Consider the following 71545-nt stretch of genomic DNA (forward strand, 5'->3'; position numbering starts at 1 on the left):
TTAAAATAATAAGAGGTCAGTTACCCATGAAATGGAAAAGCAGCCTTTTCAGACAGCTTTCTCTAACACGACCATTCCTTATACTCCTGTACTGTTTATATTCCTTATTTGTGTATAAAGTCAGGAGAGTATTCTGAGGCTTTTACAAGCTGCTGTATAAATGCACAATATTGCTGATTTTTTTTATGCTCTATGGCATAACTTCATAGATGGATTTCAAAACATTTCACAAAGGACAACCATGGTCCTCATTTTATGGATGGGGGATCTTAAGCTAAAGAGATAAAATTGTTTGGTCAACATTGCATCGTAAATACGTGGAACTGCTGGGAAGAGAGAGAGATCTGGACTGCAAGGTGATATTCACCAGAAAAAGCGAGTGGTCTCCATCTCTGGATCTCAGCATGAAGTGACAGTGCAACTGGCTATGCACGTGTTTCTGAGTTGCTAACATGGAGTCTATTGGAATCAAGCCTACCCCGATAACCTTTCAAAAATGTAGTTTCATTTATTCACAGGTTTCTTACTATATTTATAAGCATACGATTTGTCTTTTTCTGTTAACCTGTAGAAGAAGAGAATGTACTATTTTTCAGAAACCCCAGTCTACACAAAATATGAAAGTCAATTGGCAGATAAAACAGGAAAAAAATAGAAATAACTAAGTTACCTTTGACATCTACTGACTCAGGTTAGATTAGTGGAGAGAGAAGGGTCAAATACTGGCAAATTCCTTTCTCAGCTGGAGGGAAGCAAGCAGAAATCTTAGAAGCAGAAGTACATTCTTCAGTGGGGAATTGTGACTGGTAATAGAATAGAAAGAGTTGGGAGAAGAAAGAAAGGTACATAAATCTTCATCAAAATAACCAAAATGTAACTGCCATAAATATAGGACAATAAGTTTTGTCTTCATTTAATACTTACACAAGAGCTTTGGAAGTAAACCAATTAGTTGAAAAATTAAATTAAAAGCAATTAATTGGAAGAATCTGGTGAATGATGGCTAAGTCTATCCCTAAGAAAATATTTTCCTAGTTTAGCTTCTCATTTTTGTATTGTTTTCATACAACTGTGAAATATTTCTTCCCCTTCACTACAAATTGCCTTGTTCAAAGGATTTTTTTAAAAAAATATCACAGATAATATTCTGGTAAAGAGCAGAACATGAAACCAGAACCAAAAATTGTCTGGGAAAAAAAAACAAACAAACCCAAAAAACAGATAATCTTATTTGATTTTTAAAGTCAAAAATACAGATTTGATGCTCGTGAAACCCCAGCAGTGACTAAGGCTGGATCCTCAATCTGTACTACATTTACTAAATTTACTGTACTAAATTTACATTTACATTACATTTACTGCACAAACGTTCCTCTCCAGCATCATCAATTCGATACAAACCTCCTCTCCTATTCCTGTTCAGACGTACATGCAGCAGAAAGTCTTTTAGCCAAAATAAGCCTTGTCCTACCCCTATAAGCTGCTTGGTGCAGGTTATCTCTGTGTTCAGAAGCGGATTCAAGGAAATGGGCTCCCTGCAAGCTCAGGGGTATTTGCAGCACTGGGATGCACTGCAGACACTTTTTTTGGCAGGGACCTGTTTATTATCAAATCCTGGACTTGGGCTATCACTTGTGATTTAAGTCACGATTCAAACCATATGGTGGGACACCAAGTTCAATAGGCATCAATAGCAGGTTAATGTAATTCATCACCACTCTTTTTGCATTATGTAATCGTACTAATGCACACCTTCTGTGAGGCTGGGGAGAAAAAAAAAAGCAAAAAACTCCTTCAGACTTACAAACTATAGACTTATATCCTACGACAGATTTAAAGCAGGGGATATGCCCTTCTACAAAATGTACTTACCCCTTCACACTTCTGCATGCTTTCAGGAGGAACAGCATGGATTCGCTCTTAAAATAAAACCGGAGTCGCAGCAGCAGCAGGCAGAGCAGGGCTCCCGCCAGCAGGACCCAGGCTGGGCGCACGCTGAGGGTAACAGCTGGTGCGGGGAAATCGGGAGGCAGCCTTTGTCCTTGCACCTGGCTGGTGGTCTCGCCTCCATGGACGATAAACGGGGCGAGCGCCGAGGCGGCTGGGGGATTTTTCTGGAGAGGCAGGAATTAAATGATATTTGTGGTTGAAATATGTGATGTGTGGGCATTATATACATGAGAGATGTGAGGAACGTGATCTCTTCTCCTCCGTCAAGGAAAGGTGGTCAGCTCTCTTGTCTGAGGGACAGGCAGACACTTGTGTGGGGGGAGCCTTTGATGAGGCTGAGAAGTGGGGAACAGCCAGGCTAGGGAAGGCAAAGGAGCCTCCCGGCACATGGACGGCACTTTAATCCTCGTTATTCTTTGTGGATGCCACTGTGACTTTGATGGTTGCTTTTGTCAGCTAAAAGCAACTGCAACATAGCAGGCCCATCTGCTTGTAACAGAGAGGTTGGTGGGAGAACAGCAAACACTGAATTTAAGGCTACTTGAAGTGGTGGATATATTCAATCATTGTGCGTATCTGCAATGTCCTCGGATTTGCAGCATATAATAGCCATCAGTTATGTGTGTGAGTTTTGCACACACTGTGCAGAGTTTTATCTTGAGGCTGAGGAGGGGCAAATAATTCTGCGATCAGCTGCATCCAGGAGGCTGGAGCAACCCTGTGCCTGTAGCAGAGCTGGGGCTGCCCTGTTTCTCCCAGCTGCGTGGTGGCTGCAGCGGCCCCAGCAGCAATACTGGGAAATAAGGCCTGGGGCAGCAGGGGCTGATTTGAGCACGAGCTGAACTTTACGCTCATGCTTTGCTGGAGTTGGGTCCTCCACTTGGGACCGTGAGCTCTCAAACTCACTCGAGCACTTACACAACACCACTTTTCTTGTTTTCATGTTAAGTTCTGCAGTGCTTTGCCTTCCACACGTGTCTAAATCAATCTTCCTGGTCAAATGAGTAATTGCAATTAGTAGTAGCACAGCCTGTCTCTTGGGATCTCATTAAAACATCCCCAAAGCCAGAAGTTTACACACAATCATAACAGGATTCCAATCCTTCGCCTGTCACCCCCCTCACAGCAGGAGACAGATTCCAGGGAGCGCATTCGCCTTGTTTTAAAGTTCAATCCAGTTTTAAAAAGTAAACATGACAAACACAATATGAGGAGTTCTCCATCACTTCTCCTTCAACAACCACTGACCTTGCTACAAACTCTGAGAAAAATTTGCTTGTGTATTGCTTGGGTGTTTGCAAAATCCAGCAATTCTTTCTTGATTTTGTATAACACTATTTGATCATTTTGAAACTGAACTTGACATTTTAAAGTGGTTTGGGGGGATTGCAGAAGGTTGAGCTGGACTTCTCACTATTTTAATCTTTATCTATTTTTTTATCCTAGATTTCCACAAAAGTACCTAAATAAAATGTTTATGATACAGTATATTCATGCTAAATAATGCAGGTGAGAAGATTCCAGTACGATTCACAACCTCTTCCGTTAGCACTTTCTCACTCTTGGTGACAGCCATGGAGTGGAATATGCCTTTCTTCCTATGCCATTTAAGTAAAATGGTATCTACTCCCATTTATTGTCAATTCAGCCTGTTTCCACAATACGACCCTAATTTCAAATCTCTAGTCTTATCCATTGGAGCAGCCCTGTTTGCTCCTGCACCATCATTGTGATTGAGTGCAGACATTTATTTCTGTCACTGATGCTCCCAGCTCATCATTTAACCTTGCACGAGATTTCACCAAGAATGAGATGCTGGCCAATACCCTTAAAACCAAAATACATTGCTTATGGGATTCCTCTTCTCTGAAGAGAACAGTACATTTTCTCAGGTTCTCTTGCTCCTTTGTTCACTTCTTTTGAAATGTACAGATTTGATACTGTCTGGATTACTGCAACTTGGATTAAACTGTTTTCCCCCACTCCCACAGCTGTTTACTCCTTTAGGTCTAAAATTTGTGTTCATAGATTTTACCATTGATCTGTTTTTTTTTTTTGGCCACTATCAGAGGCAGAGTATTGGGCTAGGTGGATCTTCAGTATGACCCCGTACTGCTATTTTTAGCAAAATCTTAATTAAAATTCAGTGCAACTGAACAATTTGTGAACAACTGCAAATCAGGTTAGCTAAAGTGCCCTTTCTGGAACTGTTGCTAGCACTTAGTTTCTATAGGCAAAGAAATAACATATCAAAAAATAAGAACAAATAAATATATAAGATTATGTGCAATGATTTACTGCGCTAACATCTTCCTTGTTTATTAAATGAAACTATTCCAATAAAGGAAGTCTTGAGGCAGTATGATAGATGGAAAAGATCCAGATGTGAAAGCACATCCGGGTAAGTGTTTCAAACTCTGCGCAAATAAAATAGCTTCATCTGGCTTTTAAAATAATTCATTTCAGAGTGAAATGGTCACAGCTACTGCCTGTGCAATATCTGTGATCTTTCAGGGTTGCTTATTTTTGAGCCATGAAAGATAAAAAGGCTGTAATGGATTTGATTTGATTCCGAAGAATTGGCAACACCGGTTGGTTCAGACGACTCACACTTGTCAGAAAGACTAAATCCCAGGACAAGCCTCATGTGAAGATGGGAGAGAAGGACCCAGAAGTGAGCGGAGCCAGTTTGGGCCCAAGGAATGGAGAGCGAAAGGGCTGTTGGTGGTGAGACGGGCATCCACCCGGACCGTAAGGGCTCCTTATGCCCTGCCAGCACCCACTGGTATAAGTAGGAAAGGGCTTGCAGCAGGGCACTGTGGTGATGCAGTGCCACAAACCTGTTGCTTTTGACAGCACCTTATATTATCAGTTTGTTAGTGTAGCCGCTCTGACTACAGGCAAGCACTATGCTCCCTGGGAAATTACAGTGGAGGTCTGTTTGTGTGAGTCTGTCGGGCTGTTTTTCTATAGGATGCAGAACTGACGGCATTAAATAGCTTGACTATGTATGTATTAGTTCCCAGGCAGGCTAAATTAGGCAGAATAGATAGTGGAATTGAGAAAGTTGAGCTGATTCTCACACTTCAACCTAGTCTGGACCTTGGACCTTCTGCCCAACACTCCTGCTTTAATCTACCAAAAACTTCCTGGAGGTCGTAAACCTGGCTCACAACTGATAACATCAGAAATGTCTGGGGTCTCCTAGGCAGGTAAACTCACTGAAATTCAGACTATTACCCGTGCCATACATCCCTGGTATAATTCTGCTTGTTGCTGACTACAGACTTATCCATGACAACGCCCGGTTTGTTTATTCCTAATCAGATTAGAGACAGCATATCACCTTAGACAGGAAATTTCCCTTTGCTGTGATTATCCAGGAGCTCTCTTTAGCCTTCCTGCCCCCACTCACGCCCTCCTGCTCTTTGTTCAGCGAGGTGTTCTCTAAGCTTCACCACTTTGCTACAAATCTTTCCTCAGAAATTTAAACAAAAGGCCTTTCATTTGGCTTCCCATTTAGGAACGGTGCTTTATACCAATATACAACTTGCCACTACTTCGCTAAGTAGATCTGAACAAAGAAGCCTGAGAGGCAGAAACTTTCTGTGTGAGCCAGCAGGTACTTGGCACAACTGCAGAAGGTTTTCTTTTTTTTTTTTTTCTTTTGAACAATAAGGCAGATCTCTGTGGCTACTGAAACGGCCAGGAATTACTTGATCCCTGCACAGACCAAGGGTGCATTTCAGTGAATTCACCATTCACCGCAGGAAGGTCTCACCTAGGAATTACTTGATCCCTGCACAGACCAAGGGTGCATTTCAGTGAATTCACCATTCACTGCAGGAAGGTCTCACCTAGAAAACTGCACAAAAGGCACAAAGCTTAAAGGCCGACGGGACTCTGCCAAGATTGGACCTTGCAAACCAGGAAGTTTAGATATTGTGAAACTGATGTTTAAGCCGTTCCACTTTTGGGCCCAGACAAAGCATTTAAGCTGCTATTCCTCCAGCTCCCCTGTCGATGCACGGTAAGTAGCTACATTTCTTAGATCAAACTGGAATACTTAATCTAAAATTCCCGAGCTTCTCTGGGAAGAGAACTGGGCCCTTACTTTGTTTTTTACTGTTTTATAAGAACATCGAAAGGACTTTCTCCTTGGAGGATTGATCACTGGTTATTGATGGCAAGAACATTTATTAAACAGTGAGCATGGATCCATTTTTCTGCTTTGGAAACCTAAGAAATAAGGGAGAAATCCCCTTTTATTAAAATAAATGTAAGTTCTCCAATTCAGAAGACTGGAATCAGGATTTGTCTAAACTTGCAGTCTCAGTAATCAGCCACGTTTTCTCCGTTTCTCCACTTTCTAGGCAGAAAGGTAGTTCAGAAGCTTCAAAGCTGTGAGCTAAGACAGGTATGGCATTTAGCTTTGGGAATACAAGATACTGTAAAACAAATTATTTCAGAAGGTTTCTACTAAGACAAAACACTGCAAAACTTTAAATAAAGTCTCTACAATGTTGATGTCTGCAGGCAAATAAACTGGGCCATGTGACTAAAAACTTTTTATGTACTGGTGGTGCTGAAGAGTATTTGAAATTGTAGTGGCCAATCTTCTTGGAAAACTAGGCACAGGCTGCAGGTACAAGATGATCCAAGATCAGTGTCCAATTTCTCACAAGAAAATAATTGGGAAGGATTTCAGACAAACTGTTACATTGATTGGCCATGACCCCTTAAATAACGCCTTAGCTTTTCCTATGGAGCAGACCTCCCTCACTATCATTTCCTGGCCTATCCACTCAGGCTTAACCTCCATCGCCTGGGCAGGCCTCGTAAGCCCTTCTCCTCGCAGGCCGGATCATCCACGGACCACTGGCTGTAAGCTGCTCCAGGAGGGCACATTCCCGAGCGCCTCTCTGTGCTCCTTCCTTAAGGAAATCATGGAAACCTAATCTGCAGGATCTGGGTCAGAAGGGGGAGAAAAAAAAAGCAATTTGTGTACAAGGAAAAGCTTGCCAGGCTCAGAATACCGCCCGGCTCAGGCACTGGCACTCTGTCCCCATGACAGGTTGCATGTTTTCACTCTCGGGGTGGCACCGGCATGCGCACAGCGGCGGTGGCATTCGGGAACCGGGATGCCCGGCTCCTCAAGCAGGGAGGCCAAGGCGAGCGCAGCAGCGCCGGGCAGCGCCCGGCCTCTCCGGAGCGGGAACCCCGGGTGGACGCTGCCGCTCTCCCTCCCGGCGCCGGGAGCTGCAGATGCCCGGGCTCCGCGCGGCAGCAGCTCCGCAGCGAGCCCCGCTGGCGCCCGAGGCTGCCCCGCGAGGCTGCCGCCCGCGCCCCGTCCCTGCACGAGGCCCCGCACCGCGGCAGGGCCTCCATTATCCGTTATTACTGCGCGCGCGGATCTCCCTGCCCGGGGCGCCTCTCTGGCCGCCGCCTCGCGGGCCCTCGGCGCGGCGGGGGCCGCTAAGCCCCTCCCGCCGCCTCGCCCATCGCGGCGCCGCTTCCCGCTCCCGCTCCGGCACGAAGCGGGGCGGCGGCGGCGGCCGAGCGGGACCCGCCTCCCGCCCCCCCGCGCCGGGCCCCGCCGCGCAGGGCGCAGCGCAGCGCGGCCCCGCCATGAGGCGGAGGTAGCGGCGGCGCGTTCCGCAGCCGCCCGCCGCGGCGGCGCCCGCCATGCCGAACCAGAAGGGCGGCAAGGGCAAGAAGAACAAGCGCGCCAACAGCAGCGGCGACGAGCAGGAGAACGGCGCGGCGGGCGGCGGCGGCGGCAGCGCGGCGGCGGGCGGCGGCGGCGCCTCGGCGGGCGGCGGCGCTGGGGCGGCGGCGGCGGCGGGCGGCGGTGCGGGAGGAGCGGCGGCCGCGGGCGGCGCGGCGCCCGGCGACGCCAAGAGCGGTGAGCGGCGGCCGCGGGGCCTCCCGGCGCGGCGAGGCGCGGGCGGCGGCTGCGGGCTGTGGGCGGCGCGGGGGCCCGGGGCCGCGGGGGCGGCGCTGCCCGCGGCGGGGCGGAAAGCGGCAGGGGAAGCGCCTGCTGCGACGGGTGCGCGCGCGTGTGCGCGTGCGCGGGGCCCCGCGGGCGCTGCTCCCCGCGCGGGCCCGGCCAGGGGCTCCCCCGCGGCCCCGCGCCCCCCGCGGGGCGGCCGCGCCGCAGGCGCACAGACGTGCACGCGCGGACACCCACGCAAATACACACACACCTACATACGCTTTATTCCGTAGCTTGGCCAAGGTGCAATACTGTGGGGAGAGGCCAAGGGCACGCGACGGTGCCGCAGGTTTCCTTGGGGCTCTGTGTCTCTCTTGTCCCAAACTCTGGGCACCGTTCGGAGAGGCCCCAGCGGCGGGGGGAGAGCCCTGGGGGCTCTCGTGCCTGTTTTGTGCCCTTTGGGGAGAGCCCTGGCGAGGTGGCGGGTGGGAGCGGGACCTGGTGCTGATCCAGTGACACAGAGCAGTGCTGTGTGTGCGGATCAGAAATCGGGAGTTTGGTTGGCAAACCCGCACCTCATTCAGGCACGCTTAGAAATGGAACCCTACGGTTACATTCGCTGGGGTCATGCCAAGTAGTGATGCTTATGTCCAAGACGTGTATCTATACAGACCTATCTGTATTGACAGGTTTATGCTGCTGCCGGCTGGTTGGGCTTTGATTCGGAGGAATTTTGGTAAGGCGTTGCAAAAAAGTGCTTCGCCATTCATGGTTGCTGATCACTAGCTCTTACTAGCTCAACAAAAAGTATTTCGGGCTATGGCTAAAGGTAGCTTAGGGTTTTATTACAATTCTTGTTAAGTAAAAAAGAAAATAAATATTGGGTCTGCAGTTAAATTTACAGAGAGTTGTGAGCTACTCTTGACTCCCCTCCCTCCCCAGATGGACTTCAGCTTTTTACATTGCTTTGAAAAAGAGTAGGAAAGTTGATACAACTGGTTTTATACTTTATGGCAATAGTTTTGCCTGGCTGCTGTTACTCAGTAGTGGTCCCAAAAATTTTACTTCAGTTTCCAAGATGTCTGATTCCCATATATTATTTAATGGGGTCTTTTCTTTGTAAATATTAGCAATTAATTATGAATCACTTCAGCTCACAGGGTCTTTGCCATAATATTTTTCTATAAGAATATTGGTTACTCTGGAGAGTCATGGAGAAGGCTTAGAATTTCCTCTGTTTTTGGCTTTTCACTTTAAATGAGTGAATACGGAGGGGGAAAAAAAAAAGAAAACATGGGGAAATATTAGTAGGAGTTAAAAGATTTATAGAAGATTTATAGAGCTTTTCTTACCGTGACTGCAGCCTTGTGATGTAACATGACATTTACTTTACAGATGGTCTCTCATATATTATTACAGATGGGGTTTTATTTTTTGAGGTGGAGAGAAATAGGGTTCCCATTTTTTTTTCTGGCAAGCATAAGTGAAAGTGAAGGCCCTTTTTTTTTTTTTTAATGAGGATAACTACGCTTCTGCAAAATCTGCAAATTTGATTGAAGAGGGTGTAAATTCTGCTGATAGTGGTACAGGTGGCTAGCTGGACAGATTTTTGGTCCTTAACTCAGAGATTACTTGCATTATGTATTTTGCGTATCTTTCCTCTATGCAAGGCAGATTCCTAAGAAGCTGAAGTTGACTTTTTGAGAGGAGGTCAAAAAAGCTCTTAAGTGGTTAGAAACCCCCCCCGTCTGTCTCTCACCTACAGAGATCCCGTCCCCCCCTTTTTTTCTTTTTTTTTCTCCCCACATAGTGGAAGTGCAACAATGGCTTCAGCACGTTTAATTTAAGTGTCTGATGAGTATGCCTCATCTTTGACTTGACAGAGTAAATGTGTATAGTCCTATCTTCCCTTTCTGATAATCATTAAGACTGGAGGAGTGCATGTGGTTGCTAACCTTATTTTATATGAGGTACCGACCAGCAGATAAAACTTCAAACTTTGCATTGTGAATTGTATTTTTATTGATATGTCCAAAGCTTTTGGTAGTTTTGTTTCAGCAGATGAAACATGACAGTGCTGAGAATCAGGTTCTCCTCTGTAGGGGAATGATTAGATGCTGATAATAGATCCCTTGTGTCTTCAAAATGTTTGAATCCAGTGAGGCTATAGCGTAGCTTGGGCCCTAGGGGCAACTATCCCATTACTGGTCTCAAGATGTTTGTAAGAGGCCACGCGCTTTCGGTGAATTCATCGCTAAGCAGTTTATCGAGGATGTGGGCTGTTGCAATGAGCTGTGAGGTTAATGGAGTGCCGCTGTACGCAGCCGACTCTCGATTATTTGTGGGAGATTATGTGGGTCGTGGATTAAGTGTGCTGGGTGCGGTGAGGCTCTTCAGGGCACCGCTTCTGGGCCAGGCAGCTGCCTGCTGTGCACCGAGCTGCTCCGACTCGCCCGGGCACTTGCCTGCCTCTCCTGCATCATCACTGTATGCACTGTGTGCTCGTCTAGACTTACCTGCATAGTTCTTACATTAGCCCTCTCCTACTCTCTCTTTAGTCTGGAACAGCAGTAGGTGATCATAATAACATAACCTGTTTCTCCTAAAAGCCTGACAGGACAGAAGTATGCAAAGATTAAAGCAGCAGATTGAATAATTCCAAAATTAAGGTTGTCTGTGCATCGCCTGCCTTGGCATCGTGTTGTGAGTAGAACAGTCTGATTCTGCAGGTGCATCGGGATCCTGCTTCATTCAGAGAATGCAAATCTGTTTCTTTTTTTTTTTAAATGTCCCAGTAGCCCTGCATGTGGTCCACGTATTATTTCTGCTCACTATCTAAATGCCATAATGAATACAGAATTTTTAATTTCCTCTGGGCTTCTCTGTGCTATTCTGACTAGTTGTGCCTTATTATAGAGAACTGCTGTTGTAGCACCTTTTCATGGAGAAAAGATACTGTCCTATTTTACATTTGGACCAATTTAGCTTTAATACTTGAACCAGTTTCCCTCCAAGCGTCAGCCAGTTTTTGGCAGAGCGTTTGAGAAATCTAGACTGATTTTTCCTGATCCAAGAGAGTTTCTCATTAGGGTTTTTGGTGGTGTTCTGATTTGTGTACATTCAGAGCTCAAACTGCAACTGGAGTCAGCTGTAGTACTCTGCAGACTTCAAAGGCTGGCTCCAGATTAGGGAAGTGCAGAGGATGGAGAGCATAACTAAGTCACTAGATGGGATGACTTTTCTCCGTCTTGCAGTGTAACTCTTTGGCAGGTATTGAGATAATACCCACAGGGCAGCACTCAGCTTCTGTAGCTTGCATTCCTTTTCGCCCTTCCCTTTTCTCCCTTGCTGCTTTTCCTGGCCCTTCCTACCTCATGATCAAGAGAGTCCCCATCCATTGGTACCATTGGGCCATGCTGAGATGCATCCAGCTTCCATGAAGCAAAGCAGGAACTCTGCACATGACAGCCTCATCTTTACTGACCAGTGTGTCATCCATGGAAAGGAGTTTAGCAGTATCATTGTGCAAAGAGGAGAAGAGCTTTAAAGTCACTGGTAGCTCATTTCTTAGATTTCCTAGTGTTGGTGTGGTTGAATTATATTTCTAGTACCTTTTTTGTTTTCTAGATAGTTTTCTAGGTTCATTGTATTCAACGGGCAGGAAAATCTGAACTAGCTGTAATATTATCAGCTACATGGGATTGTGGACTTACCTCAGCCCTGTGGAGTTGTCAGAGTTGAGATTTATATGTGATCCCAGGAAAAAAGGAAGGGCATGCGGGAGAGCTGCTCAAGGTGGTTGTTTGAGGCCTTGCTGGAATGTGGTTTCCCAGAGGTGGAGTTTCTGCCTCGCCAAGCGAGGCACCACCGAAACGGCACTCAGCTCAGGAGCAGTGCCTGTGGTCGCCTCACAGCGGGGCCCATGCTCTCACCTCAGGAGTGGGGCCCATGGTCACCCCACGGGGCCCACGCTCATCTCAGGAGCAGTGCTCGTGGTCGCCTCACGGCGGTGCCCACACTCGCCTCACGGCGGTGCCCACGCTCACCCCACGGGGCCCACGTTCGCCTCAGGAGCGGGGCCCACGCTCGCCTCACAGCGGGGCCCACGCTCGCCTCACAGCGGGGCACGCTCACCTCACTGGGCTCTGCCGCCAGAGTCGCTGCAGCGCCTCCCGCCCTCGGTGTGGGCTTCTTCATCCGCCCTTGCTGGAAGGAGCTCCCTGAAACTCATCTTAGGAGAGGGATTCTGTGAGGGCTGGACCCCAGCATGACACAACTGAAAATATAATGTGCCTTCCTCGCAAATAAGACACTTGTGACTGTTTTGAAGCAGATTTACTTCAAGCTGCATGTGAGAGTATTAGAAGATACAAGAAGCTTGAAAAAGTCTATCTTAATATGTTAAGGTTCAGATAGGATGTCTTTCCAGGTAAATTAAATGAAAGCTCTCGTGCACCATTGCCTGTTTTTAAATGGCCAGCTATACTTTTCACCTGGCTTTCACAAGTTTGTAAATTTTTGGTGTACTTTCAAATAATGTGTGTATGAAGAACAAATCGTCAACACAAGAGTGAGGGATGTATTAAAAGCTGTGACTGGCCAACAGTTAAGATCTCCCCCCTGCCCCCCCCCCCCCCCAAAAAAAAAAAGCACTGGAGAATTTGTCAGTAGAAAATTTAATTTAAAAGATTTACATACAGAGCATGAATGTGGATTACTATTTATCATCAAATATTACTGCATATAATATTGAAATTGAGTTTTATGCCCTAGTGGAGGTGTGTGTGGTCTTATGCCCTAGCCTGAGGAGTCCCACTGATTTCAATAAGACCTCCTGAGAATTTAAGTTTCTATGGTGTTGCAGGGAGTATCAAAATCTAATTCCTATTAAGTTTCTAAAGGAAAACCATTTTGTTTCATAATTCCATTGACTGCTTCTAACTGCAAAAATAATTGAGTGCAACTTCCACTGTCTTTATCGATGCAAATCAGTTTTTAAAAGACTTTCATATTACATTTAAAAAATTTTTAAAACTATTCAATTAAATGCTTTTGTGGCCAATGCAATTTGTGTTCTGCAAATCTTTGCAAATGGAATAATGAAATCATAGCCATGATACTACTGAATAAAATAAATATTATCCTTTCATGCAAGCAAGTGTGCACCCATTCAATTTTTTTAACAGCTATTTGCTATCAAAATGTTTATCAGTGTCCTGACTGCATTCTTTGCTCATGTGATTAGTCATGTGCTTTAACTGTAGCATTTGTAAGAGTAAGGGTTAGGCCCTATATGTGCTAGGTTTTGAGTGAGGAAGTGCTGTTTGAAAATGCTTTTCTTTGCTTCTACGCATCCCATATTTTCCTTCCAGTGATCTAACATGTAATGACAAAACTATGCGAAACTACTAGTTGCTAGTTCGTGGATGCATTCATGAGATTTCTTACATCTCACCTACTGCCTTAACTGTGGACGCATCCTTTGATACTAAGATGCCGTGATGATGGGCAGACACTCTTGCTTGTCTGATTTTTTTGCCTCACATACAAGTGAAAGCAAAAGATGATGGTAAAATTTGCATCGAGTTCAGGAAAGGAATCCAGATAATCTTCAAAGTATTTGAATTGCAATGGCATTAATAAGACTTGGACTTTCTTTAAATAGTTTTCATAGCAATTCAAATAATTTCAAGCAGGCCTCTTGAAGTAGTAGTAAAGACACCGATGTAGATAATTTCATTTTGAAAGCTTGCAGGATTTGGAGCAGAGCACTGGCGTCGACTTCAGTGTCCATTTTGTGGAAATACCTCTTACTTTCAGTCTCTTTTTCTCTCGCAATGGTGATGTCCTTCAGTCCCCCTCCAGGGCTTGGAGAGGGAAGTTCCTTTTGCTGCTGTCTTACAGGCTGCTGGGAGAGGGGCTATCTTGGGTGAGAGGCTGGCTCCTGAGCATGCCTGGCATTCCCTGTCCTTGCTCCTGCGCTGCAGATACCTGTTTTGGGAGCAGCACGCGGTCAAGATCCCTCCCTGCTGCCCAGATCCAGAGCCGGGCCGGGAGCTGGCCCAGCAGCCCGAGCGAGGCATCTCTGGGCCTGACAGCTCCAAGCTCCGGAGCTGCTCTTTTGCAGAGATGCTAAACACTGCAGCTCAGGGGGCTGCAGCCCCCCATTCCCACCGAGCTTTTACCAGCTCCTTTAGCCTTTAGCATGGGAAATAAAAATACTGTTACACTGAAGCTTGCAAAGTGTTACCTGATGAAATAAACTTCCCTAGACTTCCCTTTTTTTTTTTTTTTTTTTTAATTTCCTTCTTAACCTCAATAAGCTCTCTGTGCTTTCAGACAAGTCCTGGTACAAAGATCTGGACAGATTCTGGGCAAATACATTCTGCTGTTTTTGCATCTGTACTTGGTAGTAGAGCATCTTCTACATCCCCTACCTTGCCATATTCATCCCTTTATTCCCAGCATTAGCTGAAAAGTTGCTCAGCCAAGTGCTTAAGAGTCTGCTTTAGTTACTAGAATACAGTAGTAGAAGACATGGGGGTTAGTTTATTGTAAAATTTCAAGGTATTAAAAGCTATGAGAGGCTACAGTGAAAGAATTCAGTGGTGGAAATGCTTTATTCTGAGGATGATTCACATGAGGACCCAGCAAATGGCCAAGATTCAAAACACATTAAAGCCCACCAGACTGTCACTGGTCTTTACATTCACCACGATGGAGGTCACCAGGAAAACCCACTCTACACCGATGAGTTTTGAGGACTCTCACTGTCCGTGGAAAGGTGGTTTGTGACAGAGAGAACTACTTCTTCACCTGACCTAATAAATCTAACTTCCAAATTCACATGGGTGAAAAGTCAACATTAGTTGTCCTGGTGCTAATGAAGGTGGAGCCTCTGTCCTCTTCTCTTTGGTTGGGTGAATTGGTGGTGTTTTCAGTTGAACTGAGGGTATGCAACACAAGCAGGGACAAGATTGCTCATATGAAAGCTGTGTCTCTACATGCTAAACATAAGTGAGAGTTTGAGTTGTTCTCTTGTGTTTTGGTGGCAGATATTAAATGAAAGGACATTGGCCAGGACTGTTAACCAAACACATTTTAGTGACTTCAAGCCTGAGCTCTCGGGGTGAGTTTCAGTCATGTGGGCAGAGCTGGCCCCGCATGGAGCACAGGTGCCTGTGGTAGCTTCCTACCGTAAGGAAGCGGCACCCCTTGCCTCGTGCATCTTGCCCTTGCCTTTCTGACTTGTTTTGGTGAGGTGATGGTTGTGCTGGGAGTGGGTGGTTGAGTGAGAGTGGTAGGCAACGCTGGCTTTGTATCTTGTGCTAGTTGCTGATTTCATAAGCAGACTGTAGCTCTGACTGTACTGTCATCTTGAAGGTGTTGACAGGTACAGCTTAAGCCTTCATGATTTCCGCTGCATCTTCCCGCTGCTGCGTTATTGTTACACCTTTCTCAGTCTTTTGAAAAGAAAATTCCTTGGAGGCCAAGCATGTTAAACAGGGCTTATAGCTCTGATTGCCTGAAATCTTTTCTTGGGGTGAGTGATCGCTGTAACTACTTGTCTAACAGAACTTGTCATATCTGTTCATCAAGTAAACACACATCAGGAGCCAAGCTGCTTACAGTGTTTGCTCTCTTAAAATCCCTTCTGGCTCTAAGTATTGACCACTGCTGCTCAGTTCCTGGGGGAAGGATTCAGCGTACGAATTTACACGGAGCAAGCCACGCACCAAATCCCCACTGTAGTGAGGGGTTTTGCAGAGTCAGGGCCTCCTGGCATGACCCAGCTGCGGTGACACTGGGTGTCACCTCAGCCTGAGCTGTGCCCCTCTCTCACTCAGTGCAGATGGACTGCTGGGGTTGGCTTTTCTTTGCAAGAGCGTGGTAGGGAGTCTTGTGCCCTCGAAGAAGCCTGAGTGTCCAGTGTTGTATCAAATGCTGCTCCCCTGTGCCCTCCCTCTTAGAAAATGACTGGAAACTCATCTTGATCACTCTGCAAGGCTTGCTCAAGCAGTCTGGGGAGACATCAGTCATTATCAATGAGCGATCCCACTATAAGCAGGGAGCCAAACTGTTTCGAAAGACCTTGCTCGTTGGCTGTTTTTGTTGTTTTTGTTGCACTGAACATTCAAGCCTATCTTCTGGATCCATGTGCAGAACTGATTTTTTTCCCATTGTGCCCTTCCTGTTACGCTCAGGCTCTTGCAAATGCGACTGATCATTTCTGTATTCATGTATTGTTTGTACTATCTTACTACTTGCTATATGACCATAGATACTCTTCAGCAATACCATTTTGTCACTTCTGGATAATCTTTTGCATGCTAGATTGTATTCCAAGATTTACCTAACACATTATTACAGATTTTCTGGTCAATCTGTTGCTGTTTGTGTGCACGTGTGTGTGTGTGTCTGTTTTTCCTGACAGTTGTACTGCAGCATGGTAATATTATATGACTTCAGTTAAAATTCTGACGATTCATTCAGGTGGCTGGTGGGGAGTTGCCTTCATGGAGTGAGTCATCTCTGGTGTGGAGTGAACAATTTCTGTCTGGGTAGGGTTGTGAAGAGAGTATCATTCATGGGAAAGTCATGTAGGCAGACAGGGAAATACTTAAATTGCAAAGTCAGTCCCATGGTTACTGTTTTTGGCCTAGGTAAAGTGTCCATGGCATAGATACTACAGATACAAGAGTGAAGGCAGAGGAAAAGCAAGACATGAGTGAGTGTCTTACTCACACCAGCTCCCTCCAGCTGATCTGGTGGGAAGACTTCCGACATATTTTTAGACCATTTCTTTGACCAGATGCGTAACATCTTCCTGTCATCTTTAGTTGTTTTAAGGTGATAGTAGGGCTGCCTCTTCCAGCAGCTGTCACGCTTCTTCTCTCTGCCCCCATCCTTGTGTTTCTAATACCTCCCTTGAGCTTTACTGGTGATCATAAGTCTGTGGTGAGCTGAAAACAATGCTGACAAACACAGGGAAACAATGGATAATGTGGGAATGTGGGGGGAAGAGTGAATGTTTCTTTAAGCATTGAGCACTTAACGGTTTTGAATAAATGAAAGCAGTTCTGAAACTGGAGCCTTAGAGCCTGAAACTTAGAGCCAGCCAGTTGCTGGTTGCATCTTTGGTCTTTCAGTGCGTCTGTAAACGAAAGTAAACAACATTCACCCCCATTTGATCCGTCACATAGAAGTTCTTCAAACAGCTGTTGCTCCTCTGCTTTCACTTGTGCCATAAGATGGGAAGGTGGGAAGGGCAGGCTTCCTTTATCCTCTTTGTTTCATTTTTTACCTGTAGATATAAGTTAATGTGTTTTGTGTTGAGGGAGATTGATCTCAGTTGTCTACTTCCATTGATGTTTAAGCTTGGAGAGAAAAACAGAAAGAAGCCATCACCCCAGGTGACTTCTTTGCAGACTTTGGCCATGTTCGTGTTTCGGAAGGAACATGCTTTATTTAAGCAATGAACCAGCTTTTCTCAAATATGTGCTTGTTCTGAGTACTGCATGCTGTTTCTGTTTTAGTGGACATTTATGTACTACCATTTACACCTATTTTTAAAAATATTGAACAGAATTGCTATGGTACATAAGACTAAACTACCTGTAATAGTTTAACAGGTGTCTTATTGTCTAATCTATAGTTACATAGATATATATAGATTATATATATTAATTATATATAGATAAATGTATATAGATAATTGTCTTATCTATAAAATGATGATCAAATAACTGAGAGCACTTTCAAGGTTGTGAATTGATGGGAAGAGGTCTTCACATCTGCTAGCGTGGCTTTAGTACTAAGTGATCTGAATGTGGTGCTTTTGTTCCTCAGACAAGTCAGTTGCTGTGAATGGGAAAAAAAAATGACTTGGAAATGCCTTCTCTTGCGTTTCTCATTTATTCTTTAGGTAGGGACGTGTGGTATTGTTGTGGTTATGTTTGGCAGGAGACATGAATGGAGAGAAGTTTGCAAGGGATGCTCAGTACTAAAGAGTATTTTACACAGGTAGACCTGGTGAAACTTGAAATATTAGATAGAGCAGAATGTTGGTTGGATGATTTCTATGTGCTTTTCAGGTAGTGGAGGTTTGTGCTTGCCTAAATACTGTGTTACTACGGAAGTGGTGGGGCTCTAGTGAAACAACTTTCATTAGCTGCGATTGGCTCTTTAGATTTTGTGGTGGAAATATCTCAGCATTTTCATCAAAGTGCTCTCAAAATCGGCAGACCTCAGGATAGTAAATTCCCGTCAGTGAAGGAGCAGGAAGAATGTGCAGGTCCCTGACTGGCGGGACCTCTAACCCTTTTGTGCTCGCACAGACTGGGTGGATTTTAGGTATTTGCTTTACTGCTCCACTGAGAGCAGGGAAATTTCAAGCAAATTCTAGCGGGATAGGTTAGTAAAGAAGAGCTCCTTCTGGTAGGAATGTGGCTGTTTTTAGAATAACCTCGGAGCCACTGTGTAGCAAATCAGCGAGGCCTCTGTGCGTAGGGATGCTCTTGTTTGCCGCGTTATTTTCTTCCAGCTGTCCCGTTTGTGCTTTTGCTGTGACGGTTACGTAATCATTGTCATTGTGACCAGCTGGTTTGTACTGGGCAGATACAAGACCAGATGAGGAAATATCTTGGTAAACTTTTGGTGCCATCTGATTAACTAAAATGTAAAAAAAAAAAAAAAAAAAGAAAAAAAAAAAGGACATCACTGCCCAAAACTTAAAGCTTTTTGTTGCTTGTTGCTGTGTTATTTGGGACATTCTTAAGGTTAATATTGGCATAAATAAGTTGTGGAGGGAAAAGCAAGGGAAGATCACATTTCACAGTCCTTCTGTTGGTGAAACAGTGTAAAGGGGAAAAAAATCTGTTCAAAGACACCTTTAAAAATAGTCTTTAGGCACTTAGAACATGATTTTAAAATATTAAGGAAGCATTCTGTGGAAAACAAAAGGTGACTATTTTTTTCTGTATTTTAGGCACTTATTAATCTCATTTTTTGATTCAAAAATATTTTATTTCTCAGGAGGTTACTTTTTTGTTTGTTTTGTTAGTTTTGTTTTGTTTTCTTTTTTTTCACCCAAGAAACATGACTATATCCAAAAACTAGTAAAGGAAATGTTTTTCTTTTTTTAGACAGTTAACTCTAGCACTATGGATGAGCAAGTGTAAAATACTTATTCCTAAGCAGTAGATCTGCAGACCTGTCTGCATATTAACTTCTGGGCTGTCAGTTATAATTATACATACCAATGTTACAACACTTACACTCCGGGACATGGGATGAGCATAATTGGGCTTCTGCTGTGTTCTTTCTTTCTGCCTCATGGCAGTTGTGGAAAGGAGTATGTATCAAAATAGATAAATACAGGCAATGCATAAATGAGAACTCTTCCTAGTCATACTTCTTGTATCTTGCTCCATATCTGACTTGCGAAGGTTTGTTTTTCCTGGTTGCAGTTTAATTGGCTCCTCTGAGATAAGTTGCATAAGATGGAATAATTGCAAGCTATACTTGCAGACCCTAAATACACTAAGAGTGACTGCAGAGAAATTCAGCACCAAGTCACTTGGCGAGACCTAGTGCAGCTTGAATCAAAGCCGTGTTCAGGGCCCGGAGAACGGCTGGGGGATCTGTGGGGATTGGGAAGCTGACAGATGTGGGGTCAGAACAGGTAAGTTGTTGTGCTCCTTGGCTCTTAGTCAGTGATGGTATCCTCAATAATACATTGTGGCAACGTGGAAGAAAATCTAGTCGTTGGCAGCCCATAAAATTGATATTTTTCAAAGACATCTCAAAAACTGCATTTCTTAGTGGGCTTTTCAGATATCTAAGCTAGTAAGAATATAGAGGTAACATACGTGGAAGGAAATTTCTGAGAGTCCTGAGGGAATATTTCTCTCATCTAGCACTATCATCTCCAATTTAGTGGCTTGTCTTTCTTTTCCTTCTTACGTCTGATGTTTATAAACAAGCTCATATTTTGATTTATGGCATAAGCTCTTTTTGCTTTGAGAGAATGTTCTTGGGAATGTATGTTTACCGCCGTTTATAGCTCAGCTCCAGAAGGAAAGGAATTGCAGGAAACTCCTGGCAACTGTGCCATTTCTGGCATCTAGAGCAGAGGCACACAAATGATGTGAAGAATGTGGCGAATCCTGGTGAATGACTCGGGTAGAGTTTCCTGTGGTCTTTGTGCCCCTGTATGCTGAATAAAAGAACAAGTCTTCAGAGGTGCTGTTATCTTAACTTTTCTGAAGGTACTCTGTTGGGTTTTTTTTTGTTTATAGCTTTTTAGCAGAAAGTTGAAGGAAATGGGAAAAAAAACACTAGCATATCAAGCATGTAGTGTTACTACAAACATTTTTTTTTGTATATTGCTACTGTATCACAGATGATTATGGGTACCATATCTGTCATTGAAAACCTGTAAAATTAATGCAACATCTTAAAATTTATAATCCCAGTGCATATTAAACGCTATTATTCATGTTAACAGTGATTGTAATTGTGCTAATAACAATGTAACCAAGCTTTTTTTTTCTTCTCTTCTCTTCTCTTCTCTTCTCTTCTCTTCTCTTCTCTTCTCTTCTCTTCTCTTCTCTTCTCTTCTCTTCTCTTCTCTTCTCTTCTCTTCTCTTCTCTTCTCTTCTCTTCTCTTCTCTTCTCTTCTCTTCTCTTCTCTTCTCTTCTCTTTTCTTCCTATTTATCAGATAGAAATTTGAAGTCATGAGGCTCGGTGTATCTCTGTTGCAAATCCCGGAGCTCTCTGCTTGAGAGACTCTGGAATTTCAGAGCGCCGTTTGCTGCCTTTCACACACTGCGTAAGGCAGCACTTGACCAGGAAAAACCCCAAAGAAATGTGCTGTTATTTGAATGCAGAAACACAGAGAAAGGAAAAAAAAGGCGGCCTGCCAGCCCTTATTGGAACTTTTTTCTTCTGGGAAATGGAGGAAGTAGGAAGTAAAAAATACAGAGAAAGAAATCAGAAGCCATATTTAATGTTTGAGTAAGCGTCTTAAACTTTGTAATTAAGGAAAAATTTCTTAACAGTGAGGGTCATGGAGCACTGGAACAGGCTGCCTAGAGAGGTTGTGGAGTCTCCTTCTCTGGAGATCTCCAAGGCCCGCTTGGATGCAGTCCTGTGCCACGTGCTCTAGGTGACCCTGCGTGTGCAGCGGGGTTGGACTAGATGACCTCTAGAGGTCCCTTCCAACCTTAAGGATTCTATGATTCTATGACTCTTGTTCAAAATCAGCAGAAACTCCAAATGAAATTTTTCCATCCTTTCTGTTCCCTTGTGTCTGCAATTGTGCAGGCAGAAACTGGAGTGCTGTGTTGTCTGTGGTACTCAGATGAGGGAGGGGAACATGTCATTAATCACGAATGTAGGATGTTTTTGTGTAGAAGATGATGATGTTACGAGGAGGGAATTGAAATGGACAGTCCTTTGCTGAAGGATATAGCAAAGGCTGCTGCTTTACTGATAGAATACTATGTGGCTTTTTTTTTTTTAACCTATGTGCGTTGCAGAACTTCTTGTTTTGTGAAATTTAGCTCAAGTTTGTCAGTAAAGGTGCTATATTCCTTGTTTGCATGGGCAGTGTAATGAAGGTTGTCCTTTCTGTGTAAAAAACATAAGCAATTTGTCTTGCTTTTCAAGGTCCTCTGCTTCCTGTTCCTCTCCCTGCCTCTCGTCTCTTGCTTCGTTCCAAAGAAAAGATCGGTTCCTGCCTCTCCTTATGCCTGCACAGCAGCCTATATTGCCTGCTTGTTTTTCAAACAAGCATCTCTCTGTGTTCTCCCTGTGTTGTCCCTCAGGCTTCAAAGCAGCCCTTCAGAAATAGCCACGTACTTCCCATGTACTTGGTACTTACACTTGCCTTTGCAATGTAGCTACAAACCCTTGAGAGTGGCTAATGCTCCTGAGGTGTTGTGACTATCGAGCTGACTGCACAGTCATTTTGTTTCCTTCTCTCAACATTTCTCTATTTCCTTTCATGTACTTATTTTTTTAATAGCAAAGGCTGTTTTTTATTCTTCCCCAGAGCTGGTACTTGTGGGCATGTTCATGATACAGACCATGAGTAAGAGCTTGGGTTTGTATTTAACACAGCCTTTAAACAAGCATCGCAACCAGCAAGCCACAGATAGTTTGAAGTTATTAATGTATCTGTTTTATGTTCCACAGAAGCCCCTTGTGCTACTCCACTGATCTGCAGCTTCGGCAGGCCCGTCGACCTCGAGAAGGATGACTACCAGAAAGTCATATGCAACAACGAGCACTGTCCTTACAGCACCTGGATGCATCTGCAGTGCTTTTATGAGTGGGAAAGCAGCATTCTTGTCCAGTTCAACTGCATTGGCAGAGCGAGGAGTTGGAATGAAAAGCAGTGTCGCCAAAACATGTGGACAAAGAAGGGATACGATCTTGCTTTTCGCTTTTGTTCCTGTCGATGTGGGCAGGGTCATCTAAAGAAGGACACTGACTGGTACCAAGTGAAGCGAATGCAGGATGACAAGAAGAAGAAATCCGTGTTGGAGAAGAGCACGGGAAGGTCTATGGCGGAGTCAGCAGAGGAGGCCAAAAAGGGCAGGCCAGCCAACAAGCCCCAGAAAGGCTTAAGTCACGACCTCCAGCGAAGGCACTCGATGGACAGGCAGAACTCCCAGGAGAAGGGAGTCATCAGCGGGGGCTACGCTGTCCGCTCCCCCTGCGTCTCTCCCGGCCAGTCCCCGCCAACCGGCTACTCTATTCTCGCCCCCACGCACTTCAGCGGCCCTCGCTCCTCGCGATACTTGGGGGAGTTTTTGAAGAATGCCATCCACCTGGAGCCTCACAAGAAGAACATGGCTGGTGGGGGCGTGTTCAGGAATGCACATTTTGATTATGGGGCAGCTGGTCTGCAGGCACATCGGTCAGGACACTTTGATGCCCCTGTGCAGTTTTTGAGAAGGCTTGATCTCTCTGAGCTTCTGACGCATATACCGAGGCATAAGTTGAATACTTTCCATGTGCGGATGGAAGATGATGCCCAAGTGGGCCAAGGGGAGGACCTTCGGAAGTTTATTCTTGCTGCTCTTAGTGCCAGCCACAGGAACGTTGTAAACTGTGCGCTCTGCCACAGGGCACTGCCAGTGTTTGAACAGTTTCCGCTGGTGGATGGAACGCTGTTTCTTAGCCCATCAAGACACGATGAAATTGAATACGATGTTCCCTGTCACCTTCAAGGTACAGGTTGTCTGTCAGTCATGTTAGGTCTCACTAGCCAATGGAAGTGCTATTTGTGCTCCCTCCCACCCCATTTCAGATTTGCATCCTGATTCTGCATTTACCAAGCGATTCTGTGAAGCCTGATGTCATGTCCAAATTATCATCCAAATCAGATTGAAATGCTAAGGAGGGAATTATAAAAAGCAGATGCTGTGTAGGAAGATTCATGCCTCGTGTTTAGCCTTTCAACCAAGGAATTTCTCATCTGGGTAATAGGTAGACCATAGGAAGCTTTTTCTGCAACTCTGTCCTGCAGTTTATGGGTACTGATTTATATGTTGTGAGTTTGAATCCAAGCCATACATCATCCTTTAAAATTTGAGCATGCTGTGCAGCAGCCTGGATGAAAGTTCTGTTTGTACCACAAGTCAGTCATGCCTTTCATCTTTTGTTAGAGCAGTGAATATCAGTTTTGTTTTAGTGAGAACAGTATTTTTTTATTTGGCAAGGACGGTAGTCTGGCCTACATTAACACAAGCCCAACAAAGACTATTTTTGTGGTCTGGACTGATTGGACATAGTGAAAGTAAATGTTTTTGTGGTGGGATGAAGTAGCAACGGTAGAGTGGGGAATCCAAACTTGCTTCCAAATCCTGCCTGGTCCGAGTGCGCCCTAGTCATGTTCCTGGCTCTGTGCTGGGTTGAGATCAAGACGTGTGTTGTTATTTTTCTTGTCCTAGAAGAAACAGCAGTTGTGGATTAGGATGAGATGGAGCTCTTTCTGAAATGTTTTTTCCAAACTAAGTGATTGAAGCACACGAGTGCTGCGATACACTGCAAAACGTTTTTGTCCTGCAGCCTATTTGCAGCTTGTGTGGCTAAAATAAGTCAGAGAAAAGAGTAGTAGTTTGGTTTACAAAAACATACAGTTTTGTGTTAAAAGCTGTAATGGGAAGGCATGAACAGCAGGTATTTCAACATACAAGCTTTTCCTCCTTTCAATAAAATTTATTATATCCCATGCATGGTGATAGTATATGTTATGTATTCCTTTGGCAAACTTGTATTTGCTTTTTTCTCCTTAAATCACTACAGCCTAAGTCACTACACTGTGTTCATAATGATAATATTGCTTCTGTCTTGCCAAAAGTACTTTAAATAGAAGAGGCGATAGGCAAAAAACATGAGCTAAAAAGTCTGCAGGATAAACATATATATGGGAGATAACAGTGCTTATTTGTTTTTGCTGGGAGGCATGCACAGTGTGCATGTGATTTTATCGGTACTAACAGCTGCTTTAGTAATAGTGAAACTGTCAGTTCTTAACCTTTAGCATTAAGAATGAAACAGCAGAATGTTTTTTTTTTCTTTGTTATTAATTGGGTATTTTTACTCATTGGATGACATATCTGCAGGTTTGCTTAGACAAAATGCTGTGAGTAATTAATTGTTAGATTCTTACCTCCTCGACCTGAGTAAAATGGCTTATTTTCAGAAGTACATTTTGAAATGAACTTAAGCTGCAAGGTGCTGTTCCAGGGTTCTGTTTTCTCATAGTAAAGAAAACAGCTTTTTTGCTTGTTTGTTTCAAGCATATTTAAGATACCAGGTGTTTGTTTTGCTATACAACAAGGAAATTCAAAATTAAACAACAAGGGAATGCAGTATTTTAATATGCAAGAGCAATGCATATTCCTCCCTTCAGATGAGGAAAGTTATTTATCTTGGTACAAAATTATTTATCTTGAAACAAAAAACTTTGGTGCAATGGAACTATTTGAAAAGGTCTAATCTCAAGTATTCACTAAAAAAGTGGAGCTTAGTATATTTTCACTTCACTCACATCACATTTTCTAGAGTTCAGTGCTTTAATGTGGAATAACTCAGTTTTACCTGTTCATAGGCGACAATTTTATTTTGTATATTTATGTCAGGAAGAATCTTGTTTTTCTTCTAATTTTTCTAAAATAGTTGGCTTAAAAAAACAAATCGAAAAACAAACCAGCTGTTACAATATCTGGTGTGGTCTAATTATAGATTGTTAATATCTTATTCCCTTATACCCAGAAAAACTACAATATGTGTATGTTCGTGAAATAACAAACTGTGACATGTCTAACACTTTAATGCTAAAGAGCACAAATTGCAATCCAAGGTAAACATTAATAATAGAGCCCTATTTTGTGGTGGATTTGTAATTGCATTACCTCTTAACTTGGTCTGATGTAGCAGGAAAAATATGGTACATTACAGAGTTAGCCCTCACACTTTTTATTGCCAACTATTAAACTACAAATCAATTAAATTACTACAAATCAATCCTAATCTACATGCCAGATTTTTGTAATTTGTGTATGGCCTTTTGTTTTGTGTGAAATTTGCATCTTGGATTCTACATTAAGTTTATTAGCACTTAGGTAGACAAAACATTTCATTTTGAAGTCAGAAATGATTATTTTTTTAAAGTCGATATAAGTCATCTTTTGAAAGTCATCTTGCTTATAGGATGTTATGTTAGAGTTCAATAGATCCATATTCTTGTATGACACTAACATCTGTGTATATGTAACATTACAAGTTATACATATACACATGCATGCACATGCATACATATCTAATGTTCTAAAATATACTCACCATAAATGAGTGGTCAGGAAAAAATACATGAAAGAAAATTGCTTTCTTCCGTTAGGAATATTAGGTCCTTATTCCCCTCTTTGCTGAAAGATTTTGTCAAGTTGTTACATGAACCTGTACCCAACTTGCTAATAAGCTTCAACGCTTCTCCACATGCTCCATCAGGTGGGGATGAAGGTATCTTGGCCTGGAAGAACTGCAGAGGATCATCTATGCAGTTGAACCTGAGAACTGATCATATAGCATAGTCAGCTCCTTTTATAAAATATTTTGCTAGAGTTTACCAGCAAATGAGAGGAGGGAAGATTAATCTGTAATTTTTCATCCAGGACAAATAGTTTCAGTCAAGCCATATGTATTTTCAACACAGAGAAAGAGTTGTTTATTGTTTACTTTATAGTTGTTTTCATCCCTTTGTTTTGAAAAAAAGAAGTTATCAGTAAGGTATGATTTGTATCACACTGAAGGGCAAAAAACCCATTGCAGGAAATGACTGTTCTAATCTTCTGTTACATTTTCCTTAAGAAATGTGTTTCCTGTTCACAGGAAGGCTTATGCATCTCTATGCTGTTTGTGTAGACTGCTTAGAAGGGGTTCACAAAATTATCTGCATTAAGTGCAAGTCCCGATGGGATGGAAGCTGGCACCAGCTGGGAACTATGTATACCTATGATATTCTGGCAGCATCTCCCTGTTGTCAGGTTAGTATTGTATGTAAATACGATTTATAAGGTGAAATTCAGACTGATGGTAAATAAAGCAAAGGCTTGTGTTCCTCTGCTCCTTCCCCTTCCTTCATCCTTCCTGTTCAGCCTGTGCCTGTGGATGCAATGGATGCAACCCCGCGCGGTACAGGCTGTCCACAGTCCCTGTCCCTTTGTCCTCATTTATGAAGAACAATACCCACAGTTGGACAAAAGCTGATGCAACAGCCAGTGGTTAATGTGTAGTCTTTAAAGTTGCTTCGAATGTATTCGCAGTTAAACCCAGTGGTGCTTGGGATGATCACTAATAAATACCGTTGTAATCACAACTAATTTTAGTAGTATTTTAATGGCAAATGCACAATTTTAGCAGCTGTTACATGCATTCACGCCTCTCTCAGTTGCCCGAATTGCATTTTATCATGGGATAGTTGCAGCAAAAAAGCCCAGAGAATGGAAGCCTAAAGAGTCTGTGCTTGGAAATTACCTGTTTCTCTAGTCTTTGCTGTGACTGTGATACTGGTAGTCTGCCATAGCCTGAAAAGAAAGCTTATTTTTCATATGTTATCTGCCTAATTTATAGTTTTGAGTGTGAAAAATCCAAAGCCTTAGGCTATTCCAGGTAGACACAGGCTTCCAGAGTCAGAATAGTAAGGAGTTTTCCAGGGGATTGGCCAAAAGGTGTTTTGCTCTAGAAGTAGCAAATGGTGGTAAATAGCTATGGGAAGAGCATGAAGGTGCTGTTATTATGGGAATGGGTCAATGCTCTGTTCAGGAATGGACTGTTGTCTTCAGCTTTTGTTGCCTGCTGGGTTAGGTGCCTCCCAAACACAGTTTGCCCATTTGAGATGTGATCATTTCATCTCATGATATTATGCATGTTTTCTATAAAGCTCTGCAGTCTCTTCATTAGTACTGCTGCTAAGAACCAACAATCTTAGCTCTGAGTATGCCTGAAAAATAGGACAGTCCATGCCCTTGTAGACATAGCAGTGCAGGAGAAATATAAAAGAGAGTCTCCTCAACATGCAAAACGCAATTTAGTTTTAAATTTAACATACTTACCAAAATGTGTTTTTCACAAGAGGAACAGTTGGTGCTACTGGATAAAATGGCAATTGATAACGATTATAGCTCCAGACAGAAATGTTACCTCCCAATTTTGTTTGTCTTGAGATGATAATTTTCTTTTTCTTTTAAATGGAATCTTTGAAAGGTACATCATTGAGCCTGAGTTACTAGCTTTTTAAAAGCCAGAAAATTTAAATCTGAATTGCTTCTTTTGAATATACAAGACAAGAATTAAGGTCTCATTGCACAAGAGCCTTAATGATACGGTTAATGGACAGTGTGACAGTACTTGTCAGTAATAGAAATGAATACAAAATCATTATCTTCAGTGACTCTGCTGGATAATATGCATTTTTGTTTCCTTGTGATTTTTACGGATGATTCCCTGCATACAGAGGGATGACATTAAGCTGTGCTATATAATTTATCTCTGAATTGCCTTGCTAATTTATATTTTGAATTATTTCACACCTTACTTGATAATATTTAAGTGTACTTCACAAATATTCATATAGGATAACTGACCAAACTGCAGCCACTGTCCAAAAGATTACTAGCAGCTGGTGGATGTGCTGGATGCTTTTGCAACACCACAAAAATGCCACTTTTTCAGTAAAGTCATGCAAATCTGCATCCCGTTAGATTGCATTTCCTGGAATTCCTGCTGTCGAAGCAGGGCAGGTGGCTGAGGATTTTTTGATTGGTTTCTTTGCAAGAGTTGTCTCAACAGTGATAGTACTTCTGTAATTTCTACCCTCCCTAAGCCTTCCCCACAAGAGAATTCATTAAATCAATGTTGCTGCAGGAAACCATTTTGTTCTTTTCACTGAAGAGCTGAAGTTTTCTTTAGCATGTTGGGCAGTGAGGTCAAGGTGCTGTTCAGCTCAGACCCTGGTCCTCATTTGCTGTCTTTGCTCCTGAACTCCCTTACGGTCTCAAATCTCTGCTCTGTCTCTTGACTATTTCCTACTGCCCGCTGTCATGCACATACCTGCACTGCCTTTTGCTTTATTTACATCGAATGTCCCTGTTTCCTCCAGCCAGATCCCTTCTCAAGACTTGATTTTGTTTGTTACTACTGTTAATAGCTCTGTCTGTTCTCACCTTTACCCTCTAATTGTTCCTCCTATCTACCCAGTTAGTGTTAGTCCTTTCCTCAGTTGGATTTTGCAGAATAGTTTGCATGCTTTAAATGATGTTTGGTTTGTGTAATGTAACATGCATTGTAAATATTTAAATAAATACTTAAAGTGATACAATACCATGCCATGCTGATAAAATAGAGCAAACTATGTACATTTGTTAAACCAGAAGATTAAAATGCTTAAGTATTGCACAGACGAATCATGTTCAAACATAAAATGAAATAGCTGCACAGTGGGAATTGAATGGCACAAATTTAAAATTTCTCTTTGCTCCAGGGTTTCATTTATGGTTTTGTGAGACAGCACTATTTATCCAAAGAAACTGAGGAATTGGTTTAGAGATTAATCAATGTAAAACAACCATACATACTTACAAACTTTGAAATTATGTACATCCTATCAGCAGAACTGAGTATAACTTATGCTGCGGTATTTGGAGATCTCCTAGGTGTTACTTCATGTGACAGACATTCTTAGGATTTCTACTGAAGTCTGACACATTACCTCAGTCATAATGATTTCCAGACTGTGCACTTTTTAAGGTATTTACTAGAAAGCTATTAACTTATATGTCTAACATAAGTAGCAGGAATTCATCTTGGCCAAAACAGCTCATGGGGATGTTCTCTGTCCAGCTGGAGTACCCTGCTACATGGCCTCTTTTTACAGAAAGTTGTGTTAGCTGCACTTTACCAAAGCTGCTGGCTCTCTGTGAAGGGAAAAGCAAACATCTTGCTGTCTCTGGCAAGGTTCAGCAGTCTTCCTCCTCTCCACTGAGCTAAAAAGTATGCAATGTCAAATATTTAGTTAAATTAGGATTCTAAATTTTGGAAAGTTATTCTTAAAACTGGATATCCACACTCTGGGACTTAAAACACTTTTGAAGAGTGGTTGCTTAAAAGAGTAACTTGAGAAAAGTTTAATGTCAGCATAGCCAGCTACCTACTGATTTCTACCCATCTTGCAAAAAGCTTCAAGGGAGGCTGTGTGTGAAACAGTCTTTCAATTGAGAATAAGCTTGTGAGTAAGTTATGAGCCAGGTAAGCGACACCCTCCCCAGCAAATCCCAGTCCTGGCCATCTCTTGACTTAACCTCCTGCGGGGCTGAAGGAAGGGTCTGGGTGATGTTACGTTTTTCTGTAGTGAGGAATGGAAGCAAAACTTGTTATTTCAAAAGTGTTTTTTACTTTTCTACAGGCTCGACTGAACTGTAAACACTGTGGGAAGCCAGTCATAGATGTACGGATTGGCATGCAGTATTTCTCAGAATACAGCAACGTGCAGCAGTGTCCACACTGTGGAAACCTAGACTACCACTTTGTGAAGCCATTCTCTTCGTTTAAAGTTCTGGAGGCTTATTGACGAAAGCTTTGCTTTAGTAATAGCTATTTTATGGGTATTTCAACTTTATTACATATCTTTTTATAGGATTCATTCTGTGATGAAATTAATTTCTTTTCTAACTGAAAGAGCAGCTTCTTTGTCTGTGTACATATTAATATGTATATATACATGTTGTTAAAACCAGGATCCTCCTGACAAGATCCCTGTGAAGGCTGGAGGCAAGCCAATTTAATGGCCTTTGAATATATCCCGAGCGTGGGGTAAATTTCAGCTAAAAATGATTTGGTTTTATTTTTTGTATTGTTGTAATACGGTTTGTAGCAAAGGTGTGGGGAGACATACAGGACAGAGAAATATGTCCGTTGGAAAGTGGTTAATTTTGTAGGGTGATGTTCCTCTAGATTGGTGGAAGTGGGAAATCCTTGGAAAGCGGTCATCCTCTTACTGTTGAATTAACTGAGTCTTTCACATTGATTCCAACGGGAGCAGGAATGGCCCTAATCTGTTCGTCCCCTTAGCCGGCTTTCTTTTAGGTTTTCCAAGATGGGGCAAGCTAAGATACTGTGACAAGTGAATGTAAATCTATGCCAGAAAACGCAGTCAGACATGAAGTTTTCTTGGCGTAGCGTCTTCCTGCCACGCGCGCTTGGTGTTCGTTCCCCTCCGCGACGGCCCGCACGGCAATAGCCCCGCGGTGATCGCAGCACTCGGCTCGTTCGTTTATACCAAAACAGGCTGGAGATCCTAAAATGCTTTATTTAAAGGTATTTCCTCACGGATGTTTTAGGACTTTGTTGTGATATGTGGGAGGAACAGGCTGGGCCGAAGGGGAACGTGTTCGTGTGTGTCTGTGGGGCCTGAGACTTTGTTGCCTGCTGCAGACTGGTGTGGCTGGTCTGTAAAGAGGACCGTGAAGAAGGAGCTGGGCTGTGAGTGCTGTAAGACCCGAGAGGTACTTATTATGAAACTTGGCATTGATTTTTAAAACAATTATTGTTACACCCTTGTCTTTCAAAATTATGTAAGTCCAGGATTTAAAAGCTTGGAGACTAATTAAGAAAGCAAATTTAGTGCAATTGCTTTCTACATGCCTGTGTGCTGTATATATTAGACTGTACATTAGGCAATGAATTTGTATCGCAGGGGTTGGCCCTGTAGACTCTGCCAGTGTTGTTTCTTGGTTCTGATTTCTCCCTTCCTAAACGAAAGTTTTAAAATAGGTCATTAATCTTTTGCTTGGCTTCGCAAGCCAATTGAGGTTTTTTGTTTGTTTGTTTTTTGCTTTGCTCCACAATACATCTCCATAATGGAGTGACTGTCCACTCAGGAGGTACAGTTTTTACTACTTTTTAAAAGCTGGGATTATTTCTTGTTGCTTCATAAATTTTGAGACACTGTTTTAAAACAAATTATGTTTTTCCCAAATTGGAGTATTAAAGAATGTATCTGTTGAAATTATGATCTTGAAAATGGCCCTGATACTTTGCATACTCTGTGAAAGAATACAAAAAAAAGTCACAAGCCAAAAAGGTCATGTATGTGCTGGACCAAGAATTATGTTCTCTGTTAAGCTAAAGAAGTTAATGTGCCCGTAAAACTTGAACTGAATATCCATGTTTCTGAGTGCATGAAGAATGCCAAGGTGACAGTTTTATTTCCTGGCTGACTTTACCACAGAATTAGCTCCTTCTAGCCTTAGCCGCTCTTCAGGTATTACTCGTGCTGCACTGAGGGCTCGTGTTGGCCCCATGAGTAGCTGTTAACTCGTGGGGAGCATCCTGAGGGCGGCCCACGTTGGTGGTTTTCCCTCCTGGGGAGGGCTGCACTGTCCGTCCCGTGCAGCTGCGCTGGTGCTGCACTCCAGGCCAGTGGTCTTGGCTGCCCCTGGCGTGACAGCCTGTGCTCCCCTCACTGTTTCTGGGCTTGTTTCTATGTCTGGAGCACAACCTTGGCTTTTTCTGCAAGCTTTTCAGTGGCTTTCTTCTGTGCAGGCTTGCTTGGTTGCCTACAGGTCTGCTTGCAACTGTTGTGGGAAAACTTGATTCCCTTTTAAGGCCAGTTGTGGGAAGAACTTCTGACACTGTCCCAGTAGGGCTGCTGCAGGCCAAGTCGCACCAACGCCAGGGCCAGCAGAACTGGCGCTGCTAGCGCCGGTCCCTAGGAGGGGCAGCCCACACGTAGCTCCACTGGGAGAAGAGGTGGCTAGCAGAGAAAGTCTGCCTTACGGAGAACAATCAATTAATAATTCGAATTAATTCTGCAGGGAAGATGAGCCCTTCAGCTTCTGTGGTATGTTCCAAAAATCTCATGGATTAAGAATGGTTAGCAAAGTCTGGAGCTGCATTGCCTGCCAGGGCCGTGAGAGTCAGTTCAGATACGCAAATGATAGATGCACAAATGATAGATACACAAAAGACTATTCCAGCGTTATTAAATCAGATGGTAAAATGAAATTCTTGTAATGGGAAAAATAAAAAGAAACACATGTAACTGGTATTTGCACTTGAGGGCTACTCATTCATGCCTTGAGTCTGGAGTATCAATTCCCATATATGCTATCAGGATGACAGGAGTGTACTATACCCATTTTTTTTTCCCACATTTGGCATGAACAGTTGTCCCCATGCAGTGTACATGATAGGGGAGAATTAAGAACTGGAGTTCTCCTAAATACTTGCTCATTTTCTTTTTTTTTCTTTTTTTTTTGGACTTTGAGTACTTAGATGCCTCTCTATATGTGTGTATAAGACAATCGAGAATGAGTGGAAGTGGAGAAAAGAAATTCATCCAGTTTTTAAAAGCACAAGCATATGAAAGATTGAACAGTATTTTCAATTCAAATCCAAGAAGCAGACCAGGAAAGTGAGGGGAAAAGCATGTATATGTACAGATCTATCAAAGAAAAGAAATGTAGTTCTCAATCAGCTTTCCCTTTTAATTATGATATTAGGTGAGTCATAGTTACTGCTTGAAGAAATACTTATTTTCTTGCAAAACACATCTCTCAACTGGAGGCCCTCAGAACGTGTAGCACAGTAAAAATGTTCCATGATGGAAGCCAGCTGAATTACAGAAAGACTCCTTTGAACTTTCCCTCCAAAGTAAATTGTCCCTAATTTGTAGAAAACACTTGCTCTATTTCTTGCTGAGACTGACAACTGGTCTCAAGTTACTGCAAAGTGCAGGGTTTTCTTGTTTTGTTTTGTTTTTTGTTTTTGTAACATCCATAATATTCCAGTCAAGTAGTGGGCCCCTTTCTTTGACTTTATAAAAGTTTCTTTGTAAGTACAAAGGCAGAGTTGCCTCCTTGGGGACTTTGTGGCTCATTAATGTAAAAGGTTAAACTAAATTGCAGTTTGTTTCTTCTCCATGTTAATGAGCAATGGAAATAGTCATGAGCTTTTAAATGTATCAAAAGGGAAATGTTTTGCCTAGATAGGGAGCTGCTTGCTTTGCTTGTTCGGCTGAAGTTTGCTCTTCCTTACCTTTCGTTTGTCTGATGCTGTGTGTTCCTTTTAATCTGGCCTGTGGTCAGATTAAATTGTGCCTGAGACATGTTTTTTAAAACAGAAAATAGTCCTCTGGGTTTGGAGGTTCATTCTACTCCTCTTAAATGCACGATACTCCTGGTGATAGTTATAGGAGTTGCATGTGCAGATGCTTTTATTTCCAGTAGTTAAATATGTTTTCCATAGGAGAGGCTTGCATTTAGATAGACTTAACATTTTGGACATGTAAATGAATTCATCCATCAGTAGGACATTCAAAAGTAAATTTTGATAACCATGACTAACACAAGGGACATCTTTCCAATGCTGATGTCTAATTTGACATAAAGGTGAGAAGGCTGAAATTTCTTGTTCTATCTAATGCTACAAAGTCATTACAAACAACCATGCTCTGTAATCCCATAGACTATTCTGTAGTCTATTTGTGTTAATTTGTTCAGTAGTGAGCACTATATTCATAAAAGAGTTTAGTTGGGAAAATAGGGAATATTTTTACAAGGGAGGCATCTAACCCAGTTTCTTTATTTTAGTGTACTCTTCATTTTGTTGTACCAGATAACCAAGGAAAAACATGTTGTTGAAGGCCACTGTTCAGAAAAGTCCTCAAAAATATTTTTGTCCATAAAGGTTTCGTGTTGAGACATTTTTGGATTGCACTTTTGCAGAAGGAAGACTATGTACATAAAAATGAATGTTGATGAAATTAAAATAATTGGTTATGATATCATTTGCGTGTGTTGTTAGAGAATATTTTGTTGTGACTCCTCTGTATTAAAAAAGTAATAAATATCAGACAGCTAATAGTGTGGGCTTTTCTTCCCCCTCCCCCTATCCTCTATCAGGTAGTTTCTTGCACCCACTCTTTACAGAAAGACTAGATTGATTCAATTATAAAAGATCGTGGTGAAATCAGTGTTGTTTAAAATGAAGCTTTTTGAAAACCGCTGTGCAAAAAGTGTGCGTGTGGGGTGACATGTCCCCTTGCAGAGCAGGGGTTGGCACTTGGGCTGCTCTTGCTGTGGGAGGGTGCGCTGTGAAGGAGCCGCGTTCGTGTGCTGCTCCGTCACGCAGCAGGAGCGGTGAACAGCAGAACCCTGCGCTTTTACTGCGTCCTGGTAATGGGAGCAAACCCTCTGGTGCCTGAGAAATACCAGAAGGGAGTCTGTGTAGGAAGATGCCGTGCACGAGCACACAAGGGTTTTCCATGTTACAGCGGAGCGCTGGATCCCCGAATCCCTGTCGCACGGTTTCAGGGAGCCTCGAGTGTTCGCTTCTGGTGTAAAGTTTTCCACAATCTGACTAGCAGTCTAATCAGGTATTTTAGTATATTTTAGCAAACCTTTCTACCTACGCTTACAGCAGGAGTTTTCGCCCTCTGCATTTTACCACGAAGAAGTTCAGGAAGGATGCAAACGATCAAGGCAATACAGATTCGAAAAAAGTAAAGCAAATACTTCCACGAATGAAAGCGGGCAACAGCTCAAGAGAGGTGAGTTGGGATTTGGAGATTGAAAAAATGCTTTAAAGAGTGGACAGTAGCTATATATATTTAATTCTGGTAGGTGATTTTGGGTGGTGGGTATCCATTTAAGTTGGAAGAGCTGTTTATTGTGATAATTGTGAAAAGCACCTTGGATGATAGCTGCCTCTTACAGTAAGTAAAGATTTGCTTATTTGGTGGAAGTGTGAGTAAGTCACAAAAATCAAGTAATCACAGGTGGATGCAGTGATCCCATACTATGTCCATGTATATTTTGCAGAAGGGATCATAAGTGATGATTTAAGGCTTAAGTCAATGTGTGGGTGGGACGGAAGAGTGCTAGCGTGAAGGGGAGCCTGTTCTCATAGCTGGCTTCTTGCGGCTTCTACCACTGCTGGGGGAGGCATCTGTTGCAGAGTGCTGAGCTGAGGTACTTAAGGCTTGATCTGGTATGGTGATTACTGTGATGCTAAAGGAGACGGAATAGCAATGTGAAGGTGGTGAGGAAAGAGAAGGTCGCAGAAGAAACAGTTTTCAAGCGATGACATGATAGAGGAAGCAGTTAAGGCGGCGGGGGGGCGGTGGTGCAAAGCGAGCAGAGCTCGAGGCGTGCTTGGACTCGTGTCCCTGCTGGAGGATCCCTCGCTGGCTCTGAGGAGAGGAATGAGCTATTCAGGCTGCATATGTGTGTGGGCGGGCGTACCTAAAAATACATGTGCAGGTTTCTCACAGCTATATTCGCTTCTGATTTCCATCCTGGCAGTATTCTGCAGCACAACTTCTGTTCATTCTGATGGTAGTAAAACTTGTTCTCCTCTTGAGGCTGCAGCTGCTACATTCTGTCATTGGCTTGATACATTAGTATTTTTTTGGCTTTAAATACACATATTAGTCATTGGGGTTCACCGCGTATTCTTTTCATTCAGTGATGTCCAACTAAGATCAATGGGACATACAGAGAAATTCCAGCTGCTGGTATAGCTCATTAAGGCAGAGAGGCAGCCTGACGTGGTGCTCACGGGAGTAAAGCTTGCAAGGCAGCTGGCATTCAGGACTAGCTCTCAAGCTATGTTAAATTTTCAAGAAGAAACTTGTCCCTCCTCATGAACAAAAAGGTTTCATTTTTCTAATGGACCTGACTGGAGTGCTGTGTATTCAAGAGTTTACATCTGGCTCCCTTATATAATGTAAGCCTGAAGCAACTTCCTTTTGTTAAACATGCACCGCGCTTGTTTTCTTGTGAGAGAAACATGTGTGCAGATCATATCCATCTTACTGCTTCTGTGTCCCATTTTCCTGGTTACATACTCATTTAATAAGCATCCCAAAAAAAAGAAAAAAAGAAAAAAAAAACTCCAGCGGGATCTTTTCAAAATAAAAATCTCGCCAGTTATCCAGATCAAGTTACAGGATAGTAAATTGGCGCCGCCTGCATGACTCTTACTGAGCACTGTAACTGTGGAACAGAGCTTTTAGAGACAGAAGATAATCGGACCATAAAATCAAGCAGGCTTCATCAGTAGTATAAAATTGCCAAATATTTCAGTCTTTTTTTTTTCCCCCTTTTTTGATCAGTGTGAGCTTTTAAGTGAGTTGGGCTCCAACCTAAGTAATACCTTGTTGTTGGAAGGTGATTAGTAGTAGTAGGCTCGATTTAATTAGCTGACACTTACTACAAGAAATGTCACTGCTAACAAATGAATTGTATGGTGTATGCAAACCTCAGCATCTCCATATGACAGCCTGATGCTTTTGTATTTGGGTATTTTATTAAGCACAATTCTGTTAGTGCAGGACACGCAAACACCAGCTGAGGGTCTTCAGTGGCTCTGAGCTGTTCCCTTTCTGTGTCACCCACACAACCTGTGGGTGGACAGCTCCTCTGAGCCTCGCACAGTAGGAGGATCAAGAAACCGAACCAGAATCAAGGATCAACATTTTAATAACAAGTCAATTTTTTCTTTAAGGCTTTGTTTAAATGATCGTTATGGTTACAAGCTGTGTAACCAGGATACTCTAGTTACACAAATAGTAATTGAGTTTAGCTTTCTTTTATGTCAGCTTTCTGCCAAAGAGTATATTGAGCTGTGTGGGATCCTTTCCTTCCCGTTGGGTAATCTTGCCATTCGGTGTAGTTAGTGTTAGATTAGCTGTCTGAGCAGGCAGCAGAAAGGGAGCAGCTGAAGATCTTGGCCTACAGAGTGGACGTGAGAATCTAATAATGGTTAAGAGCAAAATACAGCGCAAACTGTAACTCACCGCTTAGTCAGCGCCGCAGCCGGGGTTGCTGAGGGTACGAGTGGAGTGCCCGGCAAGGGGCATTCCGCAGAATCGCAGAGGGGCTGAAGTTGGAAGGGACCTCTGGAGATCACTGGGCACCACACTCCAGGTGCGGCCTCACCACGGCTGAGCACAGGGGGAGGAGGCTGGCAATGCACCTCCTCATATAGCCCAGGATACCTTGTTGGGCCAGTGCTGGTTCATGGCCACCTTGCCGTGCTCCAGGGCTCCCAGCTCCTTCCCCGCAGAGCTGCTTTCCCGTAGAAAGGAGGGGAATTTGTACTAGTGCTTCAGTCTAATTCTTGTACATCAGAAGGTCAGAATACAGATGCTGTTGAGACTAAGCACTGTACGTATTAATCTAATCATGTGTTTGGGGGATTTCTTATTAACAAGGAATTCTTATTCATTAATAAGAATTATAATATTAATGTTGAATTAGCCTAACAAATTCCCTTCAGAAATCTGACTCATAAAGTGAGGAGAGGACATTTGGATGAAGACATGCAGAACAAGAAGTGATGTGAGAATTAACATTTCCTCATTTCCTTTCCCCTTCTGGATCATGTGCAAGGGCAAATGATTAGAGGGAGGCATGTAATCATTTAGCAGATCGGGGGGACGATGGATCAAAGTGTTTGATTAGTAGATTACTTTCAAAATAAAATTTGACTTAGGAGGAACACCTTGTTTCTCCTGTCAAGTACAAATCAAGCTTGTTGCCAAGTACAAAGGGCTTAATTTGATCTATCTTTCCTGTTGTTACTGTAGTTAGACTCCTTATGAGTCAGTACATGTAGTATTAGGCACAGCGCCATGCAAGAATGTCTTGAGAAGGGAGTGAAGCGGTTATGTTTTATTCAGATTTTACTCAGGAATATGACTGCACTCTGCCGGCCTCCACCTCCGGGGCGGTAGCGTTGTCGCAGCGTTGCTGAAGCCTGTTATTTGCGTGGGTTTTGGCGTGCTCGAAGTCTGACCTTCTCTGCTGGCAGTGTTGGCCGGGGAGGAGGGCTGCTGGCCCGCGCAGGCCGGCCCCGCTCTGCTGCGCGCCGCTCCCGGGGCGTGGGAGCCTCTGCGCTGCCGTGCGGCGCACCTCGCCTCTGCCCGCCTGTGCAAACACACCTACACCTCGCACAGCTGCGCCTCCCAGGCCACAGCGTTACATTCGTGCTCTTTCCCTTCTGCGCATAGCTGTTTATTGGTGGAAACTTAGGCTTGTGAGCCAAGGCAGAGAAAGTGGGCCAGGTTTGAAAGTGGGTGTGTACACTCTCCAGAGAAAGCAATGTGTAAGTCTGCAAACTCTCATTTTCTTCCAACTGTTTTGACAGAGGTCAGGGCGTGATAAACGTGCATGTGAGAACTTGCACTGGTTTAACTGCATTGACTGGGAAATGGAAAGACATGAGCAAGACCCCAAATCACTGTACTTGTGAAAATCTGTACGGGTAGCAGGGCACTCAGGGGAAGCCTGACTTTCCTGCACACTACGCTGAGTTTCTGTGGCTGCACTGGCTATGAACTGTAGAGTGGAAAATGAACAGTTACAGTGGCAAAATCAGTGGGAACTGAGGCTGTGAAGGAGTTCCTGGCAAGGTGCTGTGAAGAGCAGGGGTGGGTGTGGAGTAGCACTACTCATCTTGGTGTAGCGGCAACTGGAGCAGGAGGTGAGTGCTCGCTCCCGTGGTTCAGCCTGTTTGCGGCCTTCCTTGCCATGAAATAAACCTGGAGATGGGCAGGCTTGAGGGAAACAAGCTGTTGTCTTCGGCTCACAAGGGGAGGCTGCGGAGAAGACAACAGTGCATGCGGCGGGGAAGAGGCCATGTGCACAGGGTGCCCAGAGGAAGGTGCTTGTTAGACAAAAGAAAAAAGTCCTTGCTATAAAAGTACTCAAATATGGGAACAGGTACCCAGAGATGCTATGCAATCTTGGAAATATTCAAAACCGACAGTGCAAGGCCCTGTGCAGCCTTCAAAATCGACCCCACGTAAAGGTCCTAACTGATATAAATTATTCTGTACTTCTCATTCTTATGGTATTCTAAGTTAGATCAAAGTGGGTAATCCTACAGATAAGTACATGTTCATAAGCAAGCTGACACTCAAAATAGCCATCAACCAAATTCAGTTCCCCAGTTTTCCATGCAGGAAACTGAGGCAGAGGGAGACTTGTTTTGTCCAAGGCACATGAACCCAAGAACAGGCATTATAATGCAAAAGTTGCAAAGATTGCAGGTGTTCATATCATCTCTCTTGCACTGCTGCATACCAATGATGACTTGGGATTTACCAGGTCATAGCAAAGTTTCCAGCTCGTCCCTGGGGAAGAAAGGCACTAACTGAAGTGGCAATGTTCAAGCTATACTTGCTGCTGCTGCTGCTGCCTAGGAAGTTCAAATTCGTCCTTGTAGTTATGGTGGTCTGAAGCTGACAACATTAAAACATCTTATTACAGCTCTGACAGTCTACATTTTATAGATGTGGTATAACATATACATTTGTCACATCACTATATAACTAAGATGTTAAAAGGGGATGTTAATTTACAGTTAGCTGTGGATGAAGCGGTATCTTATCAAGGGTAGGTCATGTTACTGCTAAAGCTGTCATTGTATTTTTAATTTCATGGAAACTGGTGGCAGCACCAGTGAAGAGGTAGCTGTGTTACTGCTAAAGCTGTCATTGTATTTTTAATTTCATGGAAACTGGTGGCAGCACCAGTGAAGAGGTAGCTGAATAAGTTGATGACTAGCTCATCCTGCCTATCCCCTTGAGACTTGCATAGGAATTTTTGTGGATACGACTGCTGTGACACTGGAGGTGTCTTTTAGATCGTGACTTTGATTTTCAGAAGCCAAACTAACTCACAGTTTGTAGGCTGAAGCTTTCTGGTATTTGGTTACCTTAGGGCATAGGGACCAGCTAAACAGAGAAAAGCAAAATTCCAGAAAACTGACAAGCTTCAGCAAGAGCTGATTTCAAAATGCCTTTTTTTTAAAAAAATACTCTCCAAATGAATGGCTTTAAAAAGGTCCTGAGCATTATAGGGCCCAGCTTCAGTGTTCCTGTCATGTGGTAAATCACAAAAGGATTTACAAGAAGGGATCTCAAAAAGTTCATTTGGACGATCCCTACCTGCGAGCTCTGGCTTGCTCTGTGTGCCGGAGTCGCCGAGGCTGGCTCTCCCAGACATTTTACCACCTTGGTGCTATGGTGCTATGCCCAGCCCTGTGGCCGTGCTCCATGGACGTAAGTGTTTGCTGGCATCTCAGGAGGCCTCGTTCCAGTCCCTAGGTGCCATTTCATAATCAGCCAAGGGTGTGTTGTAGAACATCTTTTTCCTATGGCTGCATCCTGAAGATGCAGCCTGCCTTGTAAGTTAACTTTTCTGGTCTAGAAAACTGCTGAGCTTTGCATATTGAATGTGATGCGAAAAAGTGGTCTGCCGGACCACTCATGGCCCTTCATGGTCTACAAAAAACCCTTGGCTTTTCTCAGCTCTCATTTCATACCGAATGAAATGCCAGTATGCCAGTCACATTGTAGGCCAGTTTGGGGATCTACATAGATGAAAAATTATTGACTTTTTGCAAGGTTCATTTTTCAGAAAGATTAAAGATGGGTCAGATTCATAAGAGCACCAAAATAAGAGATGAAGCTGAGATGCACAGCAGAGTGGGGAGCACTTCTTCAGTGGTACCTAGTCTTCAGAAGCAATAGAAACTCCTCTGCTGTTCATACTATTTCCTTCTAGTCCAGTCCTTCTGTCTCCAACTGTCGTAATAGGAAGATCAAACTTTAGAAACCCCTGGAGTAAAGTAGTATGTGAGCAGTATTTTGATATAGCTGAACTACCTCCTAGTAGCTTGCTGCTACCAGGAGGAGAACTCCCACTTTATCTGTCAGTGCTCATACATGCTAGAAAATAATTTCTTTAGATGGATTATTTTTCTGTTGGCTTAGTGAGTTAGATCATTTCATCAGTGAGTCTGACGAGCACCAGAGCCAGTGCGGGAGAGGGAAGGGCCGGTAAGCTGGGGAGAGGAGAGGACTTGCCTGTTGTGGTGACAGTGAGCTCTTGCAGCAGCTCAAATTATATTGTCAGGCCTGACCTAAATCTTGCATGAAATGAAACCTGAAACTAATCAGATTTTGTTCTATTTTTAACAAGGTATATTCAGCAAGTTGCAGTAAGTGGAATAGGTTAGGACTAGTCATTCGATAGGAAAAGTCTGAGAAAGTGAAGAGCTGCAGGAAGTGAGCAGAATGGTTCAGGAAATGGTTTCTGTCATGGATCCTTTAGGGGGAAAGGATGTCAGCTTGAATGCTAGAACACTTGATGTTTGGAAGAGCTGTAAAGCTGAGGCCGTGGCCACTTGTGGTCAATAAAGGTTGCGTTTTGGTACATTTCCGAAAAGTAGACTCATGAAATACAATGTGTTGGCCAAATTCTAATTTAGTAAATCCATGCTCAGGGACCTTGGAATATCAGATGGATAATATACTCAATTCATAGGAACAGAAAACTTGCTAATGCTCTGATAATGCAGTACCTTGGACTAGATTCTCATTTCATATTAATGCGAGTAACTCAACTGACTTCAAAGGAGCTTTTCTGATTTGTACCTGCAAAGAGCTGGCCCTTTATTTTCTGCTGATGACAGTGCCAAATTTATCAGGGCAAGACCCCAAAAATAGACAATTAGGGAATAGACTGGCCAGCCCAAAGTGAAGTGATTCCTGCATGTTTATAGTTCACAAAGTGTTTTGGGACCCTCTAAGATGAGAGGTAAGCTCTGCAATATATTTCATGATCACTGTATAAAATGATTCATTCAAATAAAAGAGCGTCCTGAAGACCTCTTTTTCATAAAAAGGAATATTTTACTAATTCAGAATTAATTTATTTGCTTGGACTTAAAATTGAGATGTTTTAGAAAAAAACAGTGCTCACAAGGTATTTTCTTAATTTTGTTTATCTCCTAGCTTGGCCCACCTTCAGTGTCTTCTTTTGCGCTTAGCGTGGCATGTTTTGCTAAGGCTAGCTTGCTTTTAGGGTGGATTGCAAATGTCTCAGCTGCATTTCAAAACTAAATCCTAGTAACTTTTTCAGAGACATGCTTTGGCCTCCTCCTCCCTTTCTTTGAAGCACAAAAAATATTTAAAGTGAGATAAACAGAGAAAGACACCTCAAATCAAGGATGCATTTAGAAGGAAAGCCAGGACTCAAACATGGGAAACATGAAATGCCCAAGTCTTGCAGTCAGGCCTGCATGCAGCTGTGGCAGGGCGGGAGAGCGGTGGAGCTGTTCTCTCGTTACATGATGCAGAACACAGGCTTCACTTAAATAGCACTGATGGGTGCCTGTGCATATGCCGTCCCGACATCCGCAGGGGAAATCCAGGACTGCCCTAGCCATGGCTTCATTGATTCGGTGGCTCTAGCAGGACCGGCCAACACTACGTGACTCCTCTGCTTAGGCTCAAAGAGCAATAAGTGCTATAGAAACCATTCACTTCAGACCCTTGTCTATAATATGTGATACCGATATTTTAAGAGATATTTATGCTGCTCTGCACTTGTTTCCAGATCATTGCCTCTTTTGGCTTTTCATACATCTTTTCTTTCAGACTTTCTCCAAAGATACAGAGGAATATAGAAACTTCCTTGCTAATGCAGAAAAAATGTGCTCACAACTGGCGTACAGACCGGCATCTTTTTCTGCCACCCCCTCACAAGGTAGTGGCCAGATGCGTAAGAGCCTCCGCCAGTTTTTGTTGTGCTTGTGGAGGGGCGGTTGTCCAACGACTTGGCCAGTCATCTGCATCCTATGAGCGTTGCCGTTTGGCTCCCTATGTTGGGTCAAGCGTGACGAATGTCTGGGACTGTGGGGTTGTCTGAACTCATGGGAAGCCTTGAGGCTATGAGCGCTGCTCATATTCCCATTTCTGGGTTTCTCTGGGGTTTGAGCGCTGGGCCAGACAGCACTGTCCTGCCAGGGCCACAACCATCACCGCCTCCTGCATATTTGAAAGGGATGTGGTTAGTCTTTTTTTAAGTAGAAAAATGGTATTGCACAATAGTGAACCCTGTTAGTGCAGAAAATTAAAGGGAAGTGAAAAGCACTGGTGCAGCAAATGCCCATTCTGCATGTCTGCCCTTTCCTGTCCTTCCCCCTATTTCATAATCCATCTGGCTCTTGCTGACTTGTGGTGCCCTAGCTGGGCAGACTGCCTCGGGGACAGAGTTAGGATCGGTTTATATCCTTTCCTTAGGTTTGACCCTTGGCCAAGCAATGGTCATAGTTGAAAGTTTGTATAAATGACAATACAGACAGTTTGTATAAATGAGAATTTATACAAATTTATACAGCAGATAGCAGTGCTATCTGCTACTGTCTTTGAATGATCACTGAAGTGTTTTGAAGTGTTGAAGTGTTTTGAAATGAGAATTTATACAAACTGAATGAGAATTTATAGATATATAAATGAGAATTTGTACAGTTTGGGGGCCTACGAGATCAATGAGTGCTGTTATTATTTCCTTTTAAAGTAAACAAAATAATAAACTCAGCACTGATGTGTGGCCCATGTGATACTGTTCCTTGCAGAGAGAGAACAGCGGTGAGAATCCTGAGACTGGTGCATATGTAGTTGATTGTGATATGATTGACAAAAGTGAATTTAAAGATGGCATTAATAGTGAGGCTTCTATTAAAAGTTGTGCCACATTTTATTATATACCCCTTCTTTCAGTTGCTTATCATACTGCTGAAGTTCTGTAATCTGGACTGAATATTTCCATGCCTGTCTCTATCTACTTCATTCATTTTTTTTCCTGAGAAAAGTGAAGTTAAAACATCAATGGTTACTGAGAACACAGAAAAAAATGTTTTGCTGGGCAAAAATGCTTCTTATTACTCCCTGACCATGAAGATTTATCTGTACTGTGGTCTGCCACAGGGATCAGAAATTAGGTGAGAAGGTCATATTAGCATTACGGATATAATTTTAGCTGTCATCATGAAAATCCCCTCACACTTGGCTAAATTATGGGTTGTTGTAAAATGTCGGTTTTTACATGTTCAGTAGGGGAGCTGTTACATTTTTGAGGTGACAAAGGTCAGAAATGTGGAAAGGGGAAATATTTTGGTTATTCGTTTGCAACTTCTGCAAATCAAAGATTTGGTAGTTGGAAAGCACCACAGCAGTGGATGGTGTCACCTTCAGCGCCTTTCCTGATCCCACCCCAGTAAACCTGTACTTGGCAATATGGGAGTAAATCAAAGCAACACTAAAGGAGGCAAATACAGCACACACCAGGATTGACAAGACTGGCAGTATCAGTAGTCAGTATAGCATGACAAGGATGAAAAGCAGGGAGGATGCTCATTAGTCTTTTTTTTTTTAAGTGGAAAAATGGTATTGCACAATAGAGAACCCTGTTAGTGCAGTTAGTGCTATCTGCTACTGTCTTTGAATGATCACTGAAGTGTTTTGAAGTGACTGTGTCTTGAGTGCAGGTGTAATTGAGGGAGGTGCAGCAGAGCTGGTGTACAGATGGCAATCCCAAAGGCTTTTCATGAGGATGCTGCTACACTGTAAAGCAGCTTTGGTACTGGGTAGCAGTACAAAAGGGAAGTAAGAGAAAGTGAGAAAATTATGTTGAAGAAGGACAGAAAGCAGATTAACATACTTAGCTGTGACAGTGATCTGTCATTCTGGAGTTAAACATAGCTACAGGGTTGAATTTTACAGAACATCTGCCTGCACTAAGAGTGCTCTCGACTCCCACAAGCAACGAGATTACACATATACCATCCCCTTAGTATGAGCAGGGCCACCCATACTGGAATCAGACAGGATCTCCTTCTAATTTCTTCTCCTGTCTCTTGCAGACCATGTGTGAAGCCAAGTCAGGGAGCTATTCATGTAAGCCTGTACATATGTATTGAGAAGGAAGAGAAAACTTTTCTGGTAACATGAAGATAGGTAAATAGTTTAGGAGAACAGAAGCAACAGGCACCTAGGTAGGAAGTCATGGAATAATAGGTTTTTAAGCGTGAGGGTATGGACTCAGATGCAAGAATTAAGAGACCAAAACAAGAAAGAAGGAATAGCATGGGAATGATTTTCCTGGGCAGTCATGTAATTATTCACAAGAGATGATGCTATAAAAATCAACCACGGTTATGTAGGAGATTTTTATCTGTAGAAACTTATCTCCTTACTTCCTGAAGCTGGAAGGTATGAAGCAAAAATCATCACTATACTCATGACCATAGTGATTATGCAAAAGGGAACCAGGAGAGTTGCAAGGACATCATTAACGATGGTATTTTCCAATTTCTAAATGCTTGTCTTTACAATTAGAATGTATTGGATTATTGTTACTATGTATTTGAATATTTGAATGTATAAAAAGTGCAATAAATAAGGATGTTTTAAGGGCTACTTGAAAAAGTTGGTTACACACAAGCAAACACTAAAATGTTAACAGAATCAAACAAAACCAAGGAAAGAAAACATTTAATGGGCATATAAATTACATTAATTAAAAAAATCATGCTAACAGCAAACCAAACTTGTACTTTCAGTAGAAACTAGATTTGAGTCAATGGAAACAAAAGAAAGTAATTCAAATGGGTATAGTTTTTCCTCTTAGTAAAGAGATGAGCTATAGGTTTACATTTTTAATGCTAGACATAAAAGTGGCTTGATTTTCTGAGATGGACATTTGCTTAGTGCTGTATGCATGTCTGATGGAGTTAATATTGCCTAATTTAGACATCTAAGAGTTTTCATTTCAATCTAAGCTGTTCATATTAGACTGGCTCTGGAATCAATAGGAAGAAATAACATCTTCAAAGAGTAAATCATTTCGTCTATCTTAGATGCCAGTCTTGCCATCAGATGACTTGTCCTCCAAAGATGTCTGTTCTTCTCCATTACTGATAAAGGATCTTAAGATAACCAAGTCTTGAATGTCTTTCAGTCAATTAAGGACATGAAATGAATCCTAATACTCTTAGTGCCTTATATAAGGCTTTGGAAAACTGTAGCCGTAATAGCTATTAGTAAGGCCATATCAAAACAACTAACTGTTGCAGATTCTGTACACTTCAACAGTAAGCTTTCCAAAAGGGTGGGCCAAGGAGTGCAGACAGAGAACAGCAACTGGAGTGCAGACCACATTGATAATAAGCAAAAATTAATTTTGAAGGGTGACTGCAACAAGGACTCTGTGACCACAGTCATCCAAGGATGTATGCTTTCTCCTGAAGCACTTGTATTTCAACTTCAGATTGAATGAATCATTTTCTAGAGGCTTTCAGAGGTTTGGAGGGATTTTTCTAAATACAAATGTTTAATTGTAACATTTCCCTTTTCAGCATCTTGATGTCTCATTTGATCAGCCTTTTCATATTCTTGCATTCTTTAGACCAGAATCTGAAAGGCCTAAACTGAATTTAGAGGAAGGGCATGAGAAACAGGAAATGGCCTGACAGGATTTATTAACTTTTTCCCAAGAAGTCTTCTGATTCTCATTGCTTGAGACCATACAACTGTCTTATTCCCTTCCTTCTTCATCTTTGTTCTTGATGTCAGAATCAGCCAGTTTCTGGTTTGGCAGTTTTTACAAGGTGGCTGAATTATTAAGCAATGATGCGTTGGCAGGCAGATAAGAAGAGCTGATTAGATGTGAAAGTGGTTGAGGATGTAGCTGGTCCCTAAGGGTGTCCGTTAGAGGGATTCCTGCTTTACTGGTGCCTATTTGCTACTCGTCCAGTCCAATGAAGGGTCAGCAAGCAAGTGTACTAGCCATGTCCTGGGGCACATCAGTACACGCTGCAGCACCAGGGAAAAGTTTTGGTGAATGGAGTTCATATGGCTCTGACCAGGAGAGATTGCGCTCCCTTAGGGATGTCTTCTGGGATTCCTTCTGGTGTAGCTCCCCTCTACTTTCCGCTCTTGGCCTACACCAGGATCTGCACCAGAATCTGAAATTCCAACCTCTTTGCTCAGCTATGGTCTGGAAATAGGTGTGTGCCCCTCTGTTGAGTTCATGACCCCAAGTGATATCACAAGTTAGTAGGTTTTTGTTGTGTGCAGATGGAGGGTTGTGACCCTTACTTTGGGATTTGCAATCGGTTTGGAAACTGTGGTTATTTTCAGTCTTATCGTGAGGAATCTAGGAAAATGATTCTTTCTTCTCCTGTGCTTCTGTTGAAAACTAAACCACTTTTAGAGCATTAAAGAGAAAAGACAGTTCATGATAAGGCTAACAGTATGTGGGTGCTCAGCTCACATCGTGCCAAGTGGTAGTTTATTCCTTCAAAAATACACCTTTTGTTACTGCACTGCTTCTTGAGTATATCTGACCACATAGATGGTTTCATTATTTTACCTTTTGAACAAAAATTGCTTTCATCTAATTTATTAAAATTTCTGTGTGTCCAAGTAGGACATCTTTTGTGCAACATCACACCAAATAGATACAATTAATGAAGAGACTGTATGTGATTTGCAATTATTTTTGAAGTATTAAACTTCAATAATTTAAAATTATTTTGTTGAATAAGATGACTCACTAAGCCTGAAAAAAGAAAAAGATATTTATATATATATATATATATATATATATATATATTTTCCTGTCATCAAGAAAATACTGCTTCAAGCAGATGAAATATATCAAAATTTTCAGGCCCATTTTTTCTTGATGGTGCATTAGTTATGTTTACAGATATGTATGAGTGTTTTGGCACCCACTCTTTACATTTATAAAAAAAAGAAAAAAGGTTTCAGATCTGGGGACAAAGTAGAGCTATGGTTTGCAGAAGACAGCCCTGAACACAGCAGTGACTTCAGTCTACTGCTTCCATGTCTGTATAGGCTGCTTGCTCTGTGGACTGAGCTTGAACAGGCGGGTCCACCGGGTCTTCTGCACATCCTGCAGCTTTCAGCACACCTTGTGTGGATATGGCCATATTCTCAAATGGAGCGGGCCTGTTTTGAGTGGGTGCTGACATTGCTGACGTGTCTTCAGTGAGCTCTGGCATATTCTCCATGGATCCTGGCACGCTCTTGGCAGGTAGAGGCGCATTTTCTGTGGGTGTTAGTGCTCTTCCTGGGGGTGTAGGCACACTTTCGGTGGGCTTTGGCATGTCCTCGGTGGGTGTTGCCATGTTTTCGGGGGGTGCTGGTGCGTTCTCCAGGGGCACTGGTGAGGGCACATGTTTAGCGGGTGCCGATGCGCTTGTGCTGGGCTGCTCAGAGCAGCTGCTGGCCTCTGGGCATGGGGTGAGATGAGAGGTGACCTCTGATGCCATGGGAGAAGGAGCATTGCAAGTTTGAGTGTCGCAGGTCTCCGCAGCGCTGGTCTCACTCGGGAGGGACTTCTCTGCAGTGTGGGACACCATGAAAGCTCTGGCCAGATCCTTCAGCATGTTCTGGTCAGCAGTGGGCAGCTCAGTACAAGCCGTCTCGGAGGAGGAGGGGCTCATATCAGCATCGTCTTCAGAGATGTCGTTTTCATTTGTCTCTTCAGGGAGCTGGGCTTGTTTTATTTTTTTGTACAGCTCATTCCTCTCTTCCTGCAGAGCCCTGCAAAGATTCTCTAGCCTCTGGATTTTCAACACAAAGCACTCATATTCCTTGGACCTCATGGCTTTCTGTGATCAAAGACATAAAGACACAGCCTGAGTTCATGCGTATGCATTTCAGTGATAGAACTGGCAATTAGGAAATAATTTCAGACCTAGGCATCCCTCACAGAGCTTTGAAAAGTAGCACATTGATGAAGTACTCCAAAATAATAATGATCTTAAGCACTGAAGTTTTGAGAGGAAATTCACTACTGTTACCATGGGTTATTAGCATTCTTCCTACAGGTTCAGATCAATTTCACACATAAATATGTGCTGGAATACCTGTTAATGATCTGGAGAGATGCAAGAACATGCCAGATGTTTGTACAGAAAACCACACAAAAGCTTATCTAGACTTCAGATGGAACTGGGCTGGAATTATGGGGACACAGGCTATATCATACTTCTGGTTTATTTTGCTTGTAGGTTCTGTGATAGCAGCCTGAATTGAAACACTTTCTTGCTTCTATACTCAATGACAAATCAAGAGATACAGATGTCCAGAGAAATAGTAGCACCTTGGAGCTTCAAAACTAACTCAGAAAAGACCTGGTCCAAATTCAGTGTATGGTTGGGGTGAAATTTCAGGAAGCCTCTTATCTTGTTTGAATGAGTTCCACAACGCTTACTAATTTCCTCTGCAATGCCTCTATGGCAGCCTGATTAAAACTATGGTGAACCACAGTACTTGCTTTTGGCTTTTAGAATTTTCCTACACAGAAAATTAATGAAAGGTATGAATTTAAAGTTCATTAGCTGGAGCACATTAATTCCATCAGCGGCTGCTCTTAGGCAAAAAGAAAGTAGCATTAAGTGGACTAATGCCAACTTATTTCAGCGTAAGAGCATTAACAATCATGCATTTTCCAAGCACTTAGAATTCACAGTATTACATAACTCAGTTTCTTGTGGACATAATGAATGTCTCTACATACAGTCTAAAAGACCCAGCAGTTGATCGTGATTGTGGTTTCTGTCATTTACTTTGAAAACGTCTCATTATCAAGATAGATTGAAAAGGAACCCTTAAAAGAAAGAACAAGCTTTTCATCAACTTTTGTCAGGTTCAGGTCATCTCATCTGCCCTTAAAAGCATTAGGTGGCAGAAGAGGTATCAGGAGGGAAAAAAAAAAAAAAAAAAAAAAAGACTGCTCACCTCTTCAATCATGTCTAGTAATGCTCTGTTACAGTTCTCGAACCTGGATTTCCAGGTAGCAGTGTCTTTCTCCAGCTTCTTCATTTTCTTTGTCATCTACAGAAGCAGGAAGAAAAGCTGGTTCACAGAACTAATTCTACATAGCACATGAAATTAGGGTAGCGTCTTTACTTAGGTTTTCGGTTGTACTGATAACTTGACTATCAGCAACTGTAAAGATTATGCTAAATAATAATTTATGTTAAGGGACGGATTTGCTTTTAAATTTCTGCCATATAACTTTCAGCCTCTAGTCTGAAGTCCCAAAGTAGGACCAATTAATTACATGTTTAAAAGAGCAGCCAACATACAGAATACCAACTAATGCAAAAACAAAAGACAAAATAAAGGTGGAATTATTATTATTTTTGTCTCTTTATCAGAGGAGAAATGAAAAATATATGCAAAATGTCAAAATAAGATGTTAATACTTTCTTATGGCTGAATGTTCCCGAAACCTTATTTGGACACTGATGAGTTTGTTGTTCTCCAAAATGGACAGAAATGTCCCCACCCTAGATAAAATTATTGCAGTAAGAAATGTCAGAACCTAAAAGGAGTGTATCTAGCATGGAGGTCAGAAATAGGCTTTTACTCACTTTTTCCATCTCCTGTTTGAAACTGGCAAACACTTCATTGCTTTTGGTCAATGTTTTCTGAAATTCTTCAAACCTTTCAGAATAGAGAGTGATCTACATTAAAAGTAACAGAAAAAAACAATAATTTGAGTCTCCAGGAGGGCAAACTGAATGATGATACCTTATTTTGGTAGAATATGTCATGAAGCACAAACACCGGGGAATTTAAATTCTCTGCATCTTTATAAGGCTGCAAACTAATATGATTCCTCTATTACAGAAAGGTAAGATGAGGAAGACTAGAAAGACTCAGGTCAGTGATTTAAAAAAGACTGGTAATTGTGGCACGCAATTTTTTTGACTATTGCACTTTAACTTATGCAGGTGACTTATGCAGGATGCCCAGAAGTGAAAGAATTCCCCAAAAGTGGAGACTTCTGAAATCTTTCCCTTAAATAACTCTGTGCATAATTTCCAAGAGGAGGACAGCAAAGCCAGAAAAAAAATCCCTTCCCTTCCTTTCTTCCCAAACCCTGTATATATTTCTGTATACAATTGTATATGCTGACAACTGCAGGAAAGGACTATTGGGAGAACATGTAGAGCAGAAATCTCTAACGTGAGAGGCAACTAAGCTGTGTCTGTGGGTGCACTGGGCTGCGAATGAGTGGACAAGGACTAACCTGAGCTCCTGCAACCACTGATGCTGTGCAGGACCAGGAGGTGGGATCAGTTTATGGTAAGAATCAGGGAAGTCCAGTGCTTAGGTTAAAAGTCAGCCTCACTTTGCTGTGTAGACTTATCCCTCCTCTAACTTTAAGCCGGGATTTGTGAGCTCTGGCAGGGTTTAGGCAAAGAGCTTGATATAGCCTAACTCAACTATTTGGCTGATTTCTTGGGTACCCTGATGAACATCCTTCCTGCGCTACCTGAGCCACTGCATTGAGACACATCTCTGAACTGCGGCTTCAATGACTCGACAGGACATCTTGTCAGCTCTTCTTTATAGCACATATGCGGCTCAAAGCTGCAGGCAGGGCTGGCAGAGGCAGGGAGAGCAATCCCCTGGCAGCCTCCTGTGCCAATTCCACTGTGCTTCATGAAGCAGAGCAGAAAGCAGATCTGTTGCAATGTGCCAGATTTAAGACTGTTCTAACTCCCTATTTTGCTATCAGTTTACCCACTATGTTAGCCATATAAAAGTTCATCTGTGACTGGGTTTTGTCAGTAAGCTGTATTTTTATATCTAAACTCAGTGGATGCTTTTGAAAAATGGAGTTTAAAGATCTTAGCTCAACTGTTCTGCAATATTCCCTTATTTTTCACTTTTCCTGTTTTTCTGGGAAATCATTTTTAAAACACTGTAAACAAACAGGGCGCTAAATAAATAGAGTACAGCTATCTGCCTGTCCAAAAAGAAAATCAGATCAGATTCCAGCACTTACTCTGATTCCAGAGCAATGGACAGTGTCCCCCGACAACGCTGACACGGTCAGACAACTATTCTGTCCAGCCTGACAACTCTCATTAGAAAACGAGTGATGGACGTAACATACATTGGCAGAGGCAGGGTGGTCACTGAGCATTGAGAGGTTCAAAAGCAGCCTGTGGGACTTGAACATTTGGCTAGAGGGTGCCTGTCCTTTGTCGTACCTGCAGGGAAGCAACTAAGTGATTGAATAGGAGCCTTTATTTTATTTTGTGTCAGCAAGCATACCACTGTCCCTGGACACTTTTATTCAGCTAGTCAGAAAAAGACAGTGTAGGAAATATTGCTAATAATGGTGTGGTTTAATTCTGATTTGGGAGTCAGATATATTATGATTTATGGTGATTCTGGTTAGTTGTGCCCTTCAGGGTACATGACTGTGGCGGTTGCAGCGTGATGTGCCTGTGCCAGTGCTGAGTTAACGTTACCTAGGTTAGGTGCTGGGGAATGCACCCCTGCTGCAGCTCTTCCCTACTGCGCTGGGGAAGTGCATGGAAAGTTAAGCTGTGCAGATCTCTCTGGAGCCCGTGTTGGATCCAGCTGACTTGAAGCTTGCACACATGTATTTATTTATACTGTGCTGTAGCCGGAGCTGTGACATATGCATAAACATAAATTCATAAGGATTTATTTTGGCAGCCCACGTGCCACACTGTAAGTGGGACACTGATACAGATTGAGGTGTCTGGAGTATGAGAAGTTCCTGGTGAGGGGGTGAGGAAAAGGAGGGGGGTAGGCAAACTGGTGCTTCTAGCCTAGAGCTGCGCTCTTAAAAAGTCACCCCAATTCCCTGTCTTTGCTTTTCCCTCCCAAATTTGCCTGTTCTTTCATTACATTAAAAACTTTTTTGGTTTGAACCAAAATCTCAGCTGGGGCCCTAGGCACTACTATCACACAAAGAATGCCTCCTGCAATTTAAATTTGAATAATAAATGAGTGAATGTTTTTATAGTAGCTGGGAAGAGACTGTGGGAGATGTCTGTCCCTGTGAGCGTGTATTTGTGATCCCCCGTCAGCGACACAAGGACCACCCGTCCTTGCAGGTTTCCTCCGTGAGTGAGCAACAGGGAGCACTGCTGGGCAGGTATGAATTTAAGTGTAAGGCTGCAGGAAAAGGGGACATTTTAACATTGCCTTAGGTTGAAGGTGACCTCCAGGCTGGCATTGCAGCAAGGACTCCCTGCAACCTTTTTACATTCAGTTTGCATTTACATCTCAGTTGTCGTATTCAGGCACTTATATTATGCTGACTACCATAGTTAAAGGCCTCAGTTTTTATCTCCTTGTTTTGTTTCAAAACATGAAGCTTCAAGAGTCAGCATAAGCAATGGGGAGGGTTTGCATCATCTTGGAAAGCACCATCACAGTTTTGTGTAATCCATGAACCTGTGCCAAATCCCTGTAACCATTTGAAGAACCGGATTCAGCCATGTCCAGCTTCCTGTGCCATCCAAAGAGACTGACAAGCAAGAAATTAATGCCCTCTGGTTCCTTTCAGCTCAAGGACGAGCTCTAAAATGGAGAGGTATCTTGCTTGCTATAAAATACCGTTAGGAGCGTTTTATAGCTTCTTCTTGTCACATTGACCAATATCCTCTCATTTTTATGCACTCTTTCCTCCACTAAAATCCATTGGTTGTTTTCTCTTCTTGGTATCAAGTACACCCTTTTTGTTTTGTGTTTGCACACTGGCATTTGATCCATGAGGGAGGCCCTTCCGCGTTACTGTACTGGAAATAATAGTAATATCTCCCAGTAATTCCAAGTGGAGGCTGCTTTGAAAGTGACAGAGCTCTCAGACTTGAGAAGAATACTTAAATATGTGTTTCATTTTGGCAACTAAATACCTTCATTTTCATGTCAGAAAGGCTGCAAGAAACACATGTATTATCAACGTTTGCAGGCTTGCTCAACTGATTTTTTTTTTCAAAAACAATTTCGCTATTTTAAATGTATGCTTAATATATTCTGTTTTTTTATCAAAACCTTCAGTTTCATTAAACTGGCTACAGAGGTCTGCCTAAATACAAAACTCTTTCTAGGTGAACATAAAAGTTTAATTAAAACCACTCTGAGAAAATTGGGAGCAGATTTGCAATTGTGACACACTCAGCTGGAGGCCTTTGAGGTTTGATTGCAGAACCTGTCAGATTGGTGTCAGTCGCCATTTTTGCAATGTTCTTCACTGTGCTACCTGCTTATTGTGGCCTTTGAAAAGCCACCTGAAGCACCAAAATCCTCTTAGCATATTTCCAGATTGCCAGTTTAACGCTATCCTTACTTGATTGCTTGGCAAGTGGAAATTAGCCCACTGCAAGGGCAGAGCTGGTACAGCTTTGCAGTGAGATGCCCTGTGAGCCATGGGTGGGAAGGGGATGCAGTGTGAGAAGGAGCCTGGCTCATGGGTGAAGAGATGAGTGGCTGCAGGGAGCTGAAGGACTGACTGCTCCAGAAGCTCTACTGAAGGATGACCATTCTCGGTGGTATTTAGAAGAAAAGCCTCCATAAATCTAGGAAAATCAGCTGATGTCGTCTCTTTTTGATGTGGAAGTCTGGCATAGCACTTTATTATCTCACATTCAATGTTGATTGCTGTGTTGCTAGTCAAAGTGTAGTTTCTTACCTGCTGCCTAGTTCTCGGTCTTTACTGCCTTTCACTCCAGCATGACTTTTAATGTACTTTGGGAATGTCATTTTATTTTACTGAATGTTTCAAACCTTGAATAAATACTGAAATCCTGGAAGGCCATTTGTATCAGTCCTCAGAAGACAAATTCCTGTTGAAGCTAATGAAAATTCAGCCTTCAAACCCCCATCCAGAAGGGAAAAGAAAGAAAAGAAAGAAAGAGCATTTTGGTTCTAGTTGGACAAATGTATTTCAAGTTATGTATTTACTTCAGTGCTTGCTGGATCAGAAATCCACCCAAAGAAAAATTATGGTGAATAATCTAGCTCAGGCACCCACATCAGTGTGCGGTTGAGTACTGTAAACACTCATAAACTCAACAGCATGATCTGCCATGTGGGGCATTACCTTATGATTGGCTTGAAATGAACCTACTAGTCTGTGTGATGCAGAATGAGGTTAGACGGAAACACAGAAAGCAGTTTGGATACTTTACCTGGAATGGGTTAAAAATGGGCAAACAAAGGCACACCATGCAATCCACTCTCCTACGTCACCTGTGCCTGTAGGATAGTCTCTTGTTCCTTTAACATTTTGGCCTGGAGCTTCCACTCTGCAGCTTGGTTCAGGAGCTGTGTTTCAGGCAACAGAGAGAAAAGTGTTAAATCCCTGACTTGCCAGTTGTAGATCGTCATCATCCAATTCCCAATCATCCACACATACGGCCTTTACCACCGTGCACCTCAATAAGGGGAGGGATTTAGCACTCCTGTGAGTGCATCAAGAGGAGGTACATGAGACAGAATATTTAGTGCTATCTGGAAGAACGAATGGGGCATTTGGATAAAAAAGATATATTTGAATAGGAATTTGCAAACTGCCTGGAATAAAGTGAGCATATATTGTGCTCTAAAGTGTGTAGTGTTTAACACTACTGTGTTAACACTAAAGTGTTAACCAAGCAGTCTCCATCAGACTTCCAGAGACTGCCTACAACGCCTTCAGTTCTTTCACCTCTGCTGTCGTGTAGATGGCAGCCTCCCTTTTGCATTAACAATAAGGACTCAGCATCGTGAAACTGCAATAGCTGGAAGCTTTTAGAAAGAGAGTAACTCTGGTGCCTGTTATCTTAGGGCTTTATTTGTGTTAACGTGCAGTCTGCAGAGGATCCCACTGCAGTGTGACAAATGCCTCATGTAGATCAAAGAGGCAGCCCAGAAAGAGCCTGATTGCAGTTTAATCCCTGGCTGTGCCTGGGAAGACACTATCTCTGGCTCAAGGTCTTTAGTAAAATGGCATTTGGATGTGTCAGTTGCACACAGGAGACTCAGTTGAGGCCGAGCGAGTTGTAGCAATGAGTTTTACACTTTCCTTGATGAAAAAAAAAAACGAAAAACTTAAGATTGCAGTTCTGAATCAGCACTTCCAAAGTTCAATATTCCAAAGTAATACTGTTCCAAAGTCATATATTACTATTCCATATATATTACTATTCCAAAGTAATATCCTAGCAATTGGTTTCATCAGTACTTCAGGAATTACTTAGTGAAGTGTTAAGGAGTTTGGCTCACTGACCAAACGTTTATTAAGCATTACTTTTATTGATAAGAGAAAAGCTATTTTAGAAAAAAAAATGCTAATGATAGCTTGAGAAAGGAGATATAAACTATTTAGTTTACCATAATACGCTCTTATGTTGGAATTAATTGTACCATTTAAAATAAGACCAACGGGCTCTGAAAAAGTATATTAAGAGTAAGAGTCTAATATATAAATCAGTAAATCTCATTCTTGTTTTGGGAAAGAAAGGTGAGTAAAGCTGCACACAGAAGGTATATTTATTTGATCATTCATAAAAGCCTCATTTTATTAGAAGGAACTCAGGAAAACTACTTGAATATCACCTGACAAAAAATGTGACTGTGTACCTAAAAATACTGATTGAACAAATGAAAAATAGTGAATTCTCTCCCTTTCCTACTTGGAGCACAGAGGCTACCTGAATTAGACTTGTTGCCTATATATATTTTATCCTTAAAAAAAATTTCTTACAAGCATTTGGCCTTTCGATTTGAACCCATTAAGTTTTTAAAGTGCTTTCTTTACAGCTTAGCTATGAACTGTATGGAGAAACACTACAGTCTATCTGCTTTTTACTTGCCACTTGACATTTATTTTGTTATTTTAATGTAATGTTTATTTTCAGTGAAGATAGGAGTTGAATTATTGAGTTTAGATCTTGTTGACTAAGATCTCAAAATTTCAAATAGATGGTGTCAGCATGTCATATCCAGTAAAAAGAGATGGAATGAGTAGCTCTAGGTAAAATAGGAGCAAATCCTTTATTTTTTTTATTAAATTTGGATTTTTTTTAAAGTTTTATCTTTCTCTGATATCTGTTTGCTTTGGGGAGATTTACCGGGAGTCTTGATTTAATGATTTAAAGAATAGCCTTCAGAGCCACACAGTCTCTAGGCCAGTCCTTAATTCCAAAGACTGTTTTTTTTTTTTTTTTTTTTTTTAAATCTGGGTTTATCTCTAGATAAGTCCAGAGTTACTGCCTGCATCTTGGATAGTGAAGATGTCACCCCTGTGTGTTGTCACCCTTACCCTTTGCCTCGTGTCTTCTGTCCCAATACAATATCAGTAAGATGGACAGATGGACAGAGAAGGGAAATAAAAGTTACTTCCTTCACTTGTTAGCAAAATCCTGCTTTTCTGCTATTGACCCACCTAATTTCTGTGGCCAGTTAAGATCCAAGAATTAAATAACCCTCCTATAATGGAAGCAAGATGCAGAGCAGCTTGCTCAAATTAACATGTTCTCTTATGCAGCCTGAGGTCATCTGCAAATACCAGGCTGGGAGAAACTGAATCAGGAGAACTGATACATTCATTAATAGTCTATGAAGTGGTAACAAGGAGGCTGAAGTATAAAGAAATGGATAAATATTGCATGGCATGTTTACAAAACACCACTGCAGTTAAGTGTAGTGATGTTACACTGTATTATTAGAGCTATGACAGCTGCTGGAGGCCCAGTCACATCATGCTCCAAGTGGAAAGGGCCATCCCCAAAGGATATACATTCTCATTCTGTGACATAGATCCAGGGACTGATTCAGTGAAACTCTGACTTCCCTTTTTGCTACCAGTGTTTGCAAAGTCCAGTTATGTATATATCTGATCGATACCTTCCTATCACATTCTGGAAAGACACAGAGGCTCTAAACTGCAATTAACTGTGCATAGAAGTTTGTATTATGAGTGCTAAAATCACACTATATCTTGAAGGAGCCCAAGTAATGCTGACCAGCTAGAGGATGATGGTGAAATCACATCTTTAGGTCAGACCGAACCTTGAGGAAGGCTGCACAGTATGAAACGCTGCTCCATGTCTAGAGAATCATATTCTTTGCTGCATGAATTGACAAACAGAACACTGTGGAATCACCAGATGTTCCAGAAAATGCTATTTTCTACTTTTACAGCATTTAAAAGAAACACAGATGCCATATTATTGTGGTCATGGGTTCTTTCAATGAGTGAATCATACCAACACAGAGATGTCCTGTCTGACCACAGCCTGATAAGCTGCCATGCACAAAGGCAATGTCTCTCCCTGAATGAGGTAAAGAAGTTTTTATAGGAGCAAAGATTCCTGCATGGAAGAACTTCATAAGAAGACATCAAAGTAAGCCTTCAAGGAGTAATCATACAGATAAAAGAATAGAAAAAAAATATTTTAAAAATGTTTGAAAACTCCTGCAGCAAAGTCATGCACAAGGATGTAAAAAGTGGTATGAAGAGAACTGTTACCACTGAAGACCTTTCCCAGAAATGCTGAAAAGTGCTGCCTTTGCACAATGCTGAACTGAAATGAGGTACAAGTATACGAAAAGACTCCCAGAAACACCTCAGTTTCATATAAGTATGCACACACACCCCTACATGGAGTAGCTGGATGGGTGGAAGCAAGAGCTCATCAACAAGCTTCAGGTGGGAGACAAGTGTAGGCTAGTTTTCTGGGTGCTGGGCTACCAGTGGTGAATCATGACATGCTAATCCTGTTTTGATACTGACTCATTGCATGGCTTTTGGCCAGTGTCTTACCTTCTCTGGCTAAATCTGCCTTGCTCTGAGGTGATATTAGTAATACATTACCAAATTACCTCAAAGGCAGGGTTTTTGTGCTTTAGCTTGGATAGTGTGCATAAAATTATTTGAACACAATGTATATCATTATACACCCACTACTTTATGGCTTTTTAGTTGTTTTTTGAACCTATTATTTCATAGGTCTTGTCATACATAGCCACAAAGAAAATCTCCCACTCCTGAATTTAGATGACGATGAGTTTCACTACTTTATAAGAAATGGAAAGAATGAAACTGTCTATCACTTCTGCTAAAATATACAGAGGAATGTTGGCTATGATAGTCTGTGACAGTCATAGGCAGCAGAGATAGCCCCAAAGCTCATATTCTTTGCGATCTATTGGTTCTATAAGATCAGTTATCTACACTCAGCAAACACTGACTATAGCCTTTTCCCCAGGTTACTTTGCAATCCTTCTGTGGAGCTTTCCGACAAACAGGTATAAGCTCCAATGTAGTACATGGACTTGCCTTTGAGGCAATGTGACAGGGAACAAGGAAAGGCTGTGTATATTAATTCTCCACAGACTCAATGTCCCATATTTGACATTTTTTTTCTCAGTATCTGAAATTTGGGACTCATGGAAAAAATTCACAATCACATCAGGAAAGTAAGCCCAAATTTGCCTACTGTGTTATATTTGTTATCTGGAATAATACAACATTTGGCGACTGAGTTTTCAGGTATGGCAAAGAGTTTTCCTTACCACATATGAGTGAGTTGTATAACTGTCAGGATAGACTTTCTGAGCTCATTAAACAAAGTACCTCTGTGAGAGAGGTGCTCAGATCACCTGCAAAATCTGTGTTTTGACAGGTGGATGTAGCCATGGGTAAATGTAACTAATTGCTAGCCCATGACCAACTAGACTTGAGTCAGTTTGAGTTGGTTTATAGCTATAAAGAGCTACAGGGATTTGGAAGGGATTTCTTGGAAATGTTTCCTAGCGTTTGAATCTACTAAGTATCGATTGTTATTATAGAAATTTGGAGTTCTAGATTTATGTAGTCCCCAACATTGCAAGTGAGTACTCAGCTGGGACCAAAATTGTTCTGCAGCAGCAGGAAGATGTGGAACTGGAGAAATCCTGTCTCCTCTTCCCTCCTGGTTCCTAGCTGTGAGTAAAGGTGAGAAGTTTGTCTCCCAGGCGCATGAGCAGTATAGTTAAAGGGAATAGTGTTCTTATGAGCTATATTTGATTAAGAATATATCTGTGTTTTCCTTGTGCTCTGTCCAAAGTGTTTAAAGCCCCACATTTTGGGATACTCATATTTGAGATCTCTATATTTGGTATACTATGGATGTTGGGAAACATTCATATTTTGGGATACTTTGACTACGCTTATAGTAACATATCTTCAGATATTGTGTGGGGATAAATATACTCTCAGTTGAGCTCTCTCATACTGCTCTTGGTGCAAAAAGAATACTTTTTTCCTTGTGTTTTTTTTTTTCCTTTTTCCCTGAGCCCTGATGCTCCTCTGTAAGTAGTCTCAGCTGCTGTCACTGTTGAGAAAAGTGACCAGATGTCAGTGTTCAACACTGATCCTTGGTAGATGTTCATATTACTGTGAAATTACCAGGCAGCCTGAGAAAAATACTTGTGGTTTGATTAGGTGAAAATGTGTGAAGCCACAGGCAGGCGCCACCCTACAGATCCTTGCATGCCTGGTGGGGACATGCTGCTTGGACCTGCTCTTTGCTGACCCCTGCTAAGGCTTATCACTCCGACTGGGTAGGCTAGAGCAGCCAATTAAACTACTTAGCTAACCCAAGAAGTTTCTGCTTCAAACAGTCACTGACAGGTTGACGAGAGGAGGATAACATTTGCAAAAGAGAAGGGGAGGCGAGCAACTTATGTAGCCTCCTTTCCTAGCAAAACCAGCACCATGGCAGGACATCCAGGGAGGCACTGAGCAAGGGCAGAGAACTGTTGCTGGCCCCTAAGGGATGCTGGTGCTTATGGTGCTCATTTTAATAACATGGTCTTGTTCTCCTTTCATTGCTTAAATGTGTTCATTTATCATATGAGGAGATGGAGAGTCGAGTAGCAGTGCAGTCTGAAAAGTAATGGCATTGTCTAACCAAGCATATTGTATAATAATGGCAACTTAGCTAGAGCAATCTGCGTTTTTTTTAAAAAACTGTATATGCTAACGAAAGCAGTGTTTCAGAGGATGTTCCTTTACAGTGAGCATTGACAAGCAGCAGTAAAAACTTGTTTTTCCCTTATATTGTATCACACCTTGGACCTGAAAAAACAATATATCATGGCATGCAGGGCTGATTTTGACCGAATGTTAGACCAAAGACAGACAGACAGATTAGAAAGATAGGTACATATTCCTTCTCTTTCTGGTGTCGCTCCTCTGCTTCCTTCATCATTTCCTGAGACTGCTCCAACTTGGCATCCACCAGTTTCTGTTGAAGTTCTCTGTGCTTAAATATTTTATCAAGGTGCTGTAAGAAAATAAAATCTGCTGAATGTGCAGGTTCAATTATGTACGCAGGCTTTCGTGCTCATACATGTACAGCTATCTACTGGAACACTCATAAGACAAAAAATATTGCAAAACAGCAAGGCTCCCGACCTATTGCTTTTCTAAAAAACTGCAGTACTGATAAGAACTAACTGTTCCAGGATTTGTATAGGAAAGGAGACCTGTCTTACAATAGCAAAACAGAAAAGACACCCACAGCACCTTTGCCACTGTTGAGAGCTGTAGCATCATTCGTTAATTCAGTATAATCTAAGCTTGAATAGTTGCTCATCAATAATCAAGTTGCAGTAAGCATATTTTTTGGAGGCCGTTAAATGGCCAGGAGACCTAAGCCACTGGGCAGATAAATGGGTTAAAAGACATACTGTGCCTGCATCTGCAGCACTTCGGTGTACGTGCACGGCTCATACCAGCTTCTCAGTAGATATATGCCCAGTTTGTTCCATTTGCTCTGGCCTCACACACAAAAGGTAGTATCTGATTGCAATTATGCAACTGGTGATGAACAGGACATCAGAACTGATGAACTGGGGGTGTCTTTTGCTTTCTAAAGTGTCTGGCTCCATAGTGGCCCCCTGAAGTCAATCACGCTGATAGTCCTCCTCACGTTCGCTGCATGTGGATAAAATTCACTGGAGTAAATATTTTAAGAACATTCATTTTCTTTACCCTTTTCTTCTGACAGAAACCACAAGACAGGAATGCACATTTGTATCCTTCAATGTAAGATTTCATACATGATGTAACATATCTGGACACGAGTGTTTCGGGCATTCCAGATTGTAAGGACAGATTACTTATGTTTTATTCACTACGCTAATGTTGTCTGGCTGCAATGAAACTCACAATAAACATAATTACAAACACTAAAAAGACCCACTGTGATATTTGCTAGGGTTTGTCATAAAATCAACACAAAAAATAATCTGGTAGTTTGCTGCAGTTTTTTTGTGTGTCAGAATTTTCTGACCAGCTCTAATGCTTACAGAAGGAATAATTTTCCATCTGTCTGCTATCTGATAGATTTTACGGTGAACATTACAGCCTGCAAAAGAAGAATTCAGATTGCACAGGGCCTCCTTTCTCCTGATTGTTGATCCCCTGCATCTAGGGTAGGGCTGAAGCATTTGTGGGAGGGCAGGGCTTCTCAGCAAGCCCTGTGTGAGGAGTCAGGAGCTGTGCTCCCTCTTTCCCTCCCATCCCGTAGACCCTACATCTGTGCTCCGGCCCCTCTTCACCCCCTGGTATGGGAAAAGGCCAGAAGAGAGAGGCTTGGAGATAGCAGGGACAAAGGACAAGGGTGGTAAGAGGCACCTCACGGGCCTGAGTCTGGCCTCAGCCCTGGTCCGCAGCAATGACAAACTTTTCACCTGTCAGGCCATGTTCTTCTCTGCCTGTTTTTTGCCATGCTGAGTCCCTTTGACTTGCTCTGGATGAGACTGCAAAGCGTTGTTGAGGCTACCCACAGTCTTGCCACAAAATATGGAGATGGCAGCAAGCGGGGAGGTGCTGCATGAACCCGCTCCCCTGGAAGGCCGCGTTCCCGCTCTGCCTTTTCGGGAAGGCCGTGTGTTGCTCTCACCTCTTCCCGGAGCTCATATTGATCGATGATGCTCTTGAGCTTCTCCGCCAGCTCTGTATTTTCTTGGCACAGCTTCATGTTCCTTTCACTTTGCTGTTCGATCTGAGCCTGGATTTCACTAAGCGTGCCCTGGAAATGATTAGTTATTTCTTTCCTCTTCTCATCTTCCTCCCGTGCTCGCTGAATCGTTTCTTCCTGTTGTTAGAATTGTGGAGAGGGTAGAAATATAAGGCACATAATAAGCAATTGCAACAAGATAGGCTTTCAGAGCATTGTAAGAGCTTTCTCTGAAGGATTATACACGTCTGCTTTCTAGATTTTCTTTTTTTCATGTATGCCGGCATTAGGCATGATTCTAAATTTAAAGAACAAATGACACAGGGATCTTGAAAAAATTAGGAAACCAAGAATTTGCATTTACAAAGACGGATGTAGATCAGAGTTCTCAGATTAAAGTGAATTTGGAAGAAGATATTTAGCAATAGTAGTCAAAGGCTTTTTATCAAAACCCTTGATTGAATTGGAGATTCACCCTTTAAAAATGCTTTCTGTTAACTAGAAATCCTAATATCAAATTTATGGTCTTTGTGTTTCATTTTTTTAAGAGAAATTTTCTACAGATCCCAACCGAGTTCCTCAGTCTTGCCTTAATTAATAGGCAGTTAAATCAAGGAAAAATCGTGGGCCATTTCTTAGAGTCATGAAAGAGAATAAGATTTTTACCTGGAGAAAGACTGACGGATTTTTTTTTATCTGGATTTTTTTAATATAAAGGACAATGCAGAAGGAATCCAGATTATTAGCTTTTGATCAAGAAATACAGACAATTTTTATTTCCTACTTGGAAATAAAGGGACAGTCTCTCCTTCTGGAGAGACTATAACCATTATATACAATGTTAGTACCATAACTCCTGTAGTTACAAATCATGCTGAAACCATGTTGAGAAAACATTCTATGGTATATATGTGGCATGCTCTAATAAGGTTTCAGCTACCTCAGTAATTCAAATAAAAATCTCTGACAACATTGCGTATGGATATTTCCTATAAGTATATTTGAATAAAGCCTTAGCTGACTAATGGAATATAATTTATATTGCAAATGTGACATAAAAGGTGTTGATCCAGGTCCTACTTTTGAAGTAGTATGAATACTAAATCAGACAGTTTCTACTTAACATGCAAAACACAAAACTGATCCTGAACAACTGCTGTTGGAAGTACAGAACATATGTGCTTTTGCCAAACTGGAAGTGGTATAAAAGACAATGTCATAGATGACAGGAGGAAAGTTACTGGGGATAATTATTAGTGCTAATAATACAGTAGTGCACAGAAATCACTCTGAAATCCTGCTTTGCTCTGCATTTGCACAAGAACATATGTGCATATTCATAAAAATAGTGAAGTAAAGTATGAACCCGAGGGAATTTCATTCATAAGAGGTGGACAAAAGATTTGAGGTTTTCTGGTTTGATATTTGAGGAAATTATATGCACAAAAATTATACATTAAGACAAAAGAGATTCTCTCTAAGTTTTCAGCAAAAAAAAAAAAAAAAAAAAAAAAGAATAATTTTGAATTACCTGAAACATGTTGCTTAACCAGATATTAACCAATGTTGCATTTCTGGTACTTTTTGATTATCCTTAATATTGAACTTAAAATGTTACTTAGAAGGTGTCTTGCATCAACTGTTTTAGACGTATAACTTCTGCATAGCTTCTGTATAACGTTTGCACAGGCAGAAGAGTGGCCAGGTTCTTTCAAGGAGTCAAAGTAGGAAATTGAGCTTGCATGTTTGGAGTCCTATTCCAGAGTTTCAAAACACCTTTCCTCAAAAACACATTGTTTCAATACACCAAACAGTGTTATGAAGCTGTGACGCTGCTGTGATTTAAAGTTCACTGGAGTAATAAATCCAGCTGAGTATAAAATAATAAAAAAAAAGGTCTGTGCATTGCATGTAAGACACACCAAATAGTTTTGTTACACGGTGAAAGGAGACATCCTGACAGCAGCAATCATTAAAAAAAAATGCATCTGCTAACACACAGGATCTTATTTTTTGCTCCTTTCTTTTTCAGAGGAGGAATAATTATACAAAGCGCAAAGAGAATAACAAAAAATATTGGTTAAAGATGCTGAGAGCACAGAGGCACAGACCTCTTCTCCTTAAAAGGTAAAGCCAGAGAATATTTGCCTTGGAAAGCTGATGAGTGCCCTAGAGAGCTCAAAATCTCTCATAAAATACTAGCAATTTACTAAATCCTTGCAATTGTAGTTATAAATTAATGGTGGGCATGGATGAGAGGAAGTTGGCTTGGAAGAAAGGCAGCCTGCAGTTTTTCCACGGTGCTGGGATCTGCACTCATTGCTTCTTCACTGGGTGAAGGAAAACAAGTCTTTGGGTCTTCTTCTCTGCCCGTGTAGTGGAGATGACTGAGAGGTTGCCATTGCCCATCTAACTGTACTGTTGAGTACTCCCTCCTGTAATATGCTTCCAATCTCAGATATTTCTAGGCATTTCTGATACTAGCATCAGAGTAGTTTGGTCTTTGGAGGCATGTGCTTGAAATCCAAGGTTTTACTAGCTGTACAAGCATATAGTTGAAACTGTACCTGCACTGGAACCACGGACAGGCTGGTGGGATCCCTGCAATTAGAACTGCAGAGTACTATTTTGTCTTCCACCTGAAAATGGTCAGACACTGTCCGACAGACCTCAAATCACCTCCCCAGGTATGTTATCACCAGACTGCAGCCTAAATATTTGCTTATACATCTCCCAATTACCTGAGAGAATGCCCTTCCATTCAATAGATCTCTTTATCTTTTCGATTTCCAGACCCTGTTCTGTAAAGCAATATCCTTAAGCTTTTTCATATACTGGAAGACTGAATATTGACTTCTCTTTAATGATACTGCTGTTACTCCTGAAGTAAATGTGCACAGTCCTGTGCTCCTGCCTGCTCCATTGTGCTGGAGAAGAGTATTTTGGAAGGTTTCATCCCAACATCATCATGGTCAATTCATACTGCGCAAACCATGCTTGGCCTCATTAATTGCTCCAGCCTGTGCTTATTCTGTTAATAGCTTTAATAATAGCTTTAAATTAAACATTCAGTTTCAATGAGCAAGAAAAAAATTGCACTGGAGTTCTTAGAGTTCTGGTTGTCCTTTTCCTCCTTTCCTCTGTCTTTTCTTGATCTTCTTGTGCTCTGTTTCTCTCCTGTTAAAGGTATAGTCATATGCTACTGTGGTATTGATAACACTCTCCTGTGTTCCACTGCTGAAGTATAAAAGTACATTGATAAAACCTTGTAAAATTATGACGAGGCTATTTTACAGTTTGCAATTTATCACTCGCTGCAATGCAAAATAATTTGTAACTAGAAGAGCAGGATTATCTCTGGTCCTGATCTCTCTCTGAAGCACATTAAGGAGATTGACCAAACATGAACACAATACGGAGAAATTAGTTTCTATTGGTATTAGCAGGGTTATTCTGTATTGCAGTGGGAATACATTCTATTATTTCAAGGACTTTTATTCTGCTTTTCTTGGAGGGAGAATTAAACATCTGTTTTCTGCTATGAAGTGTAACCACAAGGAAATAAACCGAATGGCTGGACTGTAAGTAAGTAAAATTTTGAGCCAGCATCCAATATTAACCAGAAATTTTCTTCTCTGATCTGCAGCTCTGTATTGCATATTCATCACCACTTAGCTGCACTGATCTCCAATTAATGGGAATTCCATGCACTAGATGACTAAAGATGACATTTACATGACGTGTTATGCATATAATGTACCACCTGGCAAGTCAAAGGAGAAAACTTGTAATTCAGAGTAGGCCAGGTTTCTCTTTGCTTTCGAAATGACAAAATCTCCTACAGTTTTTTGTTTTCCACTCTGAAAGTGCTAATCCCAAGTGCTAAAAAAAAATATGAATCAGCTTCTCTATCCTGCCAAGAAGACAAAATAAAAATGACTTAAGCATGGGATTTTAAAAATAACACATGTGGATTCTCCTGTTTTGGGGCCTCCCAGTGCAGTCATAAGCAAAAGGAAATTACATTTATTTAAATAAAGAGAAGATAAGATTCTGAAGATTCACAGATCTCCAGAAGGTAAAGCTTAAAGACAAATATTCTGAGAACCACGGTACAATTACTAGACAGATAAAACTGGACAAAGAAGCCTTTATTTACTGTTTTAATCCTTATTCATTTTGCAAATATATTTTGTCCTACTGTCTTATTTAACTTTGCTTTCTCATGCTGAAAGGATAAGAACCAGACAAAGGCTAATATTCTCTGTTAAACTAAAAGGTTAAACTTCTAAGAAAGAAGTGGCCAAATGTAAACATTTCTTCCATTTAAAAAATTGGTTCAGGCTTGCCTAAATGTAAAGATGAAACACATAGTGAACTATCTAAATGCAAAGATAAAAGACAAATGATATTTTCTAACAATGAAATCAATAAACCTATGACCACTTATGAAATGAAAGAAAATTTATTACAGTGAATGGAGATTAAATTAAGTAAGATTCTTGCTTCTGAGAATTCATATATGTAATTCAATACATAACTATATCTTCACATAAGAAGGATTTTGAATAGATCAAACTAGTTGTTTCTTTTATATGCTAATAACATTAACCTCCTTAACTTGTATTCAGAAAAAGACCACACCAGAAGCATATTTCTTAAACCTGAAACTTTTCAAAAAACTTGATCATATTATAAATTTCACTTTTAAATGGCATAATGCACCCAGTAATCAGCAAATATGGTATGTATCCCAGCCCCTTTGACAGTTCTGAAAATTTCCTTTACAAGCTAATTCTCACAATTGAGACAATTTATGCTGTGTCAGCAATCTTCCTGTTTTGAAGTTTAATGTCTTGAGGTGAGTATCTTGACTGACTATCCTTCACAGATCATTTGCAAATGCCCAAGTGGATTCTATGAAAAATACCCACCGCCCCCTGTGAGTCCTTTATAGAAAAAACACTAAATTTCACAGAATCACAGAATGGGTAAGGTAGAAAGGGACCTCTAGAGATCATCTAGTCCAACCCCTCCAGCCGGGACACCTAGATCACATGGCACAGGGTGGCATCCGGGCAGGTTTTGAAGATCTCCAGAGAAGGAGACTCCACAACCTCTCTGGGCAGCCTGTTTCAGTGCTCTGTCACCCTAATTTGCTCATATTTTGTTCAAATTTCATTTTCATTTGGTCGTATTTTATTCTGGCCATGCATGTGTAAGTAAGATAAGTTCTGGAAAACCTAGCTACTATGTCTTAAAAAATGAATTTCCCCAGCTGCCTGCCCCAGTTTGCCATGCCACAGCAGTCAGCACAGGGAGCATGCGCCTGTTCCCAGGCAACCTGGCTCTCAGCCCCGCTCCTTAGCTTACACTGGTGTTAAAGGCAGGCTCGAGCTGGACTGTGAGCTGGAGCGATAGGTGTGCTTCTCACAGCCAAGCCTGGCACATGGCAGTAATCCTTGGCAGAAGGCAGAAGAGAATCTGCCAAAGCAAATTCACCAGAATTGCTCTGCTAGTACTACTGATTTTTCTACACTAAGCTCCCCAATAATGTAGGAATGACTTACAGCTAATGTAGATGAAGTCAACATTCAAAAGCTCATAGATATTTCCAAGGACGGAACGTAAACACCTTAGTGTAAATAGGCCCGAAGACTAGGCTGAAGCTTGACTACTATAGTTACATCCTGTATATGCAGATGTAAATGTGCTTTTCGAATTTATATTCACTCAACATGGCGAAGTGCTAATTACTTCCTTCAAACTGCTGGGCACCTCGATAAAGCCACCGACCTTGAGGTTTTTGTTGTGCCTTTGGAGCTCCCGGCACAGGCTCTCCAGCTTGCTGCGGGCAAGGATCGCTCGGCTGTGTTCGCTTTGCAGCTGGTCCTTCTCTTTGATGACCTGTGCCTGTCTCTTCTGCAGGTACTTGAGCTGCTTCTGCTCAGCACGATGCTCTTCAAGCTAGCGATTAAAACAAAATAAAGTGGAAAATGAAAGAAAGTCATAGAATCTCATACTGATTAAGGTTGGAAGGGACCTTGGAAGATCATCTAATCCAACCCTTGTGCATAAGCAGGGTCACCTAAAGCACGTTGCACAGGATCACGTCCAAATGGTTTTGAATACCTCCAGAAAAGGAGGCTCCACAACCTCGGGGCAACTTGTTTCAGTGCTCTGTCACCCTCACAGTCAATAAGTTTTTCCTCAAATTCAGGTGGAACTTCCTGTGCTTCAGTCTGTGCCCATTGCTTCTTCACCTATTGCTGGCCAGCACTGAAAATATTCTGACTCCATCCTCTAGACACGCTACCTTGTGGTATTTATACCCATTGGTAAGAGCTCCTCTCAGTCTTCTCTTCTACAGGCTGAACAAGCCCAGCTCTCTCAGCCCGTCCTCATTGCTGCTCGTGTGCCCTGAACACCTTTGTATCTCTGTGCTGGACTCTCTCCAGTAGCTCCATGTTCCTCTTATACTAGGGAGCCCTGGACTGGACTCCAGGGCTGAGCAGAGGGGAGGATCGTGACCCATAACCTGCTGGCAACACTCCGTGTAATGCACCCCAGGGTACCATTGGCTTTCTTAGCCACAAGGGCATGTTGCTGGCTCATGGTTAACTTGTCCACCAGGACACCCAGGTCCTTCTCTGCAAAGCTGCTCTCCAGCAAGTCAGCTCCCAGCCTATACAGGTTATTCCTTCCTAGGAGCAGGACCCTGCACTTGCCTTTGTTGAATGTCATGAGGATGGGCCAGGATGCATATTTCTGTGGATGCATAACTCCAGTTTCCTAAAGAGATAGCAGGGTGTGTGTTATTGTGTTTGAGGATATAGAGAGCTAGAAACAGAATTGCTAGTAGCAGTCCCATAGAGACTGTCTTCCCACATAGGGCTCTTATTGGCTATTTTGAAAAATCTGGTGCAGTGCAAATGAATCAGAAACAGAAATGTCCAAGAAGCTTTCTCCTGCTGAAGCTTTTAAACATTTCTTCTTTTATGTCAACCTATAGTAGGCCTGCTGTCTGTACTACAGCCATACCTATACATTGTAAGAGATTTCTAAAGACCAAATATATTCTAGTTATTGATGACTGCAATATGCAAACCCTAATAATAATGTTATTATTAGCATTACAACATATAATAGTAGGGTGCTATTAGTATTAATTATTATCTATAGTAAGACTGGGTAAGTTTGGGAGTGCAGGTAAATGATACACAGCTCAAACGAGAAGACAGTCATCAGGAATAATGTTTTACACTTTCTGTGCTCGATGATATGTTTTCTGCAGATGTTCTGTAATTTATGCCTACAGTACAGAGCTCTGTGTATTATCAATCAAATCATAGCTAGTCATATTACAAAGCAATGCAATCACCAGCTTGAAGTATATTTGAAGTTTATACTCAACTTTCAGCATGTGTATTGTTGAGTGGTTTTACCCCTGATAGATAGAATAGGGCTTTTAAATCTAATCAAGCTCCACTAGCTGAAACCATTTTTCTAGTATTGTAGGAAAAAAAATAGCCTCTCTGTAATTAAGGCTGAGATTTGTTTTTCTTTATAAGCTTGATTTTGGCCCTTGCCACATCCCTTTTAAGAACACAAAAAAGGTTCTTTTTACTCCACATTTTGCATGCACAGCCTGTGGTTAGCAGATAATGCTTTGTCCAAATTTCAGATGATTCACTCAAGCTGTGCTTGAGAGAGTGGGCTGAGAATGAAATAGGTCTTAATTGTGAAGTGAAAAGTCTTCCAAGCATTTTTTTTCTTTAAAAATGATTTGGCTTAGAAATTTGTATTTGAAAGTTTCCAGGAATATCTAAGATATGATGCTACTTTTGCACTGAATAAAGGAATTCACTGATAAATAGGAATAAAATAAAATAATAATAAAAAAGGTTCCCAATCATAAATTATGAAAAACGATGAAACATTTGCTAAAACAGCTGTAAATAGAAGGAATCCTTATTTTTGCAGGCTGATCGAGAGAAAGAAACTCTTGATTTAAGAAACCGAGCTTTAAGAAAGTTTTCGTCTTGGTGCCATTGCAGACAATGACAATATTCACATTTACTTATTATCATACAGTTCTTGCAAGACCCTCAGGGCCACTGAAACTAAACCGGTCACAGGGAATTGCGCAGCAAGTATTTGTAGGTAAAACCTAAAATAAAGCACGGTGTGATTTACTAAACCCAGCTACGCCAGTAGCTCTGCCAGTATCAGTGGAAAAAATGTTCTCTGATGGTGAATAGTGTGGCACGGCTCGCGTCCAAATGTCTAAGCTCTCTTCCTCTCCTCTCCCCACAGGGCATAGCCTCATTCACACGATTAGGGAATAGCATGGGCAGTATGGCTATTCCTTAATAGCATGGGAATATTGCCCATGCTATTCCCTAATGCCTTTCCAGGCAGTGTTCTCA

General features: G+C 42.0%; 2 protein-coding genes and 1 long non-coding RNA gene across 3 annotated transcripts in view; 1 reads left to right on the plus strand and 2 right to left on the minus strand.

The window, feature by feature from the left end:
• Nucleotides 1-7540: 7540 nt before the first annotated feature.
• Nucleotides 7541-30332, plus strand: HECA (HECA ribonucleoprotein granule regulator). Its single transcript, XM_088529671.1, has 5 exons — nt 7541-7737; nt 7780-7855; nt 22086-23126; nt 26292-26446; nt 29863-30332. The coding sequence occupies exons 1-5, from the start codon at nt 7636-7638 to the stop codon at nt 30025-30027; spliced, it is 1539 nt and encodes a 512-aa protein (XP_088385797.1). The 5' UTR covers nt 7541-7635; the 3' UTR covers nt 30028-30332.
• Nucleotides 30333-32941: 2609 nt separating this feature from the next.
• Nucleotides 32942-33067, minus strand: LOC148593738 (uncharacterized). The gene is made up of 2 exons (XR_015913648.1): nt 33009-33067; nt 32942-32973 (listed from the first exon to the last, which is right to left on the minus strand). It is a non-coding gene; the product is annotated as an uncharacterized LOC148593738 (long non-coding RNA).
• A 15015-nt stretch (nt 33068-48082) lies between these two features.
• The window catches only part of TXLNB (taxilin beta), a 26317-nt gene continuing 2854 nt past the window's right edge, over nt 48083-71545 (minus strand). Inside the window, exons 2-9 of the mRNA XM_088529683.1 lie at nt 68913-69083; nt 63060-63254; nt 61317-61436; nt 55375-55449; nt 50724-50816; nt 50086-50181; nt 48319-48953; nt 48083-48288 (exon numbers count right to left, since the gene is read on the minus strand). Of these exons, the coding sequence (XP_088385809.1) occupies nt 48147-48288; nt 48319-48953; nt 50086-50181; nt 50724-50816; nt 55375-55449; nt 61317-61436; nt 63060-63254; nt 68913-69083 (1527 nt within the window). The 3' untranslated portion in view covers nt 48083-48146. The remainder of the gene's footprint in view (nt 48289-48318; nt 48954-50085; nt 50182-50723; nt 50817-55374; nt 55450-61316; nt 61437-63059; nt 63255-68912; nt 69084-71545) is intronic.

The sequence above is a fragment of the Tinamus guttatus genome, unplaced genomic scaffold, assembly GCF_059628265.1.
Source record: "Tinamus guttatus ecotype Peru unplaced genomic scaffold, ASM5962826v1 Tinamus_guttatus_pri_ptg000336l, whole genome shotgun sequence".
NCBI lineage: Eukaryota > Metazoa > Chordata > Aves > Tinamiformes > Tinamidae > Tinamus > Tinamus guttatus.

Bases quoted from the DNA above. Each gene is read 5' to 3' on its own strand.
- HECA (XM_088529671.1), top strand. From the start codon at position 7,636: ATGCCGAACCAGAAGGGCGGCAAGGGCAAGAAGAACAAGCGCGCCAAC. The intron at 7,856-22,085 runs GTGAGCGGCGGC...TATGTTCCACAG, and splicing joins GCCCGGCGACGCCAAGAGCG to AAGCCCCTTGTGCTACTCCA. The intron at 23,127-26,291 runs GTACAGGTTGTC...TCCTGTTCACAG, and splicing joins TGTTCCCTGTCACCTTCAAG to GAAGGCTTATGCATCTCTAT.